Here is a 72,089-nt window from a genome sequence, read left to right on the forward strand (position 1 = left end):
CGCTTTGTGACTGAACTGGCATCTCTCACACCCCTTCTTCAGTCTCTCCTTTTCAGACTGAATCTTACCTTCTGCTTTGCAAATTCTCCCCTTCTTTTCTATATTCCAGTTGTACCTGCACAGTGAATAATTTAACCAGTTTTCTACTTTGTCCTCCACGCTTTCTCAAAACACTTATAAATAGGCTGAATCAAACGGCTCCTAGCAGAACTCCACTGTAATTTCCTCCCGCTGTGGTGATTTATGTACCTTTAAACAGGCATAATCTAGGAGAGAACTTTTCCTTTTATACCATGACAGGTTGGTCATGGTTATACGATGAATCATGCTTTGACACCTTCAAAGAGACGATCAGAATGACTTGCCTTTAGAAAGTGTCGACTTTTCCCATTGTATTTATCCGTAGGTCTGAAAATCTTGTGCGTTATGCTCTTATCAATTAGCCCGCTGTTTCCAATACTCCATAAAACTCATCAGGCCGCAGCTCCACTGATCTCCTTGGAGTCTTTTTTGAAGTCTGATGGCAGAATTGTCACTTTGTACTCCTCGACTACCAAAGCTGCTTTAAGTGACAAGCTCCATCCATGCTACAGCGAGGGGGTTAGCAGTTTCTTCTCTCACTTTTGAATCCATGGGAGCAGGCTCCCGTCCTGGCAGCTTGCTGACACTCATTTCATTGAGCTTTTCTGCCATTTCAGTTTACAACAGCTCTGCCCACCCGCCCTGCAAAGAAAGGTGCTCAGGCGCTTCCATAATGAACGTCGCTGCAAAAATCCCAACTTTTCTTGTCACCTTACCTTTAAATGTTCCTGTTACCATTTGGTCATTTACTCTACCAACTTACTGTGAAGTTTGCTCTTTCTGGTAGTTCTCAAAAATAGGATTTATAATTAATTCTTTAAGAAACTTTTTCATATAGCCTACTTCATAGCAAATTTTACATTTGATGAGTTACAATGTGCCTCCACTTTTCTTTTTGTAGACATACCTTCTACTTTGTAAAGGTCCTCCCTAGTTAAAAGCAGCCTCCCACCTTACTTTCTTTGTCAAAACCTTTTTTTTTTTTGATGGATAAAAATTTATTCAGAGCATGCAATAGTTGTCTTAAAACAATTTTCAAGATACCTGCAAGAATTCCACCTTTTTGGCAGCACCTGTTAATTTTCTTCAAAGTTTTCTAATTTTCAGGAAACTAGACTTACCTTGGCATGGGTTCTTTGACTACCTGCTCCAAGAAATGAACTTTTACAGTGTGTAAACATTTATTGTCAGCATGTGTTAGTATATATGGGAATGACTAAAGAATTTCATTGTTATTTGGCTTTATGCCTTTGCTGTTCCTTAGGATATAACCTCTCCACCAGCAGAACCTACCACCACTCCTATATAACTACACCTGGAATTAAATGGTCCTATCCACCAAGTTTTTAAATACATACATTTTTATATACACACACATGTATATATAAAAAAAATACGAGAATAGAAAGTACAGACACTTTTTTTATATATAAGTGTCTGTACTTTCTGTTCTTTTATTTTGGTTTAAGGCATTTAAACAGTTGCTTGCTTTATGATCTTTTTTTAAAGAGAATGATCTCTTTTTAAAGAGAATTCTCACTGGTTGAGCCTAACTCTGACTGTATGCTGCTTGAACATTTTATTCTATTCTAGAATGCTACTTTATTCCTAAGTATCTTATAGTGATCTTTGGTCTACCTACCTATGTAAAAGCATTACCCTGCCTCTGTGATACTGTATGTTATTACTCTCCAAACGCAGGTATGAAACTACATCCCCTGCTACAAAAAATTAATTTAAAATATCTCTGGAGAATCCTTCATAATCTAGTGGACAGCAATGGTTATCATCTAGGAGCACTCCGCGCATAGCTGTCATCCAAATTTAGAAATAACAATGCTTATCTCCTTATCAATGAGACATAGATATACAAACAGATCCAAATTAAGAAAAAAAGAAATATTGGATATTCTAATTTAAACACTGAGGAAAACGTGGTGCTATACATTTAACACCAAAATTTAAGACAGACATTTAGACTACAAGGTTTTCATACCTCCAAACTATTAACAGTAGATACATTTCATATTTAATACAACTTTATTACAAGTAGATACAACCATTATTGCCAAAAGAGAAAGGCTATATAAAAAAATCCAGTGCAAAATAAAAGCACCCTACAAAATCTGCATTTCTGTTCCCATTGACAGGCATTTAGACCTTGCAAGAACAACTGATTTCAGTGACTTCAAAGCAGTTACTCGCTGCCACAAAGTTTAGACCGGATTTGCTGGAATTTTAGCTATTGACTTCAAAGAAAAAAAAAAAGGAGACTCATTGTCTGACAGGTGCAAAAATTAATACAAAATGTATTAACACAATATAAAACAAACATACATTAAATAGTTTTGTTTCCTGGTACATCAGATTTTCAAATGAATTTTATAAAATTTACATATTTAATGAAACAATTTATCTATCATTGTGGAAAACAGAGTTCTTTATTTCAAGTTTATATTAACTATAAATATCTAAGGACAGGAAATATCTAAGGACTCTTCGAGTTGGCATGCCTTACTTCCCCATCCTTTATGTCTTCTGCTCTTTGCCTTTTGGAGAAAACATTATGGCATAAGGGTGCCGTCTTTTTGGACGCTGACAGGGAGCAAGATCCTCTTTAATATATCCTTACAAGAATAAGAACAAATCTGAGGTAAGAAATACAATATAAAAACATGCATAACTTCAGTTTCATTTTTTGTTTACCCTAAAAAAATAACTTGTTAATTTTTTTCCCTTTTGTGGCAACTCGTTCTCATTTGACAAAAAGTTAGAGATCCCAGGGTGCAATACCATTAATGAAAACACTCAGCTGCTTTCTAGTACATGACTGCATAGTAATGCAATACAGACAGATAATACTGAAGAGGAGAATGGAAACTATGAATTGTTCACCTATTCAAAACAAAATTGCAGTTTTCATTGTCTTTTCCACAGAAGATTTTACATAGGAGTAACAAAGTATGTAAGTACTGCAAATTCAGTTGACTAATAAAAATCACTTTTAAAAATGTATTTCCTAATCACACAGAGGAAACCTCAGGCACATGTGCTTTGTGGTTCTAAATAGTACACCTCTCTGTTTTGAGGGCATTCTTATTTATTAGACCTGTGCATCTGGAAAAAGCCAAACATGAACCTATGGATCAAACACACCTTGAAAGCTCTTTGGTAAGAAAAGTGTATAGAAAATTTCTATAACATGCTCAACTTAGTAAGCAGACATTTTATGCAAATCAGTTACAGCACTGAGCTTTTGTCAAACCCTTACTGTTTATCAGCATTAACATCCACTGAAGTGAGATTAGTAGATTCCTACTTCACAATTGGAAAATGCTGCCTACGCAAATCAGTTATTTAAAAAAAACCAAAGCCAACACAAACCACAATTGGTTCAAGATACCAATAAGAAGTAGAAAATACATCCTTTGTACCGCACTACTTCGGAGTGCCAGCTGCAATTGCTCATCATGGGAACTCTCTCTGGTGTTTTGGTGTTCTTGCTGCACTCTTGTATAATACGGCTTTTTACCAAGAGAGGGCTGATCTAAAGTCTGCCTCTGATATGCTGTTGAGGACCATTAACAACTGAACAGCTCTTACTCTAGCAGAACAAGGAGATAGCCAAGAAGCTAATTTTAATGAGGTTGCAAGCAGATTCCAAATGGGTAGTAACAGACAATCTCCCTAACAGGATATCTCGATCACCTGAAGTTATAAATGGACATGCCTAGTTTAGACCAGCTTTCTCATTGGCTGGAACAGGTAAGAGGCAACCAGGTTGGAGGAGGAAAGACTATGATTTGTTCATCTTGAAAGATAATGATCAAGAACCAATGGTGGTTCTAGAGTGGTGAGAACTCTCTCTCATTACTTAAGGTAAAGGAGGAATGGATTAGCCTCAGCCAAGCCCTGTCTAACCGGATACACAAGAGAGGAAAGAGACTACCCACAAAGGAAGCGGCGATTGAGCAGCGTTCCTGAGGTGCTGGCTAGCTGGACCAAGGGATTCGCTTTTCCTTATGTGATACCAGAGACAAATCGATGGAAAAAAAGGAACCATTTTTCTGAAGCCTAACCAAGCCCAAGGAAGCTTAACAGCCTGCAAATTCTGTGACTAGCTTAACCCTTTGCAGTGGATATTTAAGAAGGGGAAATTTGACTAGGGCTTCAAGAGCAAATTTGACATTTGTCCCCCACAATGAGGGGGAGGCTTAAAGTTCTGAACACCATGTCTGAAACACACATATTTCTTGGAAATACAGCGTCAAATTTAAATGAACTCAACTCAGTATATCTTGATTAAGCAGTATGATTTGCACTACATAGGTTACGTAAGTCCCTAAAAATCAAGGCTCCCCATTCTGAAAGATGAAGGATGATACTGCAACACTATCACACAAGGACACATACACATCTCTGGCTACATTTTCCTATGCCTGACCTGAAACTGTTGTGAGAACAGATAAAAATAAGTGAAGATTAATGCTTCATAGCTAATAATATATGTACAAATAAAGATATAAGTAACTCTAAGAGAGTTCATATAGGGCTCCTTACCTCAGAGTTTCACCAGTTCTGAAGAAATGTACATATAGTACGCTACAAACTCACTGTGTTTTAACATCATTAGTAAAAACTCATTTTTGTACCAAGCTCTAGGATTTAGAAGAATTATTTAGGAAAGAACAATCTTCTGTGTGAAGGAGTTAAAAAACCCCCACAGCTTTTGAGTGTCACTAACAAGCAGGGTATATGTATTAAAAACTATTTAATCACACCCTACCTTCAACATTTCCATTATCATGTGGTATTATGGAGCTCTAAAGATACCGACAAAGGACATCAACAGTTTTGCCTGTCTCTCCTCAGTAAGTACAGTCTCTCAGCCTTTGCCTCTGAAAATGTTGACCCAATTCTTACTTTGGTTTGAAGACATGTAGGGTTTTAATTAAGTTCTATGAAAATCCCAGTTATTTCTGCCTTCTCTATCTAGGCTCTAAGAAAGTTTCCTTATATTACCTTCCTCTTAGTAGTACAGGAGCTGCTAAAAAAAGACAATATTTTTCCAAAATAATGGCTGCTTACAAGTAAACAGACCTCAACAAGACTGGGTGAGAAAGGCTGCTTTATGAACTAAAGATAATTTCAGGAAACCATTTTGGCAGGGGGGTGGGGGGTGGGGGGGGTGGAAGTCAGCTTTAAAAAGTGCTTTGTAAGCCTTTTTTGCACAAACCTCTTTCCACACAAGTTTGGGTGGAAGGAAATCCAACCTCCCAGAAATTTTCAGGAGTATTTGGAGGAATGTAGCGAAATCTGTGTCTTGAACAGGAAGCTAGTTTCTTTTCTCTCTCTTCTTCTGGAATGTCTGCATAATACTGAATGTTAGGGGAAAAAAAAAAATCCAAGTTAACAAATTCATACATATAGAGCAACTGCTTTACACAATGACACTGTCAATCACTGTTTATTAACACAGTTATCTAAGAATAATGGTGAGGATAGCCTAGAGTAGAGATTTGTTATCCAAATGACAAACACCTGGCCATTATCCTAAAACCCTACTGAATTTACAGATTAAGTATAACTTTATCGTGGCAAATTTGTTAGCTTTATATCTTTTAACATACCATAGATACAAGGTTTAGGCATGTGTACAATTACTTATGTCAACAGTTTTACTGACTGATTTTACAAAGCTAAGTAGCACAGGTGTTGAAATAGATGGGAATTTTCTAATAAACTAAGTTTCAGCTTGCATTTACAAATAAAATAGAAAAGTGAAAAAATGCACTACAAAATTCAGGCTGCAGAATTATTTCCAGTGTCTAAATTTACAGTAGTAACAGCAAACTTAAGTTAAAATGCTTCCTACTTTATTTACTCCTAATTTGAGGGTAATAAAGAGCTAATTTAACTAGCTGACTGACACTGGGACTCCAGAAACTATCTGCCAGATGGGCATTCTCTAGAGCATATAGTAAATTGGCTAGCTACTCTTTCATCCCTGTCAGCTGTACTGGAGGCTGCAACGAGAAAAGTATATACACTCACCAAACTTTTTTGCTGGGTGTTCCCATGAGTAGCATCATCGAAAGATAGTTTTTTTTCATGCAGTTTTTTAGTGTTTTAGTTTGTGATTCTAGTTAGCATCTTCTAAAAATAGCAATCTGGCACTTAGGTATCATAGAGTGCCAAAATATTTTCAAAGCGAATGCACTGTTTGATTCAAGTGGCAAGCCAACAGTCACAGTCTGGACTGCACAAGAAACCTGACCCTCATAAAAGTGGTAAAACAATTCTACTGAAATGATAGTGTTACAATTCAAAAAGGCAAACTAAAGTTTAAAACCTCATTCAATCAGCTGGAAAGTGATATAGACTGGGGAAATCAGGAAAGGAACAGAATACCGCTGTCAATAGAGATTACTTCCTGTCCCCATCTACTGGTAGGATTTCAGAAAACCTACTTAGTTGGAATCATAAAGTACACTAATAAATTCCTTTTTTCCTACTAGATGGCAGACAAAGTATAAAATAGGCATAAAAATCCTCCTCCATAAAATCATGAGATATAAATATTGATGATTGTATAGAAAAGAGTAATCACAGCTCTGAAAATGTCAGTGACAAAACTGCATGAACTAGGAAAAGTAGACTTGTTTCATTTTGTGATTCTGTAGTCTGTGGGAACTGCAACTCTGCCTGAAACTGAGGTACATTTTCTCCCCCCCCAAATTAATTCAGATTTCTTGCCATTCCACAAAGTGTGACACCAGAACATATTCTGCTCTCGAAGCCCTTATTAGTACAGGAATCTGATCCAGCAACATGTGGGTCTCCTGGTCAAGTACAGAGATTCAGGTTGTTAGCAGGTTGTACCCAAAATTCCAGATTACTGGTCCATCTACTACAAAGTCCTGGTATGCAGGATAGAATAAACTGCCAGTTCCATAGATAATATTCAGGAATGGTTATGAGCCCCTAGTAAAAGGTTCTTCAAAATATATTGTGTATAAGCTCAGGATACTCCCACATTCTTGACAGCAGAACCCCTTTCAGTCACTGAATTTGGAGACACTTAGTTTGAAAATGTTTGCCACTGTCTTACACAATGTTCCCTTAAACAGGAAAAAGCCTGTGCCAAGACCAGAACTTAAGTGGATATCAGTAGCTTGGGGACTGAGTCAGACAGAGCAGGGTCACTTATGCAGCTGTACTTCAGAGACCCAGCTCGAAAAATGTCTGTGTCACTCAGTTAAAGATCTAGAGACTAATGAAAGAAGAGGAACAGGTAATTATCATCTAGTACACATTGGTTTTCACTGATAAAAGTTAAGAAATGACATGGCGTTAAGTCAACAAAATTAATTATAAGAATTCTACAGTATCTGTGTAAACCAAATAGATTAATAGGTGAGTCTTATTTAGGGATAATTAGCAGTGCACCTTATGTTTGTCCTTTAAATAGCCTGGAAGTTTAGAAATTGGCCTACTAAAAGTTTGCAGTCTGCTGCATTTTTTTTTGAATTAAAATGTTTATGATTGGTGAGGAATATTTATGGATCAAACAATGAAAAATATAGTACAGTTTGCAGGAGCAGAAAATAAAAAGACCAATCAATAATCAAGCTAAGTATGTATTCAAAAGAAATTAGAAAGTAATTTTTTTAAATTTTGGCTTGTTTAGAAATCTATTAGGGTTGACAAAGAATGAGAAAAAGTTACATATATGTCTGCTAAACAGCAAAAAGAACTCTCAACTGTTTTCTAGATTGATCTCACTATCCACAGCATTTTTAACCCACACAAAACATTTGAGGTAGGCTTTTCCATGTGTGAAAAGCTATGCAAAATCTCATCCTGCAGTGTCTTCGCTGTAAAAGAATTGTTTATGCAAGTCTACAATTTGCAGTCTCAAAAAAAGAGAACAAACCCTTAAAATGTTCCTCTCATTAGTTTAGCACAAAGTTACTTAGAGTAATTTCTGTAATTTAAATGCATATAAAAACATCTGACTGATTCTCCTACTTATCTAAAGGGTAGCTAGACTTAATAACCACACTAACAAACATTACTTTTACAAGCTACCAGTAACTCCTGCATACAATCTTTCTCTGATTGCCTTGCAAAGTCATAACAAACCAAAACAAGACCTCTTATCAAATGTTCTACACTGTAAAGTGAATGAGATGCTTCCACAAAGTTTTAAGATAAGGACTTTGATATCAGTCTGCTACAGCATGTGCAGAAATCTCTCACATCTCAGAATGACAAGTAACTCTCCCCACTCATCCTGCTTGCAGCACATGGCCAGAAACAATTTACTGATTTCTACCCACTCCCTAAATATTTCCTTAGACTTTGGAGACTTTTCAAACCCATAAGTAAGCCAAGACTTTTTTAAAGCATCATTTATGCTTTGTCTAATACTCCCTTCTTCCACAGGCATTTCATTCAAAGCTAGTTTTATTACGGTGCAATGACACAGCCAAGCATTCCACACATTCCAAGACATTCGTCTTGAACAGCATAGACTTAAAAAAAACCTCAAAACCAACAACAAACCCAAACTTTTCTGAAGTTTAATGTAGAAACCTAATATTGTAAAATTGGAGCTGTAAATGTTTCCAAACACCACTCTAACTTGGCAGAAATTAACCAGAACTGGATCTGCTGAGAGGAGCAGATCTGTAGCTTACAGACAGGAAATTAAAACACTTAACACATGGCTCTTGGGCCAAGAAATAGACTGAAGGTTTGGGTTTTTTTAGTTTTGTTTTGGTTTTTTTTCCAACATCTTGTTTTCTTTCAAACTCTTTAAATCAAACATGTTTTTGAAAATGGTATTTATAGTTGACTGTAAAACTTAATTATTTGTATTTAATGAGTTTTACCAAAGCTATTTATCAGGAATGTGTTTTTTTTAAAAATATACTCTAATGAATTTCTTCAGCTAAGTAAATGTGACTTGACTATAAAGTGAATAGCAGGAAAATCTATGAAAAATGTTGGTTCTATATACGTGTGGAAATTAAGTGAAAAGATTCCAGAGAATCCATCATTATTCAGTCATTAATTCACACTTCTGGCAAGTCATAATGTATTAGATCATCGCCTAATTAACTCCAGCCTGACAGTCTATTAATGACCAAATGAAATATGTCCTTATTACACATGTAATTACTTCAACATTTTATCTCTATACCAAGTATCTGAAAGCAGTTTAGTAATTTGAAAAGGAAGGAAAACACATGTAACACGAAACCTAAAATTTCATACTTTCTAACCTGCTAATGTAAACGTTTTTGCATGCATTTGCATATATACACACATTGGCACCTATGCTGGTGCAATTACCTGAAAGCATGAACACCCCAGAAAACAAGAACACCTCCCCCCCTGCCAAATCACGATATATCTACATATAGGTACAACACGACATAGAACTTGCTTGTTCCAGTATCTGTAAATTTCAGTAGAGCTTTTGAGCTAAAGTTTAGAAACTTGTAATCATTCTTTGACTAGCTAATGTATTTTTTTATTAACAAAAATCTTACTGGAACCACGATGTGAGAAGTTTCTATCATACAGATACACACAAAAAAATAAGACTCTAAGTTATATGCAGTTACTACAGTTAAAAACAAACAAACCAACCCAAAACTTGGTAAAACAGCTTTGGTGAACACTTACTTCTCTGCTACTGTAGGTACTGATGATGATGCAACCAGATTAATAATTTCAACAGCACTTTAGCACTTAGATACTAGCAGAGTTAGGAGAATGGAAGACTGACCGAATTTTAAAGCACTACTTACTATTTCACATTCCTTACAAGTATGGCCAGGCAACTTTCTTCTTTCTTCTTTTTTTCGAATAACCTCAATATGAGGAAAATCTAACACAGTATTCTTTCTGAAAAACAAAAATGTTTTCACATGATAGTATATTTATTTCTTCTACATGTCTGGAAATTTCCAGTTTTTAGAACACAATGAAGGAGAGTCTCAAGAAAAAAAAAAATATCAGAAAATGCCTGCAAAACCCAATCACACTGCATTTCATAGCTGAATAGGACTATTTTTGTAACTAAACCAGTTCCAGGGTTTTTTTAATGTAATATGATCTTTTACATAACCAGAGATGTGCGTCTCTATTACAGCTTTTCATAGTGTGAAAGTAATTACTAGATCAAAATTACTCAAATATAGATCTTTTGTAGAATATTTATTTTGTCCAAGACAGAGCTGTGCTTGCATCGATTTCTGCAAGAAGAATGTATGTTGGGGTTCAAGAACAGAACAGATTCTTTTCAACTTATCTGCTCACAAAACACTAAACAAGTTTTCCTCTACAAAGAAAACATACGCTGAGGTAAAAAATAAGCTAACAACTATTTAACTGAAGGACTTGGTATCATTATGAAATGAAGATTCAGACTACCAATGATGATTATACAGAAAGGCAATAGAAGAAGCACTAAGAGGTACAGATGTTAAACATTACTCATTTATTGCCTAGGGGAAGGGGCAAAAATGCCAGAGAAGGAAAAGTTTTTATTTGTACAAGCAACCCATAGGCTCTTTGCTCATAAACTCATGCACGACCACATTCCTGTAAGAAATCACACGGATTACAAAATACTGCATTCAATAAAACTATAAAAAGCAGAAGAGGCAATCCCTTCTCTTCAGCAAATGTGACAGACAGGCATCTCAATGTGTTTATTTCAGCCCCCCCAGCTTTTATCTAAGGATTTTATCTAATTCAGTAGATCTTTTACCTATGCATCTTCAGCTGCTAGTATGTTACGCACAAACATGTTTATTTTATGGGAGAACAAGTTCCCTATAGGGAGGATATAAAGAGCCTTAAAATGCCTATACAGAACAAACAAAATTACCTTTCATCACTTTTGAAATATGGCTCCACAAAAGCTTTCTGCTTGGCTTTATCTTGTTTATCCTCATGTTCTGTAAATATACATGCAAAACAAAAAATTACATGTCATATAAGGTTAACAGACTGCCTGGAGAAATGTCTGTAAAATTATTAGCCAGCTATTAAGAAATACAAAAATGCCAGGCACATTCAATCTGAGACAACAGATTCAAACAGATACGAAAAATAATATAGAATTGATTGAACCAGTGATCAAAAAGCATTACTGGAGTAGAAGGAAAACAGCAGCGAGACAAGTAAAAAAGATAAGCAGAAGAGCAAAGGAAAGGTTGCTTAAAATACAAAATACTGTGAAATCTTCAATAGAACCTAGGATAGGGAGAAGAAAGGAAGCAAGTAACCTGCAGCCAAAAACTGGTGTTTCCTGTAAGAGTCACTTTGCTGTACAGCTCCTATGCCAACTTCCATTACACATCCCATATTTGTGTGGTGGCTATATAAATGAACTACCAAAATAATTTTCATATTGGTTTATGTTATGTCCTTACAATGAATAAATTTTCCCACGAATTTATGAAAAATGAACCGATGGTTTATTTGGCATATTTGTTCCTAGAGAACAGAGCTTGATTTCAAATCAGCTTTTGTAGTTTAACTAGGCTAATAAAGACAAAACAAATTATATCCCACTCTTTAGTTTCTTGCTTGCTGCTGTTACTCCCTTGTCCTGCTCTTCATCATGAAGAGTTTCTTTTTCATCACATGCAGAAGGACTATCTTCTGGTAGGCAGGATTCATATTCTTCATGAGTTGTCCGATCAAACATCTCTGTTAAGGTATCATTATTTTTTTTTTCTCCTCCTATTATAAAAAGCATAATGAACATCCAAATCAGTCTCTCAACAATTTAAGTCAAGAAAGCACATTTTGATTGAATGTGTATCAAAAGAACTAACATTTACTTCCTGCTCCAGTATTGATTAACTCAACATCAGCTATACATTTATTCTTTCTGCAACTTCTCTGTCAATCTTTCGAATGTGGACAATGCTAATTTATTTTTCATAAAGATACCTTGATCCCATTTCTAAATTTGATTAATTGCTAAATCACTTTGATGTACCTTTAACCTTAATGCTAGATACATGAAATTTTTGTTCTTGTAATTATGAGTTATCCAAGCAGAAGGAAATACTTTCTGTGGGTAGGAGATAAACTACGGAAGTGTGATCAAGTTGCAACCGCTTAAAAAAACCAAAACACACTGTTAAAAGTCACTGCCCTGCAGCCATGATTCACCACATACCATACATTAAATGTGATATAAACACATTTGGATTTATTTTAAATATACTAGTTCTATTTATATGTCGTTAAAAATGAAATTAGTCTTCCCATAGAAAGTCTGATATGATTACATAGCAAACTTTCAAAGCTGTTTGTTGTAAGAGTGATTGTTGCAGATGAGATCAAAACTATTATATGGTTAAGTATTTAACTCTTTAAGCACTGTAAAAGCATAGCTACTGGCTCTATCTCAGCACAAATCCTATCCTTTTCTTAATCTAAGTTAAAAAAAAACCTCAACAACCACCACTGATTCTACTCGGAAACAGACTGATCTTTGTAACCTACAAAAATACATCAGTGCTTTTTTACCGCAAGCCATTTTCTACTATCTATTCATACAGGGGAAAAAATGCCCTTTACTCTTTCCTCCTCCTCCAAAAAAGCAGCAAACCAAAGGAAAAAAATAAAAGTCTTACTTGGACTGCTTTCCTGGTTTTGCTCTTGATTTTTCATTTTTAATAGCACACTTTCACTAACATATGTATAATCCATATCAACAACTTCCCCTCCGACTCTTGAGTGAGAACCACCCTAAATAAAAAAAGCAAATGTGACAATTGCACTCAGAAGCAACTGGTGTAGTCAGTGTCATTGCTGTATATATGAAACATTTTCACAACAGGTACTGGCATCTTTTTGGACACTTCCTGTGATTTTTTCCTGCAGTAATGTCTGCATGATAAAGATGTAAAATCTAGCTAAGAGAATAACATGTTTTGAAATTCAAATGTGAAGCATTTATCTGGTAGATTACATTACTTGATGGGCAAGAAATGCCTTAAAAGTTTTCATGTTAAATTCTACAAAGATAAAAAGTAACAATGAAACATACAGAAATTAAAAACTGGTCAAATTAATAGATTTTAAGAGAGCCTTTAAGTGAGACAAAACAAACAGACTTCAGGAAAATTCTCAGAAATCCTAATAACCAACCTGCACCAGACTCAAAGAAAGATAATAGTCATTATCTGCACATTTTCTATTACTTAACATAAAGAGATACCACAGTGAACATTTTCACAGGAAAAACTATGAGATTTAGAACATTTTTTTGTTTTAAAAGAAACCCAAAACCACCCTCAACTGCATCAGTTTCATACTGAGTAGCTACCCGGCTGAGTTTATCAAATAAAACTAGACAGTGGAAATGTTTTAGGATAACTGTAGTGTACTATGCATAAACAAACATTTCAGGAGTGCAAACAAATATCAAATGAGCTGAATTTAGATTTTTGTTAGAAAGTGGTTTTGGTCTGCCCAGAATAAAGTTCATGATACTACTTTTGTAGGCTTTTTTCAATATCACAGAACCTGCAGACTTGTTCTACAAGTTTACCTTTGTATCAATCACAGTAATGTCCATTTTGTACTGTGAAAGGTCAGCTCCTGGGTCTATGCTCCACTGGAGGTTTTCTAAAGGTTTATCTTTCAGTTCTGGATGCAGAGAATATGAGAAAAAAGACAACTAATCAGAATCAAATTCTGCCAACAGCATCCTATAGTGTGTAAATTATAAGTCAGCTTTCCTTTTATCAATTCATCTTTGAGTTTAGGGATTGATTTTTCTCAAACAATAAACATGCTCATTTGGTGTAAATCATATTTTGTCTGAAGAGTTAGAAACAGATCTTTAAGTTTTTTGTCATATTCAGGGAGCATACCACTCCTTTGTGTTTGTATGAGGTATGTAATAAATAAAATACTCTTGCAGGTAAAAATCTCTGTACTGTGTAAATCAGGTAGTATTAATACCGGATAGAAGACATTAGACCGATAAGAATACCAAAGTCAAGTCTTAGAATACAAGAGAGTACAAAAGTGTCCAGTCATTGTTCCAGAGATGGCTCTTGATTTATCTGTGAAGTAGAGGTTTAGATTTCAAGCTACATGGCCACACCAACTACAGATTTTTTTTAAATCCATAATGCAAGTATTTCTAAATAAAGTATGCAGTGTAACAGCTCAGCTAAGGAGTACAGAAGCAGTGATTTTACAATCCCAGTTCGAAAAAACAAGTTTTCAGACTGGGACCACTTAATAGGAAAGAAGATACAACTTCTAGGAAGAGTATCTGGCAGCATCTGTTCATTATCATTAAAGGTATGAATTTCTTTAACAGATCATTGGGAATAATGAAAAATAGTAACAAAATGGCTTATCCTTACACTTAAGTACAGTTTTCAAGCATTTGATATAGATAGTTTAAACTCAAACTTTCTGAGATTTTATTTCCGTATCTGTTATTCACATGCTGCAGTAAACAACAATGCTAAATAAACGAGAAAGAACAAGATTCCCAGCCTGTTGAGTTTACAGTTGAATGCCAATAATATATTTATTACATAGTGGCAAAAGAATGCCAGGAAGATATAGACTGAAAATGGGGGTGTGTGTGTGTAATCTTTAGAATTCCTGAACAGAATGAGACTGAGTTAGAAGCAGAACAGAGAAAGTGATTAAAGTGGGAGAAAAGAAGATACGAAAAATTCTATTCAACCATAGCACAGGCTGGGGGCGTAGGGGTGCAATAAAAGGAACATTCTCATCAAGTTACCTTGCTCATTTTGCAGTGCTTTATTTTTTGATAGTCTACAAGGGTTTGGTTGAAGTACAGATGCTGGTTCAGACTCTCCATGTCCTGTCCTTGTTTTCTTTCTATTTGGTACATGGCCACTGGCAACCTAACAACATATTGCAATTTTACTATTTCCCAAAACTTAAATATAATATTTCAAAGGAGAAGAAAAGAAGTCAGAAAAGCATACCTTCACATCATCAAAAAGTTGCTCTGTCTCTGCAGAACTTGGCAGTGGTGCAATTCTGAAGGGAGGAACTTCTTCTTTCATTTGGGTCTGGTTTTTCTTATCTGGGAATGTGTTTCCCAGCATTGCCTCTTGTACATAGGATTCCTCTTGTAAATCTCTGCCAAACAAACAGCTCTCATTGTTGGCATTTTGAATGGATGATGAACCTTCAGGAATGGGCTTCCCTAGCTGTGAAAAAATGTCATGCAGTGTCACCTGTTTCAGTCTATTTTTACAGGTCTCCTCACTTCCTTGTCTTTTCTGTTGACAACGAACTCCGGAGAAACGATCAGACAGATCCAAGGGCTTATCAACTGTATGCTCCCCATTAATATGCTGAACGTCTGATCGGAAGGGCATAGAGTTCTCTTTGTTGAAGGATGTTTTTTCACAGCTAATTGCATGCTCATCTTCAGCTTTCTTTCTCTTAGCACACCTGCCTTCTAGCTGCTTCTGGTGTACAAGAAGGAAATCACTCTGGATCACCTCATTTTTAGCTGCACAAGTGTTTCCAACACAGGTTACAGCCTCATTAGTATTCTTTTTCACAACCATTTGCCTGTTGATAGAAGCCTGGCTGATAACTGAGTTGATTTCCGTTCCAAGATTCAGTGGTGCAACAAAAGCAACATCTTCGGATTTTGATCTACTTTTATGAGATCTGGAACTGGAAGGATTGTTGAAGAGGTTGGTTTTGAGATTAGGCTTCAAACCTGAATCTAAAATACAAGGGGCATGACTTGTACTTGAGTTGTTCTTCATACTGCTAGAAGCTCCAAAAACAGGAGAAGCTACGTGAGAATCCCAGTCAACACGTGGTGGAGTGTTCTGAGATGGATCTGAAAGACTGAATACAATGAGAGATGAGATATTTTTCTGGTGTACACAGGGGGCTGGGAGGAGAGAAAGGGATATACAAAAATTATAAGTTTCCTATCAGTGATCTGCTTTAAAGCTGTCAGAGTTGCTAGTATCAACTGAAAACAGAAGGAAAAAGAAAAAAGGAAATTTTTGGTCTAGAAGTAGGTACTGTTGGACTTAGAGCTGTAAAAGGCAAACAAAACACAGACCTTGTCCTTCATTTTAGTATGGTGTGAAATTCTGTTCCATATTCAACTGAGAACCGAGGACAGAAGTAAGCCTACCTAGGAATCTCTTCTGCCAAAGGAATCCCTACCTTTCAATGCAATGAAATGGAAAAAAGCGAGAAAGGTTGTGACAGCAGTCTATCTAGGTTCTTGTATAGATCTTATAACCACGATAACAGATTCTCAAAGCTTCTGCAACTGAAGGAAAAATGTGCAAGCTTCTGTCAGGTACTCTGTTTTTTACTTGTCATCAATAAAATGTACATTTAAGATGACAAATAGGGGCTAAAAAAAATTTCAGTTTAGACCACAACATCCTGAGAGTGGGAAGGGTAACAGTCAACCGGTATGATGCCTAGTCAGCAGAAACGTTTTATGATCATTTTCCTACCCCAGCTCCAGGCCCCTTATCCCGAGGTTTATGGGCCTCAGAAGATACCTCGCAATAACAAGTCAGTGAGGGAGGGACTGTGTACACAGGAAGCCCAAATCAGAAGTTTGAGAATGAAGTAAAAGTCCACAGTTTTGCATTCTTTCAGTTCCTTTGCTTCTAATGCTATTTACTTGAAAGAAGCCTGTATAATATGAAAATATTTATTTCTGTGTCTATACCTTTAAAGCAAACTGCTGTAAGGTTTTAAATTGTACTAAAACCAGAACTTCATATAAGCCTGCTTAAAACAATATTATTATACCCAAGTGGAAACACACCCTAAATTGTTGTCATCGTTTCTTGATTCAGAAGCTGGATGTTTTCTTGAGTCTTCAGACTGCATGCTCTCTGGGGCCTGGCTCATAACAGTATTAGTGTGGGGAGGACTCAGTACACTCTGGGACTCCTTGCAAGCAGTGAAGGAAAACAAAGAAAGGAACTGTGAGAAGCTATTAGAATTAAAAATTAGAAATATGCTAGGTTTGCACATAAACACTCTGAAGACCCATTCAAATTGAACCATTCAAAACTCTGAAAAAATAATACAAGAGAGATGAAATTTTGACCAGGAACTTTAAAGAAATCTTACGGAAATTAAAGAATTTCATCATTCAAATGCACACAAAAAAAATAGTCTGCATACTATCATTTTCACTGTAGTTACCAAGCAAAAACATCAAATAATCTCACCTGAGTCACCAAACAGTCTCATCACCAAATAATCTTTTTTAGAGCCTTAGACTTGATTACTGCACAAAGGGAGTTTGGCAGACCCAAGGATTTAGTCCATGGTCTTAGTCAAATTTGAAAGTCATATACACAGCAGGAACCATGCCCCTACCCTCTCCCCCAACCCCTGGACAGGTCAGCATAGTTATATCTCTTCTTGCTAGAGCAATTCTGTGATGAGTAAGCGAAAGCAAACTAAAGTGAGCTTACTGGAACTCGGAATACTTTTGCAGAATTTTAATGCAAAAGAGAAAAATACTGTTTTCTAAGACAACTGGCACAAAAAGCTGATTATGTAAGAAATTTCGGAATACTACTTACAGATTCCTCTTGAACAGCAAGTCCAATTGTTTCTGCCACAACTGCAGCCAAGTTAAAAGATGGCTTTGGAACAGGATAGCCTCCCATCCTTGATTTATCTTTATGAGTAGAAAGAAGCTCACAGTAAGTTACATATACATTATAGCATCTTACTCCACTTACACAGATGGTACAAACACAGAACTAAAAAGATCACAAATTAAAAGTGGAAATTATGGAAATAGTTTGACCTGTGTCAGATAAAAATTGTATCTGGAAGTGGTAAGTGGAGAAGGGGGGCAAAAGAAGAATTTCTGGTGAGAGCAAACTGCTGTATCATCACAGAGAAATATGTTTCCAATTTGAATACAGCTCCCCAAAATTGAAATACAAAGACAAGTCAATGTAAAAGTTGCTTTTCAAACTCCCAGTCCAGGGCATGAATAGTCTGAGAAAAGCATGTAGAACAGTGATAATGTATATTTATAATAAAATGCTTGTGTTGCATATTTCCTAGGTGACACATAATTATTCCTCCTGTGTTTTTATTAGGAAAACAAATAGATGAGTTTTCCTTCTTTCAGGGGTTTAACATTACTCAGTTTATTAAACTGAGGCAAGGTAATATGATGGGAAAGTACAAGAACTACAATCACCACAACCCTGACTTGCACGAATGATTCCAAAATACTGATTCTCGCAGTCATTTATAGTTAAATACTTCACAGAAAAAAAAAAAATCAGGGACACAGAAAATTCTTGTCAAAGAACTGTTTATGGAGAAGGACTTAAGACTTAAAGACTTGTACCAATTCACAATTGCAAAAAAGGGATTAATTAACAGAAGCACTTCTAAATGTTACTTATTCATGTCAGACAGTAAGTGCAATTCTCAGAATATTTTATCTCCTGTACAGTTGGAAAATCAGATGTAAGACAATTGGATAAGTTGTCTAAACTATAAGGTATCTGCAGGAAGAGCTGCACTGAGCTTCTTTCCACTAGATCATGTATCTAGTCGCATACAAACAGGCATTACAAGATAGGCATTTCAGCAGCAATTCTGTGATTAAACATAATATCCTTTTTCTGGCTCCTTTGTTTAAAGAGATGAACCCTCAGTTGTACAATATTTTTGCCTTATTTTGAATGGAAATAGAACTAAATCTATTAATACACTTACTTGGTACAGGGGACAATTGTGGATCAAAGGTGTCTGCCACTAGTATCTCTTCTCCGTGGTGACTGTTCACTTGCGTGGAATACAGCGGAATTTTTCCAAACTCTAGGAGAAGATGTAGAAACATTTTCACAGGGTGAAATTAGGTATCCTGTTGTGATAATTTTGTGCAGATACAGACCACGATCCTGATCTTAAAAGCGCTTGAACGTGAGTTTTGATATGTCAGTAGATCCAGTAATCTAAGCATGTCTGATTATTTTTATTCTGAGGTATCACTATGACAAATTAGTCACAAATATTTCATATTAATCCTTTCTCACAAATATGAGCCCAGTCAGTCAGCCATAAAACCATACTGACACATAATTACATCACTTTCTATACTAACCACATAAAAAGTATGTATTCAATCTATATTTGACCTGTTAATATGGAAACAAAACTATTAAAGAGTAAACCATCCAAGGGCATAATTTTCTGCATCAGCCAAGGTAATGAAAAGGTGAAAAACCTGAGATTTGAATCATGAACAACTTTGTGCCACGTCGTCCTTTCTATCTGGACACCAACAGCTTTCCATAGCCATTAACTGTGACACCATTTCTTACATATTTAACTTTGGTTTAATTTAGTAGCTCAATTTTTTTATTCAGAAAATGGAGAGAAGTAGGTATGTTTAGAAAGAAGAAACTATTCACAGCACTAAAATTACATATGCAAAATAAAGGGCGTGAATAACCAACCCACCCTCTTGACCCCACAGTTGTGCTATTTTTATTCTTGGAAAGAAGCTTTTAGTCAAGACTCATATTTAGATGTATTCATATATTATTTAAAACACTTTTTTTTTTATTCCACAAGATAAATTAACACATTAAGAGCACCTAGATTGTTTATCATATTTCTTGTGTATCATTAAAATACAAGCACAAAGTCCCTTATTTCACAAAAATATTTCTTATAGTTAAAATATATTAGAGATATTTCTATGACATTACAGAACAATGTTTGGAAGTTAAATGCGCACAATCCTTCTGGACTTAGATAAAAAACAAATGCAAACAGTGTATCAGTACTAGAAAAAGAAAGAGCATGTAAGCTGCTAGAATTAGATATCTATCCGTTTCAGTAATATTACTTTAATTGAAGAATAATTGCTGAACGTGGCAAAACATTTATTTCACTTTCCACTAGGTGGTGACATAGCTGTACGCACAAGTCCAACAGATTTTTTTTTAGTTTGCATTTACAGAAGGGATATGGGTTGGAAAACTGTTATATTTGCACGTGTATGTGGATGAAGAAAAGCAGCAGGTTGAGATAAGCTTTGAGCACATAGCTGATATAACAGTTACTGCTAAAGACATTTTTCCCCTTGACTCATGTATTATAGCACAAATGGAAAAAAGCCAAACCAAAAAAACCACAAGACTTTTTCTTTTTTAGTTTTCAGCCTCTGCAATCAAATTTATACATCATCTTTTTCTTTAGCCCTTAAAAATATATTTTAAAACTAATTAAAAAAAATAAAATACAATACTCTTACCACTGTTGCTTTCCACAAGTTCCAAATCTGGGTGTGTATGTTCTGCGTATCGGATATGCCTATTCTCTTTTTTTCTTCTCAGACGATTAACCACAGAAAATGAAGAAGTCAGAACTGGAGAATCTGGAATGACTCCTTCTTCTAATTCCACTGCTTGTTGCTTTTGCTCCCTGGAGACCAAATTAAGTGGTCAAATAAAACCCCAAGTCAGCAAGATGAAGAGCTTTCATTTCAGCAAGCAGGCCAATCATATGGTTCAAGAAAGCAACAATTCAGAAAATACAGCCATCTCAATAACATCACAGTGTAAAAAAGTAATACTAGAACCCAGTTTTTAGATACATCTAACAATAAATTCACAATTACTCCATCAAGCCTAAGAACAACATACAGCCCTAGCTCTTCACATTTGAAATCAACATTTAACTACAGCACTATGGAAGACTTTTTCCCTGGAAGAAACTAGGGACTGCAGAATTTCTAGCTTGTCCTCTGAAGCATGTGCTACTTGAATGAAAGAATGCTGAAATGGATGGACTAGTGACTCTCTCCCTGTATGGAAATCCCTGCATACCCCAAGAATACTAACTGTCTTAAATACAAAACAAGAGCTGTTGGACAGTTTTAAACAGTAATGAACAGCACTATATTCAAAGCAATCCCTCTCCAGAGCATTGGATTTTACCTCTTATTCACCTCACAAAGGTCTTCAGAGAGGAGTGTAAAAAGCTATGTAAACTATGTAAAACAAGTAATGTAAAACACAACATGAGTTACAGAGTTTATTTTCTCTCACACTGTCAGCTCTAACAGCATGTTGCAGAGTCAGTATATAAAAGTCAGCGTAACAAATAACTATGGTTTTTTCTCTCCAAAAACTCTATCTAGACATAGCAAGCAAATAACAAAAAACCCATTAATTTCAGTTCTTTTAAATAGTTTGTTTAGTACTTAAGGGCATTGCTACCTGTCGTGTGGTGGTGCTAGTGAGAAATGGAAGAAGCAGTAAAAGAAAAACACAAGGAAATCTAACTCTGCCTGCTTCGTCATCTTTCTGCAGTAGCACTTTTCCTTATGACTCTCAAGAGAAAAAATGGGCCAAAAGACCATTTCCTAACTATAAAGAGAAGGATGTAAGGTTTTGATCTAAGGGAAGAAGAGGAAATATGGATATACTTCTGCTTGCATTGAAATGAACCACAAGATCTTATATAAAATAAGTGAACGGAAAACTGTAGAAAGGTACCTGGCTTGAGACAAAAAGCATTTTTGTAGTTACCATGACTAACTTTGAACACTTAATGACAAACGTGCACTGATGCGCTGAAGTCTTGACAAATCCTATTGTGTGATTTTGTAATTCCTCTTTTCTAGCACATTTACAAAGAAAGCACCAAAACTGGAAAACTGTATCATCTATTAGCAGTATCTTAAGAAACAAATCAAAACAAATAGCAAAACAATATATTCATCCAGTTACTTTGCAGATTTAAGTTAGCTGTTAGTTCTCTTTAAATTGGCACATGTAGCCTTGTATGACAAATTAGCCTACTATAAATACATTTTTCTGTACCTTACTTCCGTGCAAACCAATAGGTAGTTCCTACATACCACCACAAAAAACTACCAAATGAAGAAGCTGCCATACATACTATACATCATAAATATGCAATAAATAATTTCTGAACCATGGAAACATATATCTGAGACCCCAGAAAAGGTTTTTGCTGAAATTTCCTTGCTGTTTCCATCCACAGATAATGAAATCCTAATCTGATAAAAGATCAGATAATACAATTCTTCTAAAATTTCATTGATTTCACTTTTATAGAGGATTCTTAGATTTTTTTTTTCCTAAAATATTAAACCTTGGTAACAAAATACAGAAGACTGCAAAAATCTAATTTCATGTCATGCACCAGAAACAATCTGTTATCTTGCAGCTACGCGATCATGTTATATTGATCTAAGTTGTTCATTCTAAATAAAGTAACATGACTATAGTTCAGCTGAAACAACCAAATACAGCGGCTATATTACAAACAGCAGGACCATCCTTGTTAATTACTCCTTATCCACTCAACTCTGCACTCATTTAAATGACCACCTAACATGCAGAGCAAGTAACTTAGTGTTACATTGGTCATTCTCAACTTCCCTACAGTGGCCGGAAATTTTTACTGGAAGCTAAATTGCAAGATTGGGGATCAAACTAATAAATTCGGATGGATCCGTCTGGTGTCAATTTTTTTAACGTCACCTCCTAACTGCTGTCAAGCTGCATAGGAGAACCATTATTGAGAAGAAATTATACATTGGGAAGCATACAGAAATTTGTTACTACTTGGTATTAAAAAGGAGTACTCCTAGGGTCATGAAATATGTTACTCCGAGAAGATGGAATGCATACAGAAAAAAGGATGATTAAGGTGCAAATGATGGGAGACAAAACAAAAAATACAAAGGAATAGGACCACAGTCATTTTGAACTGAACTCTAAGTTGTTTTACTCCTCTACTAAAGTTACTTTCTGACAAAGACAAGAAAAAATTACATGCAGAAAAAGCCTTATGTATCAAGTCCACACATCCTGTCCCATTCCCCCCATGCACGTATGCAACTTGTTCACTGATAGGCAAAACTGAGATAAGTTTCAGATGATGTCAGACCATAGCTATGCAAGAAAGGAACCCTACCTCTGCCTTGCACAGTGCACCATGTTTGCATATTAACCACAACATTATATGGCACATTCTTGCTATCGTATCAGATTACAATTTGACAGTAGCTCATTACTTTTATGGTTTTCTTTCGAAATTTACTATGTTTTTTTCTTTTTAAAATTGTGAAATTATTATAAGTTTATTTAAAAAAATGTATTGCAAGATCCTAGGACTTTTTGACTAGCTGAGAAACTACTTTTCTAAAGTCTTAACCTAGGAGGAAAGAATTGGTAAAGAGTTAAGAAGAATGAATGAGATGTAAGGCTTTGCTATACCCTGTGACCAGAATAATCTTGAACAATCATGAAGTCAAACAGAATTTCTATGATAAATTTATCTCTCCCAGTTTAAAAAAAGAAAGATGCACACAGTTAAAAGAAAGCAAAAAATCTGCACAATACAAAGATGCTCGTTTTATGTTGTTATAGTGGCAGTAGCTGATCTTTTCACAATCTATTAAAACAGAGGAAAATCAGGTTTTAAGACTTAAAAGCTGATATTTATATTCTCAGACATTACTGAGGAATGGAGGGGGAGGGGGTAATACCCAAAAAACCTCAAAACTTACTCCAACTCCTTCTGTAATTGCTGGAACTGTTCAGTTATCTTTTTATTTTCATCCTGTAAGTTGTTTTTTTCATTCACTGCAATTCATAGGAAAAAAAAAAGAGAGAGAGAAAAAAAATCAACGCACACATGTTAACATCGTATCATATCTAATTTTGTCAGGTCCTTTAAGGAAACAGAACCAATTCTAAAATGTAATACCATACACTCTCTCTATGGCTTACCAAAATGAATTTTCAAGCTAGTCATGAAAAAGGTTATAAAATGATGTGTTAGAAAAGGCAAAGGTGTCACAATTAGTGGATCATAATATTAGTTCTACACAATCATTAATTACTTTCGTCCATGTACATACAAGTGAGACCGTGTTGTAAAGGTGAATGAATTGCTCACTCAGCTTCATGGACAAAATTCCTTCCTTAGGTTGAAGGCAGCCTATGAAGTATAAAGTAATTAGAATTTGGTTTTAGCCACTGAAGCAACCAGCTAATTGGAGAGATTGGAAAAAAACCCAATTTCTTAAAAATCAGTTAAATATTTTGGAATTTAAGAGAGACTAGTCAGAAATTTTTTATTTTACTTTTCTTAATTTCCAATTCATTCTGCCTGTACTTCACACAAGCTTATTGCATCACCTTCAGCCTTTTTTCCATGCTGTCTCAAACTAATGTAGTGATAGCTCCCAACTTTTCTATTCACTTTAATTTTTATTTTCTTCTTATTTTTTTGTTGTATATTTTACCTCTGGATTATTCTTGACTGACTTTTTCTGCTGGTTGCAGGAAACGCATAAATTGTCACATAGATCTCAACCCAAACCCACGGAAGACTACTGTGCTGTGAGACAGTGTTCAAGAAGATTTGTACCTAATAGGTCTCACCTTAATTTTTAAGGCTCAGAGCTTTATTTAAAGATTGGTTGTACCCTGTTTGTTGTTAATCATTAAACTCAAGGATTCAGAATATTTTTATATAAATATCCAATATTAAAAGTCCTTTGACAACTAAATGATACAAAATAATTAATTAATGGTAAAGATATCATTAACATTTTAAAATCCTGTCCCGTATTATTTAGCACTTTTTACAACCAATCTTTCCAAACTCTCTTTATGAAGAGATTTGTTGTGTCCTGCCTTCATGTCACCTAGAACAAACAGTTTATTTTTTCCTGTCCCATATGTACTACTTCCTGATTTCAAAATGAGCTGGCTACAAGCTGCCTGGTATAAAGTGATTCTTTTGTGGCTTCAGAGGGTTACGTGAAGGTTACGAGTTGACTGCAGTTAAAACTCCAAGACCAACTACAGGACACAAGCTGGACCCAGGGAACTGCTGTTTGAACTTGCTACTTTGTGATCACCAGTTGCTTTTGAAGTCAGGGTTTCCTTAGGAAAGCTGGCAATCAGTCATTCTATGCCTTAGCTGTATGAATAAACAGAAGCAGCCACATTTTATCTAAAGTAGCTACTTTAGACTGTAAGGTTTTCCACGTCAGTTCACTTGCCGTATCAGCACTTCAATCTAAGAAGGTGGGTCAAATGACTAGTAATTGGTATGTTACATATTTTCCGACTGTAGAGTTAAGTATCCCCTGACTGAACTTCTTGGGCTTACTAAACACACCATATATAAATTATATCAAGTTACAGGAATTCATGAAGAACTAGTTTACAAAATAATATGTTTTGTCTTCAGACTCGTGGATAAAACTCACTAAGCTCAGTGATAAGTTTAAGATTCTGCTGCCGGATATTTTCAAACTCTTGCTGCTTCTTTCTCATATGTTCTTCAGTTACAGCACAACGATCACATAATCCCGCTCTTAATCTACAACAAAATTAAGAGAAAAAAGTCCCTCTGTTAAGAAAATATTGCCATACATGAAGCTGATATCCACACTTAACTGGCCTTTTGAACAATGAAAACCAGAAAATTTGACAACTACGCAGAACACCACTAAGTACTGTGGTTTTATATGTTGACATCGCAATATTTTGAGATTTCTGAACGATCTAATACTATATGTACTAACGTTTGCATAAATGACTGTAGGTACTGGATACTTCTAAAGCAACATGCATTACTTTATTTAATAAAGTGTAGCATGCTACACCTTGCCACTGAAAGCCTTTGTGAGGTGTCCTACTAAGAATACTGCCAGATATACATTACCATTCATTATAAGTAAAGTTCATTCAAGCAAACACAAATAAGCAAATCATTTCAGTAAATATAATTACTACTTCATCTAAGAAGGATATATCACTGTCATTAAGCAAAGTAATCAAATAAAAAGGACGAAGAGTAAGTTCGCTCTGTAACAAACACCAAGCAAATGTGAAACCCTTTATCTTTATCTAGACACCAACAATTAGAAGTGGATCCAAAAGTCCACGTGAGGCATCGCCTCCACTGTCTCTAATGGTTTAGATCAGCTGTTTAAAGCATATCTGCTATCAGAAAAGGACTCACGATCACTCCATCTTACTTGACACATACATTCACACAATGAAATGTGCATTCATTTTACAGGTGATAACTGAAGTGTATTTATTTCTGGTACACAACAAAAAGCTAACATTACCAAAGTGAAAACCAGACTCTCTTTTGTCTGCTAAATAAGAGACCAATTAGTTAAGAGTTCTGCGTTGCTGCTGCTAGCACAAGAAGTACTAAACCAAACAAACGAGACACCTAAGTTTCCAATTCCACAGTTGAATATTGGAAGTAAAATCCATCTTGGTTTATGGGTATTTTAATATTGTGGAATTATGGAGAGAGTAAAATACTGAAATTCTTCTTCATACTAGCTTATCTGACTAACAGTGTAATAAACACATTATTATCATCTTATATTAAACCATTTTAAATACTCTTTCTGTTTTCCGCAATGCAAGTACTTCATCTGCAAAGCGATTAGAAAAGTCCATCCACCTGCAAATGTCTCTCTACCTATGCAGTGCGAAAGTTTGTTACCTGCACAGTTACAAGTTTATCCCTAATGCCTTTCACAGAGAAACAGAGTTGAAAGCAAAATTTGAGTATCGTAGCTCTAAAGTTTGAGGTAACACAGGAATGTGGGAAAAAAAATTTACTATGTAATGATGTCCTGTTCCCAGAAAGCTTCTGAGAGCCTATTAGCAGCAAATTTAACACACACTTTCCAAAACAGGTGTAATTTTTAAAGACGAAAAAAGGCACTGTAATTTCATGTCTACTGGTTTTGTTTTGCTATACCAGATTAAACAGGAACAAATAAGGGAAAGGCAGAATGGGTCAAAAGGTGATCAGAACGTCTAAGTCCAAAAGAAGGCAAAAGACAGAACCTATGATTAAATTTAGGTAAAACACACAACTGGTAAAGAAGACCCCCTCAAATGTGAAATATTTCCTAGTGAGTTACTTCATGAGCTTCAAAGTGTATTATATCGTTTGCCCTTGGGTTTTGTACTTGTATTACATCTCGATTGATATCAAACTTACCTCTACAAAAATGGATGGAAAAGAACGTGCTTTAAAATGGCTGTCTGCCTCCCAAGCGGATCTATTTAACTGCTATTTATCTTAAATGAACTAAGCAAGCTAAGCCCTTCAAAATAACAAAATAACAAAAATTTAATTCAGTCAGAAGAATCTCAATTCTACACTTTTCTTTAAAGCACACTATTTGGATTGTATTAGAAAAGGACTGGTTTGCTGAAAAAAAAAAAAAACAACCCAGCTTGCAAAGTATCCAGAGCTACTCTGTAAGAGCAAAACACCACAAACCCAAAAGCTAAGAGACACTACTTCACCTGTCTTCTAAAACCTTGATAGTGTCATGAAGTGCTTTTTGCTGTTCTCTGAGCTGTTGGTTCTTGGTATAAAACTCTTCAAGCCTCTCTGCATCCCTAAAATCAAATACAGAAAAAATTAGTTCTAGCTTTAAATTACAGATAGTTTTTCAATAGAGAATTCTCTCTGGCATGTTTCTTTCATATTCTTGGGAAATGTGATTATCATCAGCACAAACATTAAGTTGAAGATAAATGAAGTAAGTGTTTCTGATGAACGGTAATTTAGAAATGTCCGAGTTAGGAAAGGAGCAGCTATTTTCTAATTCATATTACAGTTGAGCTTCTGTTGATAAATCTGATTTTTGCTCAGGACAAAAATTAGAGTTGATGACAGTCAAGGCATCAAAGCTAATAGTATTCAAGCAACAATTTCAGGGAACATAAGCTCAAGAACTTCTCTTATTTTACTGTATCGCAGAGCTGTTGGGAAGCTTATTGGGGGCTTTCACAATCAGGTCATTTTGGTCTTGTCTTAGCAGTGAGTGCATCTTGCAGTGTGGCAAACCACATTAGGTTTGTAAAGCTCTGACAAGCCTTTAGATCCATTAGAGGTTTAGTTCCTCAAGAAGCAATTCTCAGAGTCTATAGAACATGGATTCCCATATGAATACAGAGAAGAGAACTCTCTTCCCCAAAACCTCAGAAATAGAGAAGGTATTTTCCCCAAGATCTTCTAAAAGCCAGGACTATTTAATTAACAAAGAACATTTCCTCCTCAAAACAGCTAAGGAAAAGCGGTAACATTAACTTCCAAATTTTAGCTCCCCTTCACTTTTATTATCAGATCACAACACCTCTTCAAGAAGCAAACAAGGTATGAGCAACAAGCACACAGTTTTCTTCTACAAGGAAATTAACTTTCAGTAAAAGCTAAGCAGCTGAATCTATGTAATGTGACAATGACTAACTTCCGATAATTCATTCCCAGCTCTTCTTTTTACCATGGAATCCTTTGTATATTCCATGAAAGCGGGTGTTTGTTTTCAGTGTGCCTGAGATGGATATTTGAGGAAGCCATGAAATTGGCTCACAAAAAGCTACTAAGTACACACACAACAGGAAATGAAAACATATTTACTAACTTGTTGATACAATTCTTTTACACAGACACACTTTTAAATTGGCACTATCCCTTTAAGACACATTAGTCAAACACATTTTCATATTGCTGGTATTAAGAGTAATACAAAAACTTAACAATCATGGGTCATAAAGTGAATGGGACAGCCGGAAGCTTCCGCAGTGTACAATCACAGACATATTTTATTAATTCTGAAATTTAAGTACAGGTATTTTATTTTTCTGTACTACCATCCAGACCAATATTGTCCTTTTCAGCTGCATATACACCATATAAAACAGTTACATGCAAACAGCATGAGGGACCACTTAAGACTTGTACTTTCACTTGGGGAGGACAAAGTGTTAAAGTTCTGTTACCTCAGTTCATTAACCAAGTACAGCCAGGCCATGGCAAAATTTGAAGTCTGACAAAAGCACTCTGTATTTTTCTGATGTTTATGGCATAAAAAAAATCTCTTTTTTTTCAGTTTATACAACTTACAGAAGGCCTAAAATATCAAATTTTAAAATCTTTTCTCAAGCTACCTTTAAGTCTTTCTATGGCATTAAGTTACTTGTAAAAAAAAAAAAAAAATTAAAAAGACATTAACATACACTAATACTCCATGCCCTTCACCTAAACCCTGTAAAATGTCACATTGAGATAGTAAAATGACAGAAGGAACTAGGCTTTTTTTTTTTTTTTTTTTTTTTTTTTAGAATTCCAATGCACCTGATAAACATGACAGACATTTTTGGCTATGAAGGCACTCTGCATAATGAACAGTCTCTGACCTAGCATTTACAAGTCATTAGCTCCAATGCTGAAGTGGGATACAAAATAAGGCGCTCATTGTCAGCTGATTACCAAGTCTGAAATACTAAACCTCAGGTATTCAGATGCACCAAGGGGAACAAGACCTCCTATGTAAGAGTACTGTATCTACAATGTGGTAATTGTAGAAAGATTCCAACAAACAATAATTAAACCATTCGGTATGTGTTCAGTCACATCACTGATAATATTCATCATCTAGAAAATTAACTGATCAATTTAAGATTTCAGAATGTGGAAGCAACTCATGATATATCAGGTTAAGTTAACAATAACAGCAAGAGATAGTCATCTTTTTAGATTAAAAATGAAATAACTACTTAATTTGTGAATTATACATAAGAAATAACAAGATGTTAAATTGATTTTTTTCCAGGAAAGTAAGTGTAGCCTCTAAGTATAAAACATAGCACTAAGTATTTGGTAACTGAAAGCCGTCTAATAACCTCATATAATTTCATCTACTAACATAAGTACATTCCTTGTGATACTGCAATATCAAATCTTAATGTTCAGAAAGCATATCTTTAAAATGTAAACAACACATATGCTATTTGGATTTTAATGAAAGATCTGACACCATTCCATGACTCCTGAACTCAAAATCTTGATAAAGTTTGTATGAAATCATATTTCCAATTGACTAAAACTTCACTGACAGACCAAACGAGCAACTGGATTCTATTGCCTTTTTTTTTTTTTTTTTAATAATTTGTGAACTCTTATGCGTACTTAAACAGCAGCTGCAAATAGTATACGCTGTGTTCTATGAGTGCTGGAGATTGAACAAGAAGCCATATAAAAGCTGACAAATCTTGATCCTGAAGAGCAGGTGCATATGCGGGGGAACAAGGAGTTAGCCACATAGGTACTCTTGGGATTGTAAACCCTGCTGTAGGTTTGGTGAATTGCTTGGTAAATGCAGGGAATCCTGATGGTACCAGAATAAGGTGGATGCTGTTGTGGAAGTGATTAATTAACCTTTCCTTTTGTGATTCTGTCCTGAACTGTTCCTTCAGCTGCCACTGCTATCTTCTAGCAGCTTCTCTGCAGCCTTTAGTCCTTAGAAAGTGCAAAGAAAACACTTGCACCTGCTCTTCAAGCATCTGAGTGATACCGTGCAGACAAAAGTCAAAACCATAGGCAATTATCTATAGCCTTCACAGACGAGATCTGTATGAATGCAGGTGAAATGTGAGAAAACACAATACTGCGCAGGCTTGAAGTGCTACTGTGGGTTATCAAATGCCAGTAGGATGGGCAATGTTTAATTGAAATAAGGAAAACAAAAGCTCAGAGGAGGTTTGAGCACTACAAAGGATAAACAAAATCCAAAAAGATATCCAGGGAAGAGAGCAATACAGGCGTTACACAACTGAAGGCAATTTCTTCCAAAAGCCTAGTGAAAAGAAACAAGAACAATTTTCCTGGAAGTGAGACACAGTTAAGAGTTAATTACAGCAGAACAGTTATAACAAAAGTAGACAGCAAGTTAGTAATTGTAGTACAATCAAATGATACCAGAAAAGCCAGTGTCATTATAAGATGCATTTACATACTTCATATTACAGGAAAAGGAAAGATGGATTCCACTAGAGGGAATTTACTCCTATGGAAAGAACACCTTTGTTTCCCTCCCAACCAGAAACATAAGCACATCAGGGACTTTAGACAGTAACTGTCAAAAATGCTTGAGAGTTGCTTGAGTTACTATGGTACAAAAAAGCACACAATGACCTAATTTTTCTAGACTAGGGGAGGGTTATTTCCTGCTTATACAATTTCAAAAATGTAACTAAAAAAAAGAGATAACTAAAAAACCTAATAGGAATTAATGAGGAAGAAAACTGACTAGATGATGACAGAAATGTTAATTCTGAAAAAGCACAAACTACGCTTGAGAGCACTGTGGCTACACTTTAAAACTAAGATTGTATATTTTTGACTTCAGATAGCAATGCTGGGAATGCAAATATGGAGTATTTTTGCTAATTTTAAGAAGAGTTTAATTTTTTTAACATATATAATTATATTGTTTTCCAAAGTGGAAAAAGATCAAGTAATTTATTTTTATTCCTCCTACGCAGCACTTTATAAAGTGTAACTCATAATACAGGTCATACATAATATTAACATAATATTAATATAATTAAACCTGAAGTAAAAATTTAAATAAGGAATCACATTAGCATATCTCATGTAATTAAATATGGCTTTAGTCAGCAGAAGGAAAATAAAAGCTGATTTAATGCTGTAAATACATATTGTGATTCTACTGTACACGTAAATCTTGTAATTCAGATTTTTTTCCCCACATTGCTTCTAACAAACAGAACTAAAAATTAATAGCAAATAATGACTGCAAAAGAAGTTACATATGTCTTAAAATATAAGAATTGAGTGAAAATTAGCAAGGTTATTACCAGAATCTTTACTGAATGACTGAAAGCTGAGTTAAGGCACAACACCTGATACTAAAGGCAAACATGTAGCAAAAAAAAACCCCTTCTAAAAAAAGTTAGCTTGTTGTCTCGTCACTTTGCTTTTACAGATTTGACCTCAATTTTAAAATGTCTCCCTAATTATCTTTCCTATTAGAAATATCAACATCTTGATAGGCACCCTAGAAATACTGCAGATAAGAAAATCTTACACGCCATTTGTTCAAGGAAGGCAAACCTAGTGTTCAGGTTACACACCCTATAAAGAGTTACATAGATCTTTAGATGACTTCAGCTGAATTATTAAAGTGAGCAGAATTTTGTACACGTCTGAAGGAAGAATCCATGAAACCTCAATTGATCTTACAAGAATTACAGCTCATTAATGGTACTCAGACTCTCCTTTAATAAATTAGATCCATAGGATGAGTACTTACAAGCATCTTTCCTTTTTCAACTTAGATATTTTCAGCTGTAAGCCTGAAAAGTGGAAAGAAGAAAATACATGTTATAGAATTCTGATTTAAAAAAAAAAAAAAAAAAAAAGAGTGAAACAACAAACTAACTCTCCTTTTACCAATGACATCTGCAAAAGAGAGAAAAAACGTCAGTAATTTGGAGAGAAAATGGTTCATTCTGGACTTCTTGAGTATGTTCTACATATTTGGAAACAAATATAGCTATTATGATCTCTAGGAAATAGGGACTTCTTAAACAAACAGGCAGATTCCCACTTAAGCAGGTATAAACACACCTTTGTAAAAAAACCACACATGAATACCAAGTACTGTCAATATATTTTCATTGACTATGCCTATGTAAGTGGCATAAAGTGTTCTGTGTACACATAAATGTGTAATACTACACTTGAAATGGAGCACCCAAGCACTGAACTGAAAAATGTATTATAATGTATATGCATAAAGGAAACATTAAAAATACATGATCCAAGGCTTTAAAGCACAAAAGGACAACATACTCTATTGGAGGTATGCTACCAGACCCTCTCAGCCAAAGCTTCTTTGGAACATCTTAAGGTGAACTGAGGAATGATATTTCATCTGTGGCCCTTCTCCCACTAAGGCCCACACACTCATAAACGTAAGTTCTGTGCAGAAGTGAAAAGGTTTGCAACTACAACTGATGCTCTCAGCAGGAGCGGCCAGCTGACAGCCCAGGGGCTAGACAGCAGTCCAGCCAATCTGCTTGCAAGGTTTTGGGTGCATGTGTATGTGCACAGGGGCAGGAAGATAAAGGTGCCTCAAGTACGGCACAGCTTAACAAGTGCGATGCAGTGGTATGGAAATTTATGTGATACTACCCACATACAAGCTGGCCATTCCCATTCTAATAAATGGTCAGAAATAATCAGACTCCAACGGTATAACATTTTCTTCAATACAAATCCAATAGAAATTTTCGTATGACATCAGAAAGTAACATAACAATTTTTTCCTAATGCCGTATTTTCTTCAAACTATGAAAAGTTGTGAGCAACTTCAGGTTGATCATAAGGGGTCTTGTGAGCTTTCTTGCAAAAGCATTAGTCATTTAGGATAATAGGATAAACTTACGAAACCAAAACACTTTTAAGAGAACTTCTGACACCTTTGAATTTAAACCAAAACACATACCCGATAGTACATCTTACTACAGAAAATGTAGGTTAAGGCAGCTAGTAGACTTCTTTTTTCTCTCCCCTACCGCACTCAACTGGGAACAGCTCAAAGGGGAAAACTACTTGCTTGAGAAGGTTCACTCTTCAGGCCACTTACAACGTAAGAGTCAGGCCAGCCAGAGCCTCAATGAGCCCATGCCACAGACTGCTACAAGATGCCAGTGAGACAATGAGATAAAAATGCACAGAGACTACTTAAAGTTCCTCAGAAATATAGCAAGATTTCTTTTATCTCTAAGTGTTCAACACCTGTGAGATGTTATGTTCTATCATGCAGATCAGCATAGAAAGAGGGTTTATTTTTTTAAGTAGTTGCTATTCATCAAGTCAATTAGGCATCTGCAATTAGAACCCCTATAAAGCGTGCTTTAATGCTGCTCCACGCCCATCGGAAGGAATGAAGCTGCACAACAATGCATCTCCTGTATGAACAGGTAGTCTGTTCAGCAAGTATTTAGGATTGTAACATTGGCAACCTGAGCCACAAATTGAAGAGGCAGCGCTCAAAAAGCCCAGTACTGTGCTACAAGTAACTCTATCTCCCCTCTCACCTGAATTCAGGAGGAACTAAACTAGTTACTTAAAGGTTGCATTTTTTCTTAATTCAAATGGCTGCAATGAGAAGGCAGGAAACCAGTTTGTTACATTTATCCAAGAGCATTGAATTACTACATTGGGTGTATTCTCTTCCTTTTGCTTTTCCAGGGCATTGGGATGTTTTAAGCATACTCATTTAACGAGCTTTGCTTTTCAGATTTCCTTACTTAACACTCTAGTGAGCATATAAACTTATCTGGAACTACACTATGTACATTCCTGATTCAATTTTATCTTTCACACAATATTTCTATGGAATAGACAAGCTGCAGACTATATAAATCTACATTACTGAAAGCTCATAAGTGCTTTAGTAAATGACACACTGTCCCCATTAAAGTGATGGAGACTTTCTTTAAACTATCATTAGGCAGATTAATTAAACATACAACACTATTTTATGAAACTTGCAACTTGATTAGACTATGTACCTGTAATATTTCAATTAATGGCTATGACAATTTCTGTTCCGATAAATTTTCAAATGCATTAAATGCACTTTCTTAAAATTGACAGTGCCTGGGAAGACTGCAGAATCTTTATTGCTGAAGTTTTCTCGGAACGGGTTGGACGAGCTTCTGTCAGCAATGACACAGACATAAACCTACCTTAAGGGTATAGAGATGGTCTAGATGACCTCCTAAGATTCCTTCCAGCCCTGTTTTCTACAATTATTTACTTTTGAGGAGCTTCCAGCCATTTCTTTTCCTACAGCAATCTATCAATGAGATTGCTTTACTCATAATTTTCTCTGCATCTATGACTACAGTTTTTTCCCTATTGATATCTTCTGCTTTTCAGAGGTAAGGAATAACTGAAAAAAAACTATGCTATTTCTTGTACACCAAACTCTCCTCACATTTCTATGCTGAAATATGTTTCTTTTTAGTATAGAGCTTTAGACTTTAATTCGTCCTCGGGAACCATGTTGGTAAGACCCACATGCAGCAAGTATCCACATAATTATTTTGAGCTAGATGCAAGTATTAACACCTGCAGAAATTAGTCACTTTATAAACAGCATTATTAAATTCCTTTCTAATTTGTGAGCACTATGCAAGTATCCCACACATTCTACAGACAGGAAATAAAAGTAAATAGTTTTAATAACCATTATTCTGAGTTGCTGAGCACTTCTGAATTCCATGAAAAGTCAACTGACATTGACCATGCCCAATGTCTTTGGAAACTGGATTGTAGGAGTCCTACCCATTGTCACATAATGAATTTCAGAGAAAATGATAGCTACTTTGTCTGAAGAGGGCCAAAATTTGGAATTTTTTTGCAAGTGATCCATTTAAAAGAATAAGAAGATGGGGTTTTTTAGCCAACATGGTGGAAAAATACACCCTTTACAATATAGTAATATAAAAACTCAATAAAATCCATTTCAAACTGTATGAGTTTGAAGTATTCTCTAGTCTGTATTCTATAGATATATAAATATTATAACTTGTATAATATGCCTGACCATTTCAAGCTCATGTGTCATAAATCCTACTTTTCATGGATTTGTAATAAATAATAAGAATCCCACCTTTACAGTTCTCAGTACATTGTGCATTGTACATGCAAAAAGCTTTTTCTCCAAATACTAACTTTCCCTTAATCCACCTTCCACCATCTTTAAAATAATTTTTTGCTGACATTTAGATTGGAAACTCATGAGTCAATTTTAATTCTTATTTATAGACTTCAGAAACAAGCAAAGTCCAGGCAAGCCTGTGTTTGATGTTTCTAAAATATCTTCCACTACCATTTTCTATAAGAGGATCCCCACCTTTTGAAAAAATTAACTATCCTTCAGGCATGTCTTTGATGTTATCATGGAAGACCTAATTTTACCTAACACGGTGCGGGACATACTGACAAAGGGCTAGGCATGAAAAAGACTGCCTAGTGGCAAAATTATCTGGCCACACCCAGCATGCATTCTAAAGAATATCTTCACTTGCATAAAGAAAACCAAAACTTTAAAATCACGTGCTGCACATCCCAAGAAACTAGAGAAGGGGTCACTTAACATTACCCTCTACATTAGAGCTTTTTGTTTGTTCAGTTTTTGTTGTTCAGACATGCCATAGATTGCCAGAGCCCATTCTGTCAGTACTTCCACATTTATCTGCAGTTGACATCACACCCACTCTGAAAAGAACTATCAAGAATTAAAAAAAAAAAAAAAAAAAAAAAAAAAAAGAAAAAGTCACAAAAATTTTTTTGTGTGTTTTGGGACACAGTATAAAATCCTATTTCATATGGTTACACATACATTTTTAATGTAAGAAAATGCTACTATCTGGTACATCTTTCCTTTCAATTACCAAACTGATAGAAGCTTGTTTGTTTGTTTGTTTTAAATTACTAACACCAAATTTAAAAATTTGGTAATTTTTAAAATTACTAACACAAAGTGTCAAGGCCCAGTGCTGCAAATTGTTGAGTCAAGACTTTCAATGGGAGGTATGAAACATCTATACATTATAAAACAATCACCCACAGTTTTTGAAATTAAGAAGTGATGATATAACTGGACCTAAATGGACAGACCTGGAACTGTTTTGAGGCTGGTGGAAATGACCAAGGCCACTGGAATGGTCTGGCTACAAAGATCCACTTGCATCACTAAAGTCCTTAATTCACAAAAACTCACCTGCTTTTATTCCAGCCTAATATAAATACTATTTCATGCATAAGGATAGGCTTGTTGGAAGATTCAGTCAAATACTGTTATAATTCCATCCAAAAGAATGGATTGTGTGACTTAAGATTAGCAGAACAAAATGTTAACTTCTTATGAAGTATTTTTAGCAAAACATTTTATGAATACTATTTGTAAAACAATATTATAATAAGAATATAAATATATGGTATGATAATTCATCTTTGAGTGTTATTAATTTCCTGCACTACTGAAGAATGAACAGATATTAACAGTCAATCCATAGTAAAATTGATATCACAGGTCATAAAATATAATGTAAGAATAAGCAACTCTATTATAAATTTTGTTGAGAAAATTTAGAACACTGAAAACTGAAGAAATACTTTTCACTTCAGTAATATTAATCTGCAGTAGTATTTTGCACAAGTTAGGGGAAATAAACAATGCAAACCATTTTAATGTATCTGAAGTGACTAAACCCAATGGCAAAAGAAAAAGAAAAAAATCAAAAAATTCCATTGAATAACTTGATTTGGAAACTTTCAATCATAATCTATTAAAGGTTAAGTAACATTTAAATATTTCCTAAGCAAACACAGATCCCATATAACATTGTGTTACTTTTTCTTCACTGACCTAGCAAATAATTTATACTTGTTGGTAGTTTAAATCTAATCCTGTTAAGCCAGGCGTAGGTGGTCAATCTGTAAGGATCATTTGTAATCATCCAGTCCAACTTTCTGCATAACATAAGACACTAAAAATCTATTTAGTTCCATGCAGATGGAGTGGTACTCTGCTTCAAAATTTTCCTGCGGTAACAGACAGCCTTCTGTGAACCCAAACTTTAACAATTTACCTTGTACTTCTTTATCATGACATTCTTTCAGTTTGGACCACAACTCCTTGAAGAAATCTCCTGTAGGTTCTGCAGAACTAGGGCTCCCACAGCTTCCTCCAGATGCATTCATCTTGCTTTTTTCTGCTCCCAGCTTGACTTATTTGCAGAACTGGCTCACTCTCACACTTTAAGTTTTAAATTACATAGTTATGAAGCTGTTTCTGAAGACAGGTGTATGCCTGTAATGACAGATCGACAACACTTAGGTTTGCATTTGTTGGAGTATAACTTGCAGCCATGGACGAAATACAAAGCTTACTGCCTATCCTTGTCGAGTTGTACTTATATACTGACAGCCACCCTGAAAGTATGGAACACGCTAAGTATTTTGCTACAAGTAATTATAAACTAACAGAATTCCTCCCCACACACCCCCAAAGAGCTATCAACTTAAAATTAGACTAAGATGCTTAGGAGTCTTTATTCTTTTCCTACGTAAAGCTACAGTTAAACAGAATTCCTGTTTTCCAAAAGTAACCCATGCTTCCAAAATCTGGCTGTCAGCAAAAGCATTTGTCAAAAGTTTTATCAGAGATGTATTTGTGTACATACATCCTTTACATAAACATGGATTCAAATGACACACTTCTGCAAAGAAAAGCTCACATCCCCTTGAAGTCTTTCTGATTCTACATTGAAATGATTCCCACTCCCTGATGAAAAGGAAATAGGACAGTAATTTCATAATTTATGAATCTCCCAACCATTAGTATTTGAGGAGAACTACCAAAGTCAGACAGCTCTGTCTTAAAAGCCAGACTGCTTACACAACTCAGAACAATCTTACCCATAATTCCTATTTGTTTTGAAGGGTTCTTAGCACAGATGATGCCCTCAGGTAATCTACAGGGGAAGCATGGTAGTCAGATCTGGGTCTGAGTCAAGGTAAGATTCAATTCTATTGGCACTGGGTGTCCAATATTGAAATACTCATCTCTCTCTCCTTCAGTTCCTTGTGTGTGAAACTGGACATTCTAAGTTTTCCCCATTTTTATGTGGTCCATTTTAAGCAAACACTTTTGAACAGGGACTGTGTCATTACCAGGTGGACATAGCTATCTCTATTACTCTATAATATAAATTACAATAAGAAAAAAAAAAAAAAAAAAGGTACTTTATACTGTTCCTGAAGTAGCAGCCTGAACAAGCAAACCACAATGTCTATACAGACAAATAAAAGGAGCAATTGGCTCTCGAATTTTTGAGGCACAAGTTATAGTTGTAGTTCAGATGATACAAGGTCTACAATTAGTCAAGAAGCTGCACTGCCTATCTTGAGAACCTTCAAGCAACTTATAATATCTGAATGCAGCTACTGGTTTAGCTGGTCCCCTAGATTCACCATGATAAAATGTTCAGTCCAGTGGTCAGTGACCTAGTGCAGGACCTGGAGGCCTTGGTTCCGGTCTCCTTTCTCATATCTCTGTGCACAGTTTTAAGCAAGTCACTTTTCTTTCAGTCTGGCTGATTTAAAATGGAATAAAAATAATGGAATAAATGGAACAAAGCATTATTCTCAACAATACAGGAACATTTGAACTGTATGTTTTCTATAGTATAAGGACACTTAAACGCTACAGTAATGGAACTAACAGAACACTCAGTAATCATTAGGTAGCTCCACATTTGCTTTAACATGCTCTGTCCATAGAAAATTCAGTGCCCATTTCAGTACCTGGTTTCAAGTTCTCTTAATATAAGAACATTTGCGAAGTCCTTAATAGGAAATAAAATTACCTTTTCAAACTAGCAACGCCTACAATTCTTCAGCGGAAGTTGAACAGTAATCTGCTTGCATCTTTGCAGCTGAAATGCTCCACTTTGTGTGCAGTCACATTAAGCCATCTTACAATGCTTCTTTGTGGAACCGATTGCCTAGTGACATTAGGAATGTCTTTTAAACTCTTATTTTTCTACCTTCAGCAACAGATATCTCAGAAACTATCTTTCTCTCTGGCAAGCGCTAGGGCAGTGAAACTGACAAACTTGCTCTCACTGTCTCAGAAGTATGTCAGATGAATCATTTTCAAAAAAAAAAGGGCATCTGACTCCAGAATTAGTAAAGCCTGTCCCTAGTGTTTTTGGTTTGGTTCTTTTTTTTTTTCCCCCAAAGATGACTGTAAGAAAAAAATGCACAAAACTTGCTCAGAGTTTCTGCAAATGATTAGTACATCAACTGAATACAAACAGGGAAAAAAGAGCAACTCGTTTTCCCAGGCTTCACCTGCTTCAAGATCCCAAAATTATACATTGCTTTCTACAGGTGTTCAACCTGTCTTCAAATAGAGGGCCCCCAACAAGTGTTCAAGTAGAGCCTTTGACAGGTCTGGGCAGTTGCACAGGTGTAAAAGGCGTTCAGTGATGTCAGCTTCTTAACTTACTCTCTACTCCTAAGAAAGGACTTTCCAGTCCTTAGGGAAAAAAACGCCTGAGCTGGATGTACAGACACTTGCCGGCAGGGAGAGAACTGGAAGTTGCCTGAGGGGGGAAGGAAGCACAATGCCAGCCCCTCTCCCGAATGTCCTGCTGCTGTACGCAGGCAGGGAGCACGGCCACTCTCTCAGACGGGGCTTTGCTCCTATCCTCCCGACTAATCCTCTCACAGAACAACCTAAACATTTCTATTGCCCTCTTCTTTCAATCGCCAACTCCCTCCAGTATCGTAAGAATTTGCGCAGCTTCATAAGCGATTGCCTTCCTACACACGCCTTCATCAGCACTGGCAGTTAGCACCGATAAAGCACTGAAGCTGCTTATCTGTATTTATACTTCGCTGACAGGAACACATTGCCTCTCTGTGATTCTGGAGAGCACAAAGCTTCCTGAACCCCTGACCCCCACCAAAAAGCCTGAGCACCAGCTGCTCCTACCAACTCAACTCTCTTGTACCTCCCAGCGGTGATTTTTCCCCCCCCTTTCCCTTTGCACAAACACTATACAGAAAACTCACTCGTAAGACACGCCGGGGTGCTCTGAGAAATCCTGCCATGACCAGCGCCTGAGAGCTTGCCAGGCGGGAGCAAGCACCCGCGCCCCAGCCGCCCCAGCCTCCCGCCAGGCTTGTGTCACGCCCAGGAGTCTGGACGGCAAAGGAGGGGTCGGGCATGTCCCACACGCCCCTTCTCCCGAGCAGCAGCAAGGCCGGCCGGAGCCCCCGAAATGGAGAGAACGGGCAAGCGCGGCCCGCTCCCCCCGCCCCGGGGGCTCCCGGCGGAAGAAGGGCCAGTGTTTACAACGTGCCCCGCGAGAACCCAACGGGACTCGGGGCTGGGGAGGAGGCCCCGCTCACGGAGCGGTAGCGGAGCCCGTCCCCGGCGCGGAACGGGAGCGGCCGTTACCAGGCGGCGGCGGTGAGGAGAGCGCGCGCCGTTACCTGGTTGGCTCCCGGCGGCTGCGCGCGTAAACGGCGGGAAAAAGGAAACCCAGGGCCGAGCGCCTTTCCTGCGGAGGGAGGCGGGGTGCGGGCAGTTCTCGCGAGGCTTCTGCACTGCTCTCGCGAGAGCGGGGCTGTGTGGGTCTGCCGGCCCGGGGGCTGCCTTCTCACCCCGCCGTTGGGGCAGCCGCCCCGGGGCGGGGGCTGCCGCCCGCGCCCGCCGTTCAGGTGCCACGGGCTCCGCCATTTCAAACATCCATCGCGTCCGACAAGCGTTGTCCCAGCCCTCTCCTCCTCAGCCTGTGTCTGGCCTGGCGTTTGGGATTTCCACCGAGAGCTGCCAGAAGAAAGCCAAGGGGACGAGCCAGGCCTTGGCAGGTGCCGCGGTTAAGCATGGCAGCAAGCACAAAACACTGTGGAAAAGCAAGGGTGTGTGGGAGAGCCTGCATTAAAACAAATGCTGCCCATACAGGGGAGCCTACCTGAAAGAAGTTCTTGCTGGTTTAGATGTAAAGAGGATCTTCGGGATATACTACTGTGGCAGAAGTGGCCTTGCTAGTATTCAGGCTGTGCTGCCAAATCTACCTTTTCCGCAGGATTTGTAGCCTGCTGACTGCTGGGGCTTACACACAGAAGATGTATTTGCAATGCTTTCCCCCCCACCTTCTTGATCTTAACAGATTCAATGGGTTTGTCATTTAGCATACTGCAGAACAGCCTAGAGCATATTTTAATGGTTTTTGTGAATATGAAAACTGGTAGGCTCATATAATTAGTATGGCATAAGGCAGCTGAACTTTTGTGTCACTTTTGAGATTTTTACCAATGTAATTTTTTTGCCCAAATTGCAGATCAATGTTCTTTCATTCACTGGGACCAACCCTGCTCTCTGCCATGAGATAAACCCCTTGATTTTTAGTTTGTAGTTTTCCTGAGTAATGAAATAGAAACAAAACACAGCTTTTCACTGCTGCTATTCTGCCTTCACATGATTCCACTGAACCATTTTGGTATGTATAGAAACACTTGCAGAGGCAGCTTAGTGGCATGATTAGAAGACACAATAGTGATCAGTTTGCAAGGGCCAGTACTGCAAACACATACTTTCTAGATTATTAATAGCGGTATGAAAAAAGTTAGGTGTCCAGGTATTTAATAATTGTTAGTAGCTGTTCCATCACTCAGATCACTCATCTCCAGAAAGTATCATAAATACAGAGCTACAGCGTAAATAAAGCTGGATCTGAAATACTATTTCAACATTTCTGAAGTATTTTGAAATGCTGTCAGACAGGAGTCCAAGATGACCCGTGATTAAGCAGGCTTTAAATCTGTTGTTCACCTTTGTTGAAAATACTCTTGGTTTCCCATCAAATATGTACCTTGAATTCTGAAGTGTTTTGAAAAATCTTGTAGTTAACTTTTCTGCTTATTCCTCACCATTGTTTAACCACTTATTTTTCAACTAAACTAAAATAAATCCAATGTTCAGTAGCTCAGCAGCAGATTACTTACATCGTAAGTTTGATCCATTATCATATCAGTACACATATGGTAGAACTAAAACTAGCTATGTCTTATGGAAGAAACAGTCATAATAGGTCTTATAGATGCTCCAGTCTTCTTAAGTAATGCTTGTTGGCAGCTTTTTAGTCTACTTTTGAAACTTACAAAATGTAAAAATTTGTGGTGTAGGAAAGTAGTCATTTCCTCAGAGTTCAGAGAAAGAGATGTCTTAAATATATACGCAGATCTGATAAGGAGCAATAAAATAGCCCTCTTGCCGATTGTTCAGGTATTTTACCATAAACTGGACCTTTCTTTCTATTTATAGGAAGCACTCTGGAAAATAATTATGTCATCCATTTTATTTCCCAATAAACTGTGTGAGCAGTTTATTCTCATATTCTCTCATGTTGAACTTTACAGCAATATAAATCCATTGACTTCTACAGTGTTATTCTTATCTATTCACCAATAAGTGATAATGGATTAAGACCAGCAGTTGAACTTTACCTTTATCTCTCTTCCAGATTTATTTGATTTTGTGTATTCCATAATCACATACTTGGCCCCAATTACTGAATAGATCCCTGCCTCATTAAACGTACTAGAAAACTACTGAAGAGTCTGATATTCCACATTCACTTACATTGGATGTCTTAAGCTGACTAGTCTAACTGGAACTGCATCTCATTCATCTCATAAGAGTAAACACACACACCTAGACAATAAAACTGTGGGAAAAATGCTTCACCATTGTTGCGCTTGAACAGATACGAAACTTTCTATGGTGTCATGGCTCATGTCCAAATTTCAAAATAACCCTTAATATGGCACATTAAACTAGGTGACAGAATACTTATCCATGAACAACTCTGCAAAAAGGGAATCTCATTTAATCCTAGCCCGTTTTAGACCTGGCTGACCTGCAGTGTTTAATCTTACTAACAGTATGTGAAGCTGTTGATTTTCAATTACGCTTTAGTGGTAATGCCTTCCTTCTTGATGACTGGACTATTTACCAGCATATCAACTAATGACTGAATTTCTATTGTAAGCGTACTGCAATGTTGCAGCACAGATAAAATAAAAAATAGCCTTTAATTCATACACCCACCCCCTTTTTGGGGGGTAGTACAGAGGCTGCATCAGTGTTTCTAACCATTCAGGTAGCAGAAGGTGACCTAGCTCACTGCATATGCATACAGAATAGGTTAAAAGAGATTAGCAGAAAGCTTACATTTTTTTGCTTCTATTACCTTACATTTAGATGTAAAGATTAAAACCGGCTTTGAATTACACCGGGGAACTCCAATTTAAATATTTTGAATGCTTTAAATGCAATGGTAAATATATCACTTTTTTCCTGTATATATAAATATATATACACATATATATATATATAAAATAGTGAAGTCCTTATTTATTTGCATGAGATTTAGTAGATTGCACATATACATTCATGGCCAGTGTGCTCACAACCTCCTTGACTTGCAGATCTGCATTGAGGGATAAATATATTGCTTAACTCTCTAGTCACGTTCATTTAATAAACTTTATGTTGCAGTTGCCAATAAGGACATCAAAGGAGCCCAGCTTCAGATGCAGCAAATAAGAGCATGTGGCACAGTTCAGCTGCTACCTAAACGGGATATGAACTGGGAGTGTAGGAACTGGCAGTCCTCTGAATGGTATGATTTCTTACAGCTGGGAGGGTGCACAGAGCACACCACTGCTGTCTGGCACAGGTAGTTGCTTTCTCTGGAAAAGTAAGAAGGAGCCACTCCATCACCCCCACTAGCTGAATTTGATTGTTCTCAAGCTGCTTGCATAGCCACTTTTGAAATCGAGCCAAGATCAAATTCCCTGATGCTAGTAACATTGTTCGCTTTAAGAAACCCTCTTCTTTGAAGTGCTTTCACTGCTACTCATCTGTAGTCAGAAACAGCCAGGATTTATTCAACTGAAACTCTCAGGTCTTTTAGAGAGCCTTGATGGAGGGAAAAAAAAGCAACCTGAGGGATGCTGTTGCAGGACCCCAGTGCATTGTTCCTGGTCCTCAGACTCTAAGCAGCAGCACCTATTTGTGTTAGCTGCATGCGGAAATGTTTTGCTCCTATTGATGTTTCTCAGGTTAACATGAATAGTCTGAGTAGTTATGCATATTTATCTCAGCCTTGGAAGGCTGTTTCAGGCTTGGAAGGCTGAAGTAAAAGTTTACAGTTCTGTGTACAAAATCATGCCACCTACCTTTTGCTGTAGCGAACGACAAGAATTCAGGACAGGAAAACAAGCAAAAGAGAAACAACATATGGGAAATAATATTTTACTTACCTTTTGAGAAAAAAAATCCCCAAACAATGGCCCCTGCCCTTCCTGCCCTTCCTGCCCTCCCAAAAAAAACAGCTGAGGAAAACCCAAATAGAACACATAAACTGGAGAGAGAGAGGATGGCAAGCAATATTTTGAAAAACTGATTTATTTGGTTTGAATTTTAAAAATGTGCTGTGTTAAAGTCCTGTAGCTTTAGAAATAAAGCGCTCTTGTAGCATTTTGTAGGCTCTACAAAGAGTCCCTGTGCAAACCATACAGTTCAGCCAGCTATAATTTTTTCTTTTGAAAATGGTTTATTTCTTAGCAAGTTTTCCTTCCGTATTTGATAGCAAAATCAACAGAGATGATAAAAATTAAACTTTTTTTCCTGATGAATATTAGCTTCTGTGAAAGTACAAAACATTCCCTATCTTCTTTTCTGTTTTCCCACACTTTGAAGAAAAATTTTTAACATAGGTAGAATGCTGCTAATGAGAAGGTCATTTCAATCTGCTATTGATTGAGTTTTTAAGCTGCTCAGGAGGCCTTTTTATTGGCACTCTACAAAAGAATAATAATGTTCATTTTTGCATCAACCTGGAAATAGCTGGCAGTAAACACCTCCATAATTGAAGCTTCCTGTTGGGTGACTACCATAAAGTCTTACATAATCCTGTATAGATATTTTTGTATCTAGTGGTTTATGTCCACTGGGGACTCTGATTTTTTTTTTTTTTACATCATGAACGAGAACGGTAATTGTTTCACTTAAAGATAGACAAAATTAAGATTTCCAGGGACATGGAAGTAGTTATGAGAGGGTTTTCAAAAATGTAGTTACACAGATGGCGAGAAGAGTCACATTTACTTAAGTTAAAGAGTTATTTTGTCCTAACAGGCATGACAAAACCTGTCTTCATTCCTTTCTGTTCAGCTCAGCAAGTACTTCTGTGCTCCAGTAGTTAATCAGTTACCAGATTCCACAGCTTTTGTTTTCACACTGTTTAATTTTTCTTATTTGACACAGAACCTGTGAATGGATTTGGTTGCAGATACAGGTACAACTTTCACATCTGCCTACTCTTTATGATTAGGACTGCATTTTGTTACCATTGCCACCAGCGTTACTCATTCTAAACAGGTAAATTTCTAATAAGTATATAGAAAGAAAGCAGTAAGAATGACAATTACATTTCCTGTCTTACCATAAAGCCAATTCTGAATATGTAAATCTAGGTTTAATTAACTACATAAAATTGAACAATTAAAAAAGTTAGTCTGGCAAGAATTAGTAACCACACATCTTACTGTAATGGCACTATGCCTTGTCACGACAGTGCTGTTAGGAGACAGGGATTATAAAAACACTGTATAAAAGAGAAGACCGATAGGCAATACTTAAGTGACCTGCTCAAAATACTAAGACATTGGCAGTGGAGTTTCTATCTCTCACTTCCATGCTTAGTTCATTGAACTGTCTCTCCAGTGAATACTCTTGCAGACAGAGCAGATGATGTTGAGCTGCACACAGAAGGGTCAAAAAGCTGCACTCACAAAAATCCTGTTGACAAGCGCCATAGAGACTGGCAGTACTCAGACACATTAAGGAGATAGCCATTATACCACTTCAAGCATAAGAGAAATTTCTGCTTAAGGTTATCTTAAATGAATTTTAAAGAAAGACTTTCAAAACTCACCCTTCTGTTTGAATTGTGAAAAGTTCTGTTCTTGATCGGGGTGATAAATATTTACTATTGACTTCCCCTCCAGCTATAAACCTCAAGTGTAAGTAAGATGAGGAAGCCACTGTGGACCACACTAGAGAATGCCGAGAGGAGATCTGCTGCACCTAAGATATATACAATGTGCAATGGATAACCTAATATGCCTTTCATTTAACTGGCTGGGCAGGTTTCTGCATTCTGGAGTGCATGGAATCATACCAGAATTTGTTGGCATAACAGGCCCGTCAGACCGGTTCCTGGGGCGCCCAGGAACCTGCCCAACCAGTCTGCATCAAAGGCTGGCCCAACATGCTGCAGCTCAGCTCCGCTCGGGGAGGCTTCGTACACGGTGAATTATTCACGCCTCTGTCAACTCCCAACATACTACTCAGAGAGAATGATGTAGCCTCCAGCGAAATAATTTACTGAGGGGTGGGGGAGTGATACATCCTTGTTAAATGTAGCAAGATCTTATTGTTATAAATTTTCTTTCATTTTATATGCAGATGCACTGGGCTAGAGGTCTTGCCCAGCATAAGTACAAAGAGAAACAGGGAAGAAAATACCTTTTTTTTATAACACTAACTGTACAGACTTATTATAATCAAATAACACCAAATCTTTAGTGTAACCAGCTAAAAAAAACCCCAAATTATGCTCTAATTCAGATTTGTTTCCAGTCCTGCTCTAAGTGTTTAAGTATACCTACCATATGTGTAGGATTCAGCATAGCTTTGTTACATGTGGGAGACAGGACACTGGAAGCTTGCAGATGGAGTATCCACCTCTTGACTTCGGTGGAGCCCTAGGTCAGTGCAAGCTCACCCTGAATTACTGCACAGGATATTTCAAGGTGAAACAGGTCAGAGAACATGGAGTGTATGGGACATGCTTCCATAACCATGAGGAACTACTCGTGAAGCAACACCCTGCCTCTCCAAAGGATACAGCAGCTGCCCTGTTACAATAGCACTTGGGCTGCAGCAGCAGCTGTGCTTCTTCTTGTTCATGGCTGGGGGGCAAGAATACTTGCACATCAGTCCTGCATATAGCATAGTTATTCAAGCTGTAGGCAGAGATCAGGATATGCCCTGACAGAAGCCTGCATCTGTGTAAACTTATTACTTTTTTTTTCAAATACAAATATAGACCATAATTTTCAGATCTCCTGCTGTGATTGTCAGAGATGTTGACTAAAATCAGTAGGAGCTGTAGAAGTTTAACACTTCTGGAAATGTGATCATGGGTACATACAATCAGTCTGCTAAACCTATGCTTAGGCAGGTTCCTTTATTTTTTATTTAGGCACATAATTTAAACACTCAGGCTTGAAAATACTGGCTCTATCGAATGTCGACAAAGGCTCTGAGTAACTGTAGAAACCTGTGTTTGTTCATAAAATGATCCTGCAGTGGTATCACTTACCATTTTTTAGATCTTCTTTTCTTACTTACCCATTTTAATAATAGTTACTAGCCAACTAGTGGTCAGAACAGGAAGTTACCATCAAATTCAACCAGCGTTGCACAACATGGGCAGTTTTTTCATCATTGACCAGAATACATAAAAGAAGAAATGCTGATATTTGAATATACTCTGCTCAGATTATTTTACTACAGGGAAGTAACCCTTCCTATAAGACTACATCTTATGATAGCCTTGAAAGGAAGGCTTATTTCTGAAGAAGGCAGCTGGATTACTAACTGAGCTGAAATGACAGATGTACGCTGTTTGTGCTTGCAGTCACACCACCTTAGGCTATGATTTCATACAGCTAAGCAGGGCTGGGCTTGGTCAGTACTTGGATAAGAGATTTACAAAAAGTCCGCTGCAGGAAGTGGTTTTGGTGATTCAGTAGGCTATACTGAATAACTGGGCACCAGTGCCAAATGTGATGGAGACATTGGGTTCTGGATATGCCACAGTCTTAGTGCCATATAAAATTGAAGTTTTTAAAGACTCCAGAGCCCTTTCCACAAGCACTACATCTTGAACTGTAAATCCCTGTCCAATGTGAATGTACTATGTCTGCCTACAATTTGTTTTTATGAGTGTTGTGTAATTGGATAAACTGCGTAACTGATTAACACAGGTAAATTAGCACCCAAAATAACTGTTAGACTATACAATGTGGAAAAGGTTCTGCTTGCATAGTAGACTTAAGGAGGGGTGGTGTGCTTCAAAGCTGGTCTGCTCCTTCCAGCTATGTCAGCTGGTCTTATAAAAGATGCTGTCTGAAATTTTACGTCCTGCATCCTGAGCTCATCATGGCAACACCAGGGCTGAGGAAAGAACATTTTGACCATCTTTAAATGGGTAGAATAAATGCCGGCTTTCTTGATACCTTTTCTCCAGATTAAACCTGGAGCCTTATAGTGAATCTGATGGTGGGCCTTTAAAAGACATTGGGCTTGCCACTTAACTCTTTACTGGAGTCTGAAAAGTATAGGGATAAAAGGGATCTTTACTGTCTCTTCCTTTGACTTGATAGCTTAAAGAAGAGTTTGAACACCTTGTCTCCTCTCCAGCCTCTTGCTCCCCCAAACCAAAACCACCATGTACACACCTTACAGATTCAGTTGGGGCTTCTCATCTGTAGGAGCTTCTCATATAGGGTTGCTGGCAGGGTTGAGACCTTAAATTAGGCTTTTATATTCACTTCCACAAGTTACAGAAATTTAATTTTTCATAAGTAAAAAAGGAAAGGTATAGGACAAAGAAGTCATTGTATATATTGATACCTTCTTGGATAAACATCACTTGACTAGTTGTCATGAGCCTTGCAACTCATGACAGTTCTACAAATACATATACCACAGAAATAAATATTGTAGTATCAGACTTGCTTGGAGTTCTCTGTGAGAGAGATTGCTTTTCCTCCTAAAGAAGGCAGTATAATTATCTGAAGTACTGAATCCTCTCTTATTTCAAATATAATTTGCAATAAAGGGCGCTTACAGATGAATGCTCTTTCAAATCAGATGTATTATTAAATGCTTTTCCAACTGAGAATAAATTATAAGTTGTTTGTCATCTCCAGTCAAGAAAAGTTGCATAATGCTTATCTGTGAACTCTTCCAATTTATATGATGATCACATAAAATCTTCAGGAGAAGAGGCTCGGAGAGGTGCAATTCTGAAAAGTAAGACAATCTAAATGGTGCAGGCTTCAACTTGTTCTTATAGTGAAGGTATGCACAAACATTCATGTCTACAAGTATTCATTACGGAGAGTTTACAACATACCTCCCCGTAGCTATCAAAAGCTGCTCAGTACTTTCACAAACAAATTCAGATAACACGCATGCCCCCACACCCCTATCAGAGTTAGGTAATATCACTCTCCTCTTGACTGTTGTGTAGGTGTAAGGACAGGCAGAATGTTGGTTCATAAAGGGCATACTGAAAAATAGGCCAAGTCCTACCTTGGATAGGAAAGGGAGGTAGCAGCAGTTAATTTCTGACCTAGAGGCTAGCCAGAGAAAAGTGCCTCCAAGTGAGCCAAAGGATGCAACCTAAAGCATTTTTTGACGCTCTTCTGAGCAAGAACAGGTTTAGAATTTGTTGCAACTAATTTGCTGATGATGACAATTTCTCATTTACCTCAGCTGAGACAGCAGGGCTGGGTGCTGGCAAGATATCAAAAAAAATTACAAGAGCACTATCACTGTTCTCACTACAAGAGTAAGCCTGATATAAAAGCTTGGCTATTTTTCTCTGAGAGGAAAAAGCCTTGAAATATTATTCTTCTTAGTGTCAGTCTACCTCTTTCTCCACAATTCTCAAGACTGTCTTTAACAGTTGGTCCAGTTCAGTAATTCAAGAAGGGAAATCAGTTTTGTGAACTTTTGGGTGTAGAGAGGTCTCACTATGGGCTGTAATGCTACAGGAACGTTGTGAGGAAATGTAAGAGAAGAATTAATTCCTAGGAAATTCCAACATTCCCTTCCACTCTTGGAAAGGAGGAGGGAAAGAAAGGAAATACAAACAGAAAGTAGCTGAAGCACCTCAGACCATTACACTGGAATGATTACTCTGGAATGAGATTGCACAAATGGCTGGAACCTCCATTTTTTTCTAATTCAAAGAAGTCCTCCCTACAAATACTCCTTTCCAGCACTCTCTTATATAGAGAGTGATTGGTTATTGCTTATTTCAGAAAAGACTGCCACAGACTAAAATATCAACATCCCTTGTCATTGGATTTTCTTCTTGTCTATTGTCTGTATTTGACCAGGTTTGAATTATTGTTATGAAGCATTGCAGCTTACCCTCTTACAGACATTTAGAAATACTTTGCCTTTTTTGTGGAGATTAATCTTTACAGAAGAGTATTTGCTATGAAGAGAGTTAAAAGCAGGAACCAGAAGTGGCATTGCTGTAATTGTTTCTGAATAAGAAATATTTTTCTGTTATTTGTCTTCTTTTTCAGATGATACTGTATTAAGCAACAGGCTTCCTATGTGGAGACATGGAAGCATGGGATATCAGGGACCTCACAGTTATCTTTTCCCATGCTGAAATTAGATATTTTATTTCTCCATTTTGTCTTCTACATCTTCAGTGGGTTTTTAAACATAAGGACTACTTTCCCATCATGGTGATTTAGCTTGTACTTACAGCCTCTTGTGCAGTCCTTTGCAAAGACCTTGGAAAACCCAAGTAAATTATCTACTACTCATTTATCTGCTCTTTTACTAGTACACCAAGTAGTTTTAATAAGGACCTACAGTTTTCTATTGCAGGAGGCTTGCTGAAATGTCCTTAGCATATTAGGTTTCTCTTTGTGTTTCATATTGCTAAATGTAATAATAGTTTAAATCAAGCTGTTGCTGAAGAAAGGCTCACTAGAATTTCCCAAGATTATTCACTAGGTTTATTTTTTAAAAAAGAATATGTATTTGTTGCTTTCTGGTTCTTTGAGTATTAGTGAGAAAATATATTTTTGGTTTGAAACTTGATATTAGTGAGAAAATATCTTTTGTTAGAAACTTAAAATGCGACTTTGTTATTAAGCATCCTCAGAATTCAGAACATCGAGAGAAACCCAACTGCTCTTACGTTCTGTTACTTCATTCAGCAGTTTTTTGTTGCAGCATTTTCTCTTGCAATACCTAAAGCTTTGTTGGTCTCTCTTATTTCTTGTACTTAGAAACAGCAAGAGCAGGAGAGTATTGGGAAAATACTAGATGGAAGTAAATGTAGGTTCCAACTTTTCAAAAGAAAAGCAGACTTCTGCAATTAATATCTTTCAGGTAAAATTCTGAACTTCTGAAGTTAGAAGGAGCTTTGCTAATGACTTTACTGAAGCCAGATTTGTAATCTTCTTGTGCTATCTTTCTTGTATGATAAAATAATCAAACAATCTTTTGAAAAAATTACCGTTCCAGTATATGTTTCTGGCTTGAGCTGTTAAGAGAGCTATTTGCTTTTTGAAGCAAGGGGGAAAGATAAACTTGAGCAGCCATTTCCTCTGTGGTGCTAGTCAGTACACAGGATACAGGACCATGCTTTAGTAACCCGAGAATCCCTTCCAGGCCTTGCATGATAAAAGCAGCAAATCGAGAAACAGACCCATCAAGCCTCCAGCTTTGACCTTCAGCCCGTGACTTGAACCATAAGTATGCTTGCATCAGCCTAGCGCATCATCCAGCAGATCACTAGCTGGCTGTAATCCAGTGACCATCTACCTCTGGTGAATTTGATTCTGTGGGAAAGGTCTAGCAGCATCCCGTTGCAATAAGCAGGAAAGCATGCTGCTTAACAATGCCTTGTGCTCAGATAAACCCATTAAGTGGCAGACTCCCCAGCTGCATTATAGGGTTTTTCCATCATGCCTCTTGCCTGCCAAGTAACACCATGTGTCAGATGTGTCCTTTTGTCTTGAAACGGGTTGAGGTACTGTGTTGCATGTCAGAAAAGAGGAATCATAAGAACATTTTTAATTAAATGCACTTCATTGTATTTAGTTCTTTTGCTTCCTTAGTGACAGTGCTTCTAAGGCTAAATGACAGTAATTTGTCAAGGGCTACTAATGCATATCTAGAATATATAGAATAAGAACAGTCTTGCTTCATCAATCTCCAAAATAGCTAATCCACTTTTTAATCCACTTTGCAAGCTACAACATATTGAAATTACAAGGCGCTATGAGGAGGGATGCTGAATCTGAAGTTAACTGCTGTTGTTTCAAAAGCACTCACTCTCAGAACAATCGAGTAACCTATAGAAAACCCAGGGAAACTGGTGTTTATATAGCTCTTATGTCTGATTCCTTAACAATGTTCTGTGTTTCTTATGGATATCCGTAATTAAAAAGAAATTGGTTCTTTTCTCAAATTCATTTTATTTGCTCTTTGTATGAAGAGAAAAGGACCTCTGACTTTTGAGAGCCTTTTTTTTGGTCTTATTTGTCATTGTTTCTTACATTAAATTCAATTTTGTGACCTCTAACAGGTATCCGCTGTCCCCACTTAAGTGTCTGAGCAGTTATTTATGTCTTGACTTAGTCACACTGAACTAAATTAATTTCTGTTAAAATTAATGTAACTAACAGGGAGATGAATTGGGCCTACTTGTTTCATCTGATCTCCTCCTCTCCCTCTCTCATTTCTTCAACTTCTGTCATCTATGGTCAGTTGTTTATATTCAGCAACTACAACAGAGTCATATCTTCATTGCTTAACCTGTTGTCAGCTCTCTCAGGACTTTAAAAGGAAAAAGTTCACAACAGTATGGCAGCATTATTGAAATGGGATGAACAGAGGGGCTTGGTTTTATGCCTTATCCAGTATTTCTTCTTTATCCTATTTAAAATATAGATTAGCTACCTTCTGGGCAATCCCAGGAGGAGGTAGCTTCTGGCAGAGGGAGGGGAAGAGCAGTGGGAGGTGGGATAAGGTGTTGTAGTGCCTTTCCCCCCCATAGCTCTCTGCAGAGCTTCTGTCCACCTTCCTCTGAGACATGCAGCTGGAGCCGTGACTCTCACGAATGGCAAAGAGGCTGTCGCTCCCCTTCTTGATTTACCCAGAAGCCAAGTTTGCCATTGTCTCCCAGTTGTGCCAATGAAAGTGTTTGTGGGTTTTCTTGGTGGAGGGCATCAGTGAAATAAGCTGGTTAAAAAATTCCATACTTTAGCAAAAGGCATTTTTAAACCAAAATTATTAAATTAATATAATAGTAGGGTAGCTGAAGTACTGGCAAACCTTGGCAGGGCAGGCAAAAGTGATGGGCCCACAGGATTGTTTTTTAAGCAAAACCTATGTTTCATTTTAAAAGAAAGCCATCAGTGGTGGCATGTCTGAAGGGGCACATGCTCAAACCTTTTCAATATATGAAAGGGATCAAACTTTTGGGAAGCTAGCACATGCACGGTAAACAAAACCTTGTTTAATATTGTATGAATGCTGTTCAGGCCTCAACTTCATGAGGAAACTGTATAATGGACTTACAGCTACAATGTAGGCGCATTACCAGACTAATTCTAGAAACGACACAATACATTTTCCTCATTCCCAACTTGTTTATCACTGAAGAGATGGGATCAACTAAAAAAGAAACAAACACAGAAAAGGTAATTGTGATTTAACAATGTCTTTTGTGTTAGATTTATTTTCCTCCCTCAGGAAAGCTGTATAGCTAAAACATAAACTCTTCACCTGCACAGGAAAGATTTAAACTTTGAAGTGATTCTTCGTTACATGATGCCGGTCAAGTTTCTTTTTGCACTGTGGTTACTGTGCTGTGCATAACACCACAGTATTTTCAATGCTCTAGTGATCAAAAAAAGAAGTACAATACAGACACAATGTAAGTATTGTTGTTTCCGTAAGTACTTATGAGCTTCTGAAAATTCCAAGGGAAGTGGGAATTTGCCTTAAGGAAAGCGTATTTTTTCTGGTACTTCCGTAAGCTCCTGACAGAAGGCAGTTGTGTCAGGACTGACGGCTCAGGTCGTCTTTATCCGAGCCTCCACCAGACACAAGGCCAGAATCCAGCTGATAGCTCATCAGGATTCTGAGTCATGCTGTCTGAGAAAACAGATACTACAGGATTTCAGTGTAGAAGGACTTTTAAATGATTCAGTTAAGCTAGACCGAATTAATCTGCAGCCACTTATATTGATTTCCGTTCCTAATCGGCTAAGCTAAGCCAAGCCAGGAAGTCTAGTTTGAATGTGAACTTCAGTGATCAGACAACTTTTTGGATTTGCTCAGTGCGATCAGTTTAAAATCTCACCTTTCATCAGTGTGTCTGACAGGAAGATTAGAGAGAAGTAAGCTAAGGTGTGAATCTACAGCGCTCTAGCTACTTTGCCCTAGTCCCTTCTGAGCTAACACTTGTAGTAAGTGTAAGTGTATCCTACTTTCAAAGTGGACTAACTAGTGAGTTCTGATGGCATTCCCTGGTCCACTCGGCAGTGGTTACCTTGTATAGCTGAGACCTAAGTTAATCTATTGAAACTTGCTCATATCCCATGTGTGAGATTCATTTGTATTCTTCCATAGTTAGCACAAAGTAGGCAGAAATGTCAGCAAGCCTGACCTGGAGCATCTCCTCTAAAACTGGTACTTGTACAGATAAATTGTGTAAATGAATTGGGTGCTACGTAATTCAGGTATCCAAGGTATTTCCTACCATCCCTTGTGCAAGTTCTCCCAATATTTTCTTCTTTAGGAAAAAATCGTATTTTAACAGATGCTTTTCAAAAGTAAAATAATTGGAATTTAATCTAAAGTAATAGAAATTTATCTACTTGTACAGTGTGGAGGCCTTGAGTGTTTCTATTTGCAAATCAGCAATGTGATTTTCTTCTTATGTAAGCATCTAGAAATGCAAAATCAGAACATGCTGGTGAAGCCATTCTTTCTTTGGCCCAACACTGAGAAAAATAACTCTGATGAACCCTCTAGAGTTAACAAAACCACATTTATAAGGAAAAAAAAACCCTGACAATCTATTTCTAGCCAAAACTAACTGAGTAACCATCACTCTCCTTACCTGGCCCAAACACAGACTCTCCACCTACCTTCTTATAACTGGGCTGACTCACGCACAGTCAGGACCAGACAGTATGCTCTATAAAATGGCGGTAAATAGGAACCTAAAAGACAGCAAAGAATACTGTCTAACAAACCCCTTTTGAATTCAGTAAATGAGAATGTGTGAGCTAAATGAAGATCTGAGAGAACACTTTCCCCCACCCCAGGCAATTTAAAGTATGTATGGAATAGTGAACAAACAGCGTATATGTACCTCCGGTCAGATGTTTTTTCTGACACTCATGTCTGTAGTTCACTCCTGGCTCATATTCAAGCAAATACAGGAATATGATTAGTTCTAAGAACAAATATCAGGGACTCATATTTGAGTTATGCTTTAAAAGGCACCGAAACAAAAGCATAAAGTGTTAAACCACATCTGAGGTATTGATCTAGGCTGTGCTACCATTTAAGCAGACTTCCTCGTTATATATTAAGGTAGAAAATATTTCACTAATGAAGTGCATAAAATTATTTTCCAGCCTGAAATGGATGATCTCAGTGTAGGTGAGGGAAGAATTTGTCCTGTTGTGCTTTCTCCTTTCATTGATTTGTTGCTCTTCAAGTTTTGTGTTTTAGGATTCTTCAAAGAATTGTCTCCATTTATTCTGTGGGGGCACACAGAACCAAGGGATGAAATAGGTTCCCCTGTTTTATAAAATGGACTGGCAAGGATCCTGCTGCCTAAATGCCTGTGCTGGAAGGGACAGGGAGTGCTTGTTGCCCACGCAGGCAATGGCTGCTTCCCCTGTGCAGCCAGATACCTAGCTGCTCGTCAGTAAAAGGCCAAGGAAATAGATGGGTGGTGGCTATTTTGGGGTGAGAGCAGAGGAGAGGGAGGGGTTATATCTCCCTGCAGGAACAATCACTACTTCCACTTTCTTCACTGCAGCAGCAGGGGTTAAACCCTCAGCTCTTGAGTTTTGTCAGCACATGTGAGTTACTTTATCCTCTTTTTTAGGGTGCCAAGTTCCAATCTTCCCTACATGCTGAGAAGCCCTGGGACAGCCCAGTGTCAGCAGTGCTGGTTTCTAAGAATTCGGCACACTTACATACTTACTGCTCAGATGATATCGTTGTTGTTTTTCCAATCATGTCTGCCTCATATTTTAAACACAAAGCAGGACAAGGATTACTGCAAGTGGAATGTGCATACTGGAACATGGCCTGTTTGTTACAGGAAACTATTGTCACGCGTTACTGACAATCTGACATAAGCTCGATTGTCTGAATTGCAGCGTAAAATGGGAAACTTGCCTTTGAGGAAATATAAACCATTTATCAGTGGCTAATCTCCAGGTTGCTTTCTTAACGTCAGTGAGAAACAATAGTTCAGTGACAGAGAAAAGTTGGGTTTTTTTGTCATAGGTACTCTACCTGGGTCATCAGTAATACCAGATGGATTTTCTTCAGAAAATAACTTTTTTTTTTTTTTGCATCAGTTGTAGCCATTTACAATGCTAGGCCAGAGGAGTAGAATCATAGAATCATAAAATGGTTTGGGTTGCAAGGAACCTTAAATATCATTTAGTTCCAACCCCCCTGCCATGGGCAGGGACACCTTCCACTAGGCCAGGCTGCTCAAAGCCCCATCCAACCTGGCCTTGAACACTTCCAGGGATGGGGCATCCACTATGCACCAAGAAAAGACATCCTGGTCTCAGTGAATTTCATGGCACGATGGGGTTGATTTCACCTGGTACTGGCATTGGTTTAAAAACTGAAAACTGTCACTTTGGTTTCCCCTCTCTCCTTTTTGGAAGTTTCTAGACCATGTTTGGCCCATTCCTGGGCTGTGAAAAAAGTGAAAACTCAAGCATGCCCTGGCTCCCCACCACCTTGCTGGCTTAAAAACTAGGCAGGATCTGGCCCAGCCTCTGTCATTTAGATCGAAATGCCCTTTTTAACATAAAAAGAAGTTTATTGGTGGGACAAAAGTTACCGCATTGAATTGCCTTGCAAAGTTTCTTTTAAGGGACACCAGAATTACTGAGAATTCAAACAATATTTAGCTTCAGTAAAACCGTGGGAGTTTCTGTCTGCCATAGGCATGACATAAAGGTTAGGCTGAGCCCCTGGAGGTAAGGGATATCAGGAGTGATCAAGGGCAGGAAAGCTGGACAGGGTGCTATGTTTTGTTTTGCTCAGGGCTTATGACAGCCATATTACACCTCTGTTTGGAGGCTTGGCATCCTTTCTTTTTCAGCTGGCCTAAGGAAATAGTCCACCTCTTCTTCTGGATGCATATGTATGTGTTGTAGGAACAGAGGGAGCATAGACAGTGCTGAAAATCCCACAGGGGATCAGAGAGCACACTCCGAAGCACTTGGCTGATGAGCCGCAGCCTGTACGGCAGCACTGTGTGCTGTAGCTGTTGACAAGTGTTGTTGAGGCCAGGGTTGGAGAAGGCAGCAGCTGACACCAGTGGTAATATTCAGGGTGTGAATAGGAAGGAGGGCATGAGAACAGCAGGTATGACAGCTGACACAGCAACTGAAGTATGAATCAGGGTGCAGGAAGGGGGAAGGAATTTGGACAATTTGGATTTGAGTTTGAAAGTTTTCTTCTTGTGAAAGTAAATGCCTGCTGCATCTAAATATACTCCCTCTCAGGGGTGTTTATACTGTTACACAACTGCTTATGAAGTAGTTCACCGGTACTGGTCAGAAGCAACCTGCATATTCATTTTCTAAAGAGAAATTAATCTTGTTTCTGTGTAGGAAGTGATTAGCACCTTTGCTAAGCATATTGCAATCCTCAGAGAAACCAGACCATCCCAACATCTGAAAAACAGTAACATGAATATTTCCAATCATCATCAGTGTTTTCAGCAGTATCAATGCTGCTTAATTCCAGCATGCTTAAGAAATCAGGAAAACATCTTTATCCAAGCAACTTCTTCCTGTTTCTGTTCTGGTTCAGATTTTCCTCTGATTCAACTCTGGAATAATCACCTTATGGCAATTGTAGGAAGGTTGGAAGAGTTAAACCGGGGTGAATATGGCCCTTTTGTTTGTGCTATCTGTACTTTTTGTACTCTAAAGCTCAGGGTGACACTTGATATTGTACTTAGTCAAAGCCTTTCAAGCAGTGCTCTCTGTATCAGATTAATGATGCTCTGAGTTACACAGGCAGCAAATCAACCAAATCAATACACATACAATAGTTCAGGTGGCTTTTTGTCAAAAGAATGAACGACTTGCTGTGACAACAACACCGGAAAGATAGAAATATGTGGGCAGATGGCAGTAGGGCCTCGTTTGGACAAGTGAACAGCCTGAACTAGTGTCATCTCACCTGGCATGTGACCTGAGAGAATTTGGCTCTGAGTTCTTTCCTCCCTTTTGCATGGCCCTTTGTTCATTGTCTTTCAGCAGTGACTGATGTCTGAAATCCATATGCTACTGCTGGGTACAGAGCTCTAGCACCAGAGGAAAGCAACCTGAGCTTTAGAGACACTTCAAAAGCAAAAGGACATAATATCTATCTTGGGACAGCCATTTAGGCTGGTGTTTTTACAAAGTTTTGCCCCTGAGAACATGGCAGTTGCCTAATTTTGAGCAGCCATTACCTTACCTTTATTTTGAGGGATCACTCAGCTCAGCTGGGACCTCTGTGCTTCCATCAGGGAGGCTAGCCATCTCAATACCTAAGTACAAATTGATGTGTGAAATACTTTTCAAAAAAATCCTGATGCTAGGAGAAAAAAAGAGATAAAACTACCCATTTTTATGTAAATGTTTGGGTCAGAACAGGAGGAAGGACTCTGTTGGTAGCCTGAGGAGTTTGCCTCTGCAGGGTCAGACTACAAGCCTTCCAGAGAAATTCCAATGAGATTGTTGTTACAAATGCTAAATCGTCTTTTCTGTTTCTTTTCTTATTTTTTTATTAGGGTATCAGGTTTTATCATGCAGGAAGATCAAAAGACATACAAGCACCATGAAAGAAAGCTAGGAAAAGATGCAAGTGCAGAGAACCTGGCAAAAGACTACCAGGTGAGTGACCCTGGGGAGGCTGAGCTGGCTTCTGGCTGGGTCTGAGATTCCAGGTTTAAATCAAGTGAGATACTTGTGCTGACCGCTTAGCAAAGGCAGATGCACAACAAGTGGAATTTTATTTCTGTGCTTCTTGTCCCCCTGTAACTGGAAGACAGCTAATAGCAGGAATGCTGTTGCCTCAGATCCCTGCCGGAGGAGATGATTCCTTAAGGCAGAGCGTGCGTGAGGAAAGACGGCTTCCTATTCTGTAGTACTTTCCCTAATGCGTTACACAGCATGACAAATAGAACAACACTTGCATGATGTTTATATGTTTTGTAATACATGCTAGCAGTAGAATCAAGGCCAAGTGCCAAGATAGTTAATTAATTCCACTTTCCTGAATTACCCATAAGGTTTAAGTTATGCATGGCAATTATCTCCTTTAAACTGTTAAGCGTGCAGAAAGTGGTTATTGCCTGCTGTCTTTCTTACCTGCACCGTGGCAGGGGCAGTGAGCCTTGCTGTGCGTTTGCTTGCGCAGTGACACAGAAGTGCCGTGTGCCTTCCTGCTGCTGTTAGAGCCATGATGGGCTGCACCCGTGGCCCCGTGGTGCTGGGCTGCGTGCATGCATGCAGCTGCCAGCAACTCACTGCCTGAGGAGTCCCCATTCCAGGAGATGAGGCAGAAGAGGGTAAGGCACCGGTGTATCATCATCATGGCTGTTATACGGAGGAAGAGAAAAGACAGAGAGAGATGAAGTGGCAGGCCCAAGGTCGCCCTGAGGAGCCGGGGTCACTGTAATGAACTGAATCCCCCATTTAACCTATGTCTCCATCCCAGGACCTACTCACAGAGCTCCGTGCTAAATCACACAAATCTTACAGATTTCTTTTACAGTTTAATTTCCTCATGCTGCTAAAACAATGCCAGTCCCTGGCCATGCTTGCTCCATGTAACTTCAAGGGCTCTGGCAACTTGAGCAAACAAGGAAAACCACAATCAAAGGGCAAAACATGCTACTCCTTGCTTGGACTTCTAGTCGTCTTCTTTCTGCTGAAGGTGCCTGGTTGCTTTTTAATTATCTTAATCTGATTAGCCTTCACTGGACCTGTTGTGTGATAATGAACCCAAACTTAAACCTAACAGTCTGAGGCTGCTGTGTGACTCTGTAGGGTGATATAGTACCTCCCAATCTGCTTGCAGGACACATTAGAGGGCCTCTGTACCGAAGCTGGTGGACTTCAGTGGTTCTGGTTTTTTATGCCAACGAATTACCAGATGTCCTGTGGTGGGTCCCATGGCCCTGACGGAGCTCCCTAAGCTATGTGTGCAGGCTTCACTGCATGGGGCCAATGTACTTGAGTCTGCTTTGGGCTGCACTGTTTGCTTCAGTGGTTCTTTCCTGGGCTTCCTGGCATGCTTTGAGATACAGCTCTCTGTCAGTTTACAGGATAAAGATGATGTATCTATCTGACCCATATTTAATAGCTAGACCACCATCCATCCCAGCAATCCATAGTGAGTAGGCAAAACCAGAGGACAGTGTACAAACAGGTGATGAATTTCAGCTCCTTCCCAGAGAGCTGGGCAAGGAGGAGGGGGTGTTCTCCAGATCACAGCTTTCCCTGCTGGTCTGGGGAGCCACGGCAAAGTGGGGTGGTAGGAATCCAGCTCAAAGCTTGTAAAGCTGGGGTCCCTGGAGAGGGATGTTGCTATAAAAATGCCCACTCTTAGCCTACTAGGAAAATAAAATAGTTAATGGTGAAAAATTAGGGTGTTTTTACAATTGCATTTAAAACCCTAGGGGAGCCTGTAATGGGCTAAATGGACTACTTAGAGAAAAGCCCTCATGTTTTCCTCTTTTTTGTGTGTGTTTTAATTTACTGTGTGTAGCTGCCATTATCCGTAAACCAAAACTTACGACTCTGTTACAACAGGAGAAAAGAACACTTTATTGTCTGCTGTTGGCAGATCACCCAAAGTCCCCTCCCAACTTAACAAGCGTTAAGCTTCAATAAGACACAAGACACTTCAGAAAAAAACATCGCCACAAGGCTAATGATGACAACAGCTGCCAGCAAACTTTCCATTGCAAGCAAGTAAAGACTTGAAACAAATTTTAGCTCGAGTTTTGTTTTAGTAGCATCAGTGACATGTCTGTGCCGGCAAAGGCTCAAATTGCATTCCTTAACACTAGGACTGTAGACCTATCTCCTGGAGTCATTACATTGCAACAGCCTGGTAGTCATGAGTAGAGTTGTGAAGTCTTTAACGAATCTGACCTTTTTCTTCTTTTAAGAAGAGGTATTTATGCCCTAAAAGGCCAGTGAGGCAAGTCACTGGAGTCTCATACAGATGAGAATTTCTGTGTGCCAAAGAAAGTTAAGGTGCCTTTTATGTTTCGAGGAGGGCATGAGAAAGAGGTTGTGGGTCTCAGCAAAGCTGGAGAGTCAAGAACTTTATAATTCTGTTTACTTTTCTGATATTAATTTTCTTCTTAGCAAGTCATTTAAAGCCCAGTCTACATCAGTGACCTTACCTACATGAATAAGAGCTCTGTACAGTATGAGTAGGTGAGGTCTGACCTCTAACCTTTCCCTTCATTTTTCCAATCTATAGTGCAGTGCCAATTTTACTTGTACACCTCATGAGATTGCTCTATTCATATAGTTGCTCTATACAGAAAGCCTTGAAGATAATTAGATTAAAACAACCCCAAACCCTTGGTAACAGTAAAATGTCTGAACAATATAACTGCAAGATGGTACAACACAGATAGTGAGTACTGATTGGTAGGAAGAGGAGTTCACACTGTCTGTCTGTTGTTGATGCACTCTCCCTTCTCAGAACAAGTGTTGCCGTTTTGCTCAGCATCTTCAAAAGCTGCAAAGAAATAATGAAGAAAAGCAGGCTGGAAAGCCCTTCTGACATCTGGACTATCTTTTCTGTCTTATGAAAAGTATGACCTTAGAATGGGGACTGTCTTGCAGAGGTGGATTAGCCATTGGGTAAAAATGGAACTTAGTTAACAAATCTGCGCCCTGTGCCACAATCAAGAACATATACATGTCAGTTTTCTGACTGAAGTACATTTTTTCTATGTGTAACCTAAGACAGAGGCAGAGATTGCATTTGCTCTAAGAAGAATCAGGAAATTCTGGGCTACATAGGCTGCATCTCCCTTACTGGGTGGAGCACAAAGCCAGAAAGCTGCCTGAAACTAAATGTACTTTCTCACCTGTGTGTCTGCAGTTCTGGCCCTAAAGTACAGTTCATCAGCTTACATATCCTATAGTGTCTTGCTGCAGACACCAGCCTTTTTAGAAGGCTCCTAGGCTGACTTGTCTGCATTGTATTGACTGTGTAATTTTGCTTCATGGTGATGAGAGCAGATAATTTGACATGAGTTAACGTAGCCTATGGGTTGGCGCAGGCTTGAATCTGGGCTAAGGAATAGTGTGGCTCCAAATCTCTGCTTGTTTGAAGCTCCTGCATTTGGGGTGTTAGTATTCAAATTATTTGGACATGAAACGAATTTGAGCTTAAGCATGTGCTGGGACCCAAGCTTGAAATGCAGTCTAGAAGTAACCATGGTGGTGTCAATACCCATGCAGACCGTAGTGTGAAGTCCCGTTACTGAAGCCGCATAGGGGCATCATGATGTGACCTTCTGCTTTTGTTTATTTATGGTGTCACCAGTGAAATACTGGGATAATATAGCTTGGCCTTTATATCCTATACTGAATTTGTACTAGATGAGGTTAGAAAAACAGCTTTTAAAGAAAACTTAAACCAAGAATATTTGTTATTAAGTCACTAAGTGATCATAAACACCAAGCTCTATGTTACTATTTTTAGAGTCATTTTTCAGACCATAAATATACTATACCATTTGCAGCTGGCCAGTAAACAGAACAATATTTAAGTAATTGGCAGATCCACCAAGTAAAGCACACACTTACCCTACAAAAATACAGACCTTCTAAGGGGCTTCTACAAAGATGTTTTATATTTGTGGTCCTATCGTCAGCATGCAAAGAATAGTACAGGCAAAAGGAGTGTGTTGTTAAGGGGCTTACACTGACTAAAGTAAAAAAAATGCTGACTATAAAAAGTAAAGAAGAATATTGGATTTGAGAATTTCTGCTGCGTATTTTGTATAGAAAACCTGGTATTAAAGCTGCGAAGAATCCTCATCTGTATTTCAGGGATGTAGTCCTGGTTACTTATATACAAAACATTTGCCTGTCTTGATTATTTAGGATATATTTCTTACATTCATTTCTTTTAGAACAGAACAAGACCAAATTCCTATGTTTTTACTTCAAGGCAAAACTCCCACATTTGGCCTAAATGAAACTGACTTGGCTTGGTTTATCTTTTATTTATTTTCTATGGGACATGTTGTGGTATTAATTTAGGCAGGACACTCCTCATTGTTTTCACTGGGGAGTCCTGCTTAAAACATGGATCCACATTACACTATCCTAAAGATGAACTTGGAGTGAGTAATCAGATCTGAAGGAAGAGACAACCTGATTTTGGAAATCTGTTACTTTTTGTGCATGCTCGACTTTAGAAAAAGAATAGAGACAAAGTTCAGTTTGAATTCTGCCACACAAAAGCAGCAGTCCTTCCTATTTTCTGAGAAGGGAGCTTCATTTGGAAAAAAAAAAGAAAAAAAAAAGGAAAAAAACCCCTGAATTGCATCCTCCCACGAGGACATTTAATTTAATAAAGCAGCCTCCTCAGGATTGCTCCACTGTTGCTTAGGCGCCTCAGGGGGAGGATTCTTCCTCATGAGGGGGAGGATCTTGGCCAGGCATGAGGGAGACGTGAAGGCTGGGTGTTAGGGAGTGGATTTGTCCCTGAGGGCAACGTTCCCCTTTCCAAACAGCTGTATGGATTTCTTATGCAAATTCTGTCTTCATTATGCGTGTGAGAGGATTCATTTTTAGGTAGGTCAACCGTTTCGCACTCCTTTCTGAATTCCCCTGGCTAGCCTACTTTGGCAGTTTGCAGAACTGCCCACCCTATGTCCTGGTGTATACCTGCCACCCCCCTCCATCCTTGTCCCCAGGCGATGGGATGTAGGATGATAACAGTGTAAATGAATTGTTGGCAAGTTATACAAGGGTAGTCTGAGTTTTGGCTTTGGTGTGCCACTGTCAGTAATCCCAGGAAGAACAAGTTAGCCCTTCTGCCTTTCACAGTGGACCAGTGGAGTCCCCTGCCTGTCTGTAGCCAAGATCTGGAGTGGTTTAGTCAGCTGCTACCCCAGCACCGGTCACCCACAAGCTCCCAGGGCCAGAGCTGCTCCTCCTTATCACACCACTTCAACAATTTCTTGTTTCAGCATCAGTTTACAATGTAGAAGCAAAAGACAAAATCTACTGTATGCTCCTAAAGAAGTGAAAGGGAATTTTCTCTGTCAGCCTCAACATGAGCAAGACTGAAATGAAGCCCCGCCCCCCCCCCCCCCAGCATTTACAGTAGTGCAAAAGTCTTTCAAAATGTGAAATAGATGCCTGCTTTTGGGAAGGTCAATGTATACCTGTTACACACTGCCTTCAACCCCGCAATGGATGCTGTCCAGGAAATGGCAAAGCAGAATCTAGAGTTTTACATACATAAATAATACGCTCTTCTATCTAGGAGGAATATTCTATGGATATAAAATAAGATGCTATTTGTTACTAAAACATTTCAGGCCAAACAAGCTAAGAATGGAGTCAGGAAGGAGCAGGTTTGCAAACAACTTGCATGGAAGAAAACCCTTGCTAGGTGGTCGGCATTCTTGTGCAGCATCTTGGAGGATGATTAGATACTTTCCTGACTTTGGGGAATACTGTGAAGGACCAGTCCTTTGCTGTTTCTCTTTTTTTTTTTTTTTTGGGGGGGGGGGGACAGGGGGGACAGCAGGGTTGGGAGACTATATGGATTTTCTTTGTTTGATCATCTTTGTGCTCTTGCCTCCCATGGCAGTCTCTCTGGTTTGTCCTACCTATTTGATTGAGTTTTCGGGAGGAAGCACGAAGGAGGAGAAGCCAAAGAGCAATGGAGGAAAGGACATTGAAACACTCTTACAGCCAGCAGCACGATTGCATTTGGCAGCACATGCATGCCTTTAAGCCAAACTTTCTCCGATTAAATGTTTTTGGCCAAAAATCAGAATTGGTAAGTACATTGCATATTGAACTCCTTTCCAAAAGTATAATGAGAAAGGAGGGGAAATACTATTCAGTTTAGAAAAACTCGATGGCATTGTATTTTGGTATCTAGTTATGTATACTTATTGAAAAACGTGAAAAGTGGTGGTTGCTAGTGACAGGGTCACATCACCAGACTTTTCAAGAAGTCGATAATACCACCAGATGGCGCTTAAAGCACAAAATAACCGTAAAAATGCCTAAACCGCAGGGCTTCCAGTGCCATCTAGTGCCGCCACCCGCCTTCCTGCTTTGGGCAAGGAGCATCTCATTCAAGGAGGGCCCCCAGGACGGCTGACTTCTGAAGGAGCAGGTATGCTCTCTGTGTTCATCATGTGCAACATATGCAATGGTTTAAGATGGGGAGTGTGTCTGGAGGAAATATTACCGAAATTCTGACTCTGTTCGTGCACTCCTCCCAAAGCATCCCACCCTCACAGACAAGGTAGTGGTTTAGATGCACTTTTGGCTGTTCTTGTGGTAATTTTGACAGCATTGAAATTTACTGTCAAAAATCATCTGTTGCAAGTAAAACATGTGAGTAAAAAGAGGTGAGCTCTGAGAAAATAAATGTCTTCTTCAATATCTCTTTCAGAGTGATACTTTGCACACTTACAAGCCTCCAACAGAAGTTTTGCAAATATTGATGAGTTATTACTATAGCTATTGCCATCATACTTTGTTTGCTTCCCTTTATCCCATAACAGTGAAGCAAACAGAAGAGAATGACTGTAGACAGTCATTTTCAAGGATTCATTTTGAGCAACAAATCCTCAGTTCCTTCTGCTTTGCTGCTGAGCCTGCAAATACTTACTGGCAATCTCTGTTGTTCATCACAGGGGAAAAATTTTAAAGCAAATGAACATCAAAGAAGTAGTGAGGGGAGAAGGACTGGCAGTTTCCACATTAGACTATCCTATGTAAAAAAAAAAAAAAAAAAAGTTGTTTTATCTCTGAATGGATGGGACTTACTCACCTCTCCACAGCTGCCTGCTTTACACAGTCCTCCAGCTTGCCTGAGCATGCATGTTTTCTGAGTGGGAAATGTCCTGTCCTGTTATGTCAGCTCCTTTTCTCCTGAAAAAGAAGAGCTAACAGCAATGTTCTTCTCTTGCAGAGCTATGATTTTCTGAGTGATGATTTTCTACATTTAGCTGCTTCATTGCATACTGAACACTTGCCATTTGTAACAGAATGAAAATCTTCCTAGTAGTTGAAACAGGTTCATTGCAATTAATTAATACAACAAATGCTTACAGGCATTGCCTATTAAGTCATTATTTTGCGTAGCAACCTGTTGGTCTTATGATGTTGTTCCCCCATCCATGCCAATTCTCTATTCCTCCCATGGATCACAATCATTTACCCACAAGCAATAGGCAAATACAGGTGTTGTCATGTTTTCAGGTGTTTTTTTCCCCTCCATCAGAGTGGTTGTGGTGTGCTTTGTCTGTAAAGGACACCTGAGCCTCCTAGAGGGCTGAGGGTAAGGAGCCTTCCCTGGGGGAAGGTCAGTGAAGGACTGAGAAAGAGTTTTTTCTGTCCAACATGAGTGCCCCAGGGGCTCACTGGTTCTCCCTGGTTCAAGGGACACACAGAGACCTGGCAGGAGTCTCACGAGCCAGCTTGAGTAATGTCTTGCTCTGAGTTTTGAGTGTATAACAAAATGAGGAAGAAGAGTCCTAATTAGCTCACCTTGAACAAACGTGGGGAAAATAACAGTCTTTCTTGCCACCGTATTTAAAAAAAACAAAACAGTTCTATTTGCTATATAATTAATCTGCATTTTTTGGCTGTCAGTGTCAAAAGTGCCATATGCTGGTCTCAGGCCCCAGTTTAGGAGAAGACAGTGGCGAACACTGCACTTCTGCTAGCCTCAGTGGAAAGAGTTCTCAAAATTAAATGCATGCTAGAGATTTGGGGGTTTAAGTACTTCTATGCAGTGAGGTCTCCACTTAAGTATTTTGCTGAGTCGAGGCCTGGGACACATGTGGACCTGGACTTGCATGTAAGGCAAGGACACCCAGTAGAGTACAAGCATGACTAAGAATGTATTCCCTTGAAGACACTTGGAACGGATACTTGTGCCTGCAGTAAAGATTGTCTGCTGCTTCCCAGTGAGAAAATGGGGGCAGAGTAAGTGGGAACAGATGTGGGGATGGAGAGAGAAGCCAGGGAGAACAAGAACAGCAGAGTATTCCAAAAAGAAAATACATTTTTCTTCTGTGATTGAACTGTGCTTTCCCAACTTTCATCTTTCATTTACTGTCTAACAAATAGCTTTGAAATGTACTCAGTAAAGATCTGTCTCATCTCCCTCCCGTGGCTGGGCATAGACAATAGTCTTCTACCGTGTCACCAAATGCTCAAGCAGATTAGAACAATCGTAGGCTGTGCTGTGGATCTAAATTTTTGGGACCTGATGACTACTCATGAAGTTTTCCAGTACTCTCTCTCATTTTTTTCTTTAATGGAATTGCATGTAAAAACTACATTATTTAGCTTGCAAGTCAAGCACTACAAAGTAAAAAAAATCAGAAATAAGTCGTCTGTGTTACATTAATTTGTCTCTTCCTTCTGTGTCCATGACATTTACATGATTTTTTCCCACAGAGTGCTTAACTGTATAGGATGGGCTGTATTCTCAGAACAGATCAAGTTTGTGTCAATCTCATCTCTGCGAAAATGAGGAGGATGGACCCAAAGCTACAGTCTGAGCCACTGAAAAGTTGCAGTTTGCTATAGTAGTTCTGTTAAAATCCAGCTACAAGAGAAATTAATATATGCTAGAAGCAAAAGCAATCACATGCTTACTGTTTTTCATCTTCCTTCTCTTTTTGAAACCTATAAAACAATGTGGTTTCGCTTATGCTTTTTGAGCAAGGCAGGTGGTGAATTCCCAAGTGGATTGTGTGTTGCCTGAACCCTCTTCTGTTTGATTTGGCTGGTAATTAAAATCTCGGGTAAATTACATGGAAAATTTGTGCTGACTGATTCCTCTCATGGCTTGGGTAGTCCAGGTGGATCAAGCAGGGGAAAAGAGGTAGGGGCTTCCAGTCAGATGAGAACCATCAAAGCCCATGGAGGTTAGCACTGGTACTTGCTGGTTCTTTGCAGACAGCGCATGAAAAGCAGAGCCCTTCAGGTGCTCATTTCCAACAACTGGTTTCAAAACCTCAACGGGAACTATGTGAAAGGTTTAATTTTTATTCATGACCTTTCTGGGCCAGTGGGGCCAAGTAGGCTTAAGTAGGTGATATTTAAAAGATCCCATTTGGTCTTCCCTCTTGGAGATACCAGAAGACATGGTTATCTCAGAAAGGATCAAATGCCATAACAGACATTCTTTAGAGGCTCCTGAACGGACACCCAAGTGAGATTCCTTGAAGAGAGGATTTGCATGCCTAAATGCAAATGCTTCTTATACTCAGGAAGAGAGTCCGGCTTTGGGACCCTGGGTTTCAAACTTGTCGTGGCAGACTTTCCTTAACTCATTCAATTCCTTCTTCTCAAAGAAAGCTGGACGGAAAAGTGTTGTCAACAGAGTTGAGCTGATGACTGGACCTTTTTCTTTCTGCTGGGCTACTTCTGCATCTCTGTGTAAGCTAATTCTGACTTAAGGATTCATCTTAAGGACTTTCAAATATATCCCTAGCTCCCAGCCAGATGCCATGAGCCAACAGTCCAAGAAGAAATGGCCTCCCTAGGAAAAAATGAAGAGAGGGATGTGAAGGATAATTGGTTTTACTGGCTGAGGTAAACCATAGTTGCAATATGCATGACCTCTAGTGCTTTTTCTGGGGAACATAGCCAAAATCTGTTAGACTCAGTTAATTGTGGAAACTCTTGTGGCAAAGAGATATTCTTACAGGTTTGCTAATCCTTCCCCATTGTAAAAGTTTGTCTCACTGGATGAAATACATCTTTAAATTCATCAGGTGACTTTAATTTTTAAAGCATACACTAAGTTATTGTTTGAGTAGGTAAATAAGACCCTGGTGTTGCCTTGTCTTGTCATGGAAGGTCTTTGAGGCCTCATCCACACTCAACAGTAAATTCATATTCACCCTCGGGGTGATCTGGCAGAGAGGACAGGAGGAGGGGCAGTGCCACTGCTGCCCTGCAATAGCAAAGTCGCTGCTGGCAAGGTTTGGCTGTATAGCCTTTACCCCTGCTGTAGAGATGTTTTATTAAAGCACTTCTAGAAGCAAATATAGCCGTTTGTCTTTTTGCATGCTCTTCCCGATAGTGGATATAACTGCATTTCAGGCAAAAGCTGAGCAAGGAGAGATTTTTTTCCCAAGACAAAAATGCTGAAGTGATGAGTGTCTGCTAGAATATAGACATAAAGAAAGGCTGAAGCAGAAGATCTGTCCTCCTTTATCCTTTTTGGCATTGCCCTTGTTCTCCACTTAAAGAAAGAGAGTTCACATAAAGCACGAGAAATTCCCTGAAGAGTGTGGAATTAAGATTTATTTATTCGAGCCCTTATTTTTGCTGATGTAGGTTATCCTAGAATATTCAGTGGATAGGAGGCTAGAAACTTGGTACAATGATGGTTGGCTCAGAGATAGGCCTCAGTGTTCATATAGGGAAAACAAAAGCTTTTCATATTGTGCATAAACCATCACGCCACTACTCTACTCCTCTCAGAGCACTGGTTTCCTGCTGCCAGTAAAGGACATCAGCATCTTATAAAAAATGTCTGCTTAACCTTGTCACCAGAATTACCTGCACTGAGTAGCAGTTTCACAGATCTTTTACTCTCCTCTCTCGACCTGCCTGTGCTGGATTCATTTCCCCCACTATTGCTACAGTTTTTCTTATAAAAAGAACACACACCTTGTCTATACACATCTCGTATGCAAATCGGCATATGAGGGAAAACTTGGTCTTTAGAGAGGGAAAACTTGGTCTGAGACAAAAGCAAGTGCACCCAAGATACTTGCACTTTTAACCTGCTTTCGTACAGAAATGCATATTATCGTCATGCTGCCTATGTGCCTATCTTTCAGTCCTCTAAAACTTTTGAATTTGCTGACTAATTTCAGTCTATTTGATGAACGAAACTTGACATTAATTTCTTCTGTGTTTAGTGAAAATTAGTAGCTGAGCAGAGTTGAGGGGCCTGACTTATTTTTCTGCTGAGGGACAGACTTCATTATGAGCAAAACATTATTACTGGACGTCAGAAAATCTGCATGGGAGAGAAAAGGAGCTGATAGATGCCTCAACCACAGGAAAAGTTTCAATCAGAGTTTGCATGTTATTAGACACAGGATAATTCAACCACAAGACACAAAGCCACAGGAAACTGGACTTCATTTTCTGTAGCTACTTGTTTTCTTAAATCAGAATGTTTGGGGTTTTCCTCTCTCTTCGCTTCCAGAGAATTACTACTGCACCATGATCCTGGGCTTTGAACTTAGAGCATCTTTATTTTTTAACTGTAGCTCCCTTTCTATTAGTTTGTAATACCCCATCAATGTAAAAGTTCATTGCGTAAAATGTGGATAGTAAGTCTGAGTATTAAAAATGTATTTGTGAAGTCTGTCTGCTGATTAACTGTAGAGTTTCACTATGTTTAAAAATAGTAAGTAGAAGTACTTTTCCGAGGACTAATTTCATTTTCCAAACAATAATGTGTGTGCAACTTATGAATAGTAGATGCTATGGTTATGATTACATGAAGATTTCACTATAGCTCTCAGCTTACAATTCCTTGAGAAAAAAATTACACTTTTGAGTTAAATTGCCTATATTTGTTTAAAGCTCTGAGGATTAATTTACTTTGGGGGCATTGTTATTGTTTATTAAATTATTTATTTGGCTATTATATTATTTATTTAGCGAGATCTGTTTTCACTGTTGGCTTACATATGGGAGGAAAAGTGTCATTTTGAAAGCAGAAACAAGAGAGATGATTAAATATTATTTGTATATATTTCTTCATTTCGGTGTCTGTGTTATTTCCTAAAAGAGGCAAGAAGGAAAAGGGTAAGACTTCTTTCCAAGCTACTACCTGTGGGAATCACTCGATTTACTCTCTTTCTCTCTTTTTTCTTTTTTAAATTCCTTGTAGCCAGTAGGTTTGTGCGTGGCATGCTTCTTTGTATGGTAAATCCAGTTCAGTCCAGTTCAAATCACTATCCAGTTCAGTACTGCCATTTAATGCTTAAATAACAAGTTCGTAGTCGTCCCCAAAGGCAGCAATGTAGTTA

The 72,089-nt window shown here is 38.1% G+C and overlaps 1 protein-coding gene across 1 annotated transcript; it reads right to left on the reverse strand.

Moving 5' to 3' along the window:
• Positions 1–2,139: 2,139 nt before the first annotated feature.
• RBBP8 (RB binding protein 8, endonuclease) lies at positions 2,140–40,717 on the reverse strand. The gene is made up of 20 exons (XM_050891032.1): positions 40,675–40,717; positions 39,462–39,599; positions 37,683–37,903; positions 32,324–32,366; positions 27,507–27,602; positions 25,427–25,539; positions 23,711–23,786; positions 20,420–20,589; positions 18,874–18,975; positions 17,712–17,809; positions 16,940–17,067; positions 15,102–15,987; positions 14,891–15,017; positions 13,673–13,770; positions 12,753–12,867; positions 11,677–11,847; positions 10,988–11,057; positions 9,903–9,999; positions 5,318–5,459; positions 2,140–2,708 (listed from the first exon to the last, which is right to left on the reverse strand). Exons 3-20 carry the CDS (start codon positions 37,792–37,794, stop codon positions 2,611–2,613), a joined length of 2,742 nt encoding a protein of 913 aa, XP_050746989.1. The 5' UTR covers positions 37,795–37,903; positions 39,462–39,599; positions 40,675–40,717; the 3' UTR covers positions 2,140–2,610.
• Between the last annotated feature and the right edge of the window lie 31,372 nt (positions 40,718–72,089).

Source organism: Gymnogyps californianus, chromosome 2 (assembly GCF_018139145.2).
Source record: "Gymnogyps californianus isolate 813 chromosome 2, ASM1813914v2, whole genome shotgun sequence".
NCBI lineage: Eukaryota > Metazoa > Chordata > Aves > Accipitriformes > Cathartidae > Gymnogyps > Gymnogyps californianus.

Bases quoted from the DNA above. Each gene is read 5' to 3' on its own strand.
- RBBP8 (XM_050891032.1), bottom strand. From the start codon at position 37,794: ATGAATGCATCTGGAGGAAGCTGTGGGAGCCCTAGTTCTGCAGAACCT. The intron at 15,018-15,101 runs GTATGCTTTTCT...ATATGTTGTTAG, and splicing joins AACTTTTTGATGATGTGAAG to GTTGCCAGTGGCCATGTACC. The intron at 5,460-9,902 runs GTAAGTAGTGCT...CCTAACATTCAG, and splicing joins CTTGTAAGGAATGTGAAATA to TATTATGCAGACATTCCAGA.